Genomic DNA, 72,089 nt, shown 5'->3' with positions numbered 1-72,089 from the left:
CCACACCCACACGCCTCCCTAGGGTTTCCACCGGCGGGCGGCCTCCGCGCACCTCGACCGGCGGTTGGCCTCCGCGCACCTCCACTGGCGGCCAACGGCGACTTGGTATGGTAGTGGTGGTGCTGTGGTGTTGTGCTGCTGGTTCTGATCGGCGGCGTGCCGTTGCTATACGTGCGCCTGTGTGGTGCCGTACTGCTTTGTTCTGGTGTTGTCAACTGTGGCCTGGTTCCTGGGCTCCCTGCTGCGCGGTGTACCTCTGCTTCTCGGGTTGGTGCAATCTACATGCTGCCCATTGCCCCTCTCTGTTTTCAGTTCAGATATTTACATTTGTGCAATCTGCTAGTACTGTGTTACTTGGGTGCGATTGCAATTGCGTGGGTGGATTAAATTGCTCGATGATACAATGCGGTGTAGTGAGACAACGTGATAGTGAAGGGTAGTGTTGATTATTTTCAGCATTGTCTTATTACCTGCCTAGTATTTTTATCTCTACTGTTGAACTGATTACTTGCTGATCAGTTAGTTAAACCTGTGAGCATATAACCTGTGTTACTTTTAATATTTGTGTACTGTTCTAAAACTTTAGTAACCTAGTACTCGATTATATTGCTGTCTTTCTAGGCATTTAATCTTTGATCTAAAAACCCTATAATTTGCTAAGGAGGACTGTCATGTTCGTCTAGGATCTGAGATCACCAACAAGCATTGGAAGGCTGCCTCATGTAGCAACCCACTGATTTGAGAGCAAATATAAATAAACAAATATGTTGGTTATCCAATAATATATGGAAATTGGGAGGAAACTTGGTACTTCTACTCGTGAACTTGAGCTGGCACCTGTGTTTCTCTATCAGTGGTCGTGAAGCTTTACTGGCACCTGTTTTTAGCTGTGCACTTCCTGACTTTATTGGACAAGATTAACTGGACTAGGTTTACTTATTGATTATTCCCACTAAATGTTTTATTGGTTATATACTACTAGTGTGTAGTGGCTGCTGCTGCTGCTGCTACTACTACTACTACCACTACTCCTACTCCTCCTCCTCCTACTCCTCTTACTACTCCTACTACTCCTCCTCTTACTACTCCTACTACTCCTCTTACTACTCCTACTACTCCTCTTACTAATTGCTACTCCTAAGTGGTTGCTGCTCTTACTCTACTACTACCACTCTACTGCTACACTTACTCTACTCTACTACTTTCTACTTACTACTACTACTTGCTACTCCTAAGTGGCTGCTGCTCTTACTCTACTACTACCACTCCTTCTCTGTTTTTTTGCTTATATACTGCTGGTGTGTAGTGGCTGTTGCTACTACTACTACTACTCCTCCTCCTACCACTACTCCTACTAGTACTCCTCCTGCTCCTACTACTACTCCTCTATTTTTTTGCTTATATACTACTGGTGTGTAGTGGCTGCTGCTACTACTACTACTACTACTCCTCCTCCTACCACTACTCCTACTACTCCTCCTCCTACTCCTCCTCTTACTACTCCTACTACTCCTCCTCTTACTACTCCTATTACTCCTCCTCCCTGTACTTGCTACTCCTACTGCTGCTCTTCTTTTGGTGATGCTCCTACTACTACTCCTAAGTGGCTGCTGCTCTTACTCTACTACTACCACTCTACTGCTACACTTACTCTACTCAACTACTTTCTACTTACTACTACTACTTGCTACTCCTAAGTGGTTGTTGCTCTTACTCTACTACTACCACTCCTTCTTTGTTTTTTGCTTATATACTGCTGGTGTGTAGTGGCTATTGCTAATACTACTACTTAACTACTACTACTACTACTACTACTACTACTACTACTACTACTACTACTACTACTACTACTACTACTACTACTACTACTACTACTACTACTACTACTACCACTACTCCTACTAGTACTCCTCCTGCTCCTACTACTACCCCTTCTCTGTTTTTTGCTTATATACTGCTGGTGTGTAGTGGCTGCTGCTGCTGCTACTACTACTACTCCTACCAGTACTCCTACTCCTCCTCCTCCTACTCCTCCTCTTACTACTCCTACTACTACTCCTCTTACTACTCCTATTACTCCTCCCTATACTTGGTACTCCTACTGCTGCTCTTCTTTCAGTGATACTCCTACTACTACTCCTAAGTGGCTGCTGCTCTTACTCTACTACTACCACTCTACTCTACTACTTTCTACTTACTACTACTACTTGCTACTCCTAAGTGGCTGCTGCTCTTACTCTACTACTACCACTCCTTCTCTGTTTTTTGCTTATATACTGCTGGTGTGTAGTGGCTGTTGCTACTACTTAACTACTACTACTACTACTACTACTACTCCTACCACTACTCCTACTAGTACTCCTCCTGCTCCTACCACTACTCTATTTTTTTTTTGCTTATATACTGCTGGTGTGTAGTGGCTGCTGCTGCTGCTGCTACTACTACTACTACTACTACTACTACTACTACTACTACTACTACCACTACTCCTCCTCCTCCTACTCCTCTTACTACTCCTACTACTCCTCTTACTACTCCTATTACTCCTCCTCCCTATACTTGCTACTCCTACTGCTGCTCTTCTTTCAGTGATGCTCCTACTACTACTCCTAAGTGGCTGCTGCTCTTACTCTACTACTACCACTCTACTGCTACACTTACTCTACTCTACTACTTTCTACTTACTACTACTACTACTTGCTACTCCTAAGTGGTTGCTGCTCTTACTCTACTACTACCACTCCTTCTCTGTTTTTTACTTATATACTGCTGGTGTGTAGTGGTTGTTGCTACTACTACTACTACTACTACTACTACTACTACTACTACTACTACTACTACTACTACTACTACTACTACTACTACTACTACTTAACTACTACTACTACTACTCCTACCACTACTCCTACTAGTACTCCTCCTGCTCCTACTACTACTCCTCTATTTTTTTTGCTTATATACTGCTGGTGTGTAGTGGCTGCTGCTACTACTACTACTACTACCACCACCACCACCACCACCACCACCACCACCACTACTACTACTACTACTACTACTACTACTACTACTACTACTACTACTACTACTACTACTACTACTACTACTACTACTACTACTACCACTACTCCTACTACTCCTACTACTCCTCCTCCTCCTCCTACTACTCCTACTACTCCTATTACTACTTCTATTACTCATCCTCCCTGTACTTGCTACTCCTACTGCTGCTCTTCTTTTAGTGATGCTCCTACTACTACTCCTAAGTAGCTGTTGCTCTTACTCTACTACTACCACTCCTCTATATTTTTTGCTTATATATTGCTGGTGTGTAGTGGCTGTTGCTACTACTACTACTACTACTACTACTACTACTACTACTACTACTACTACTACTACTACTACTACTACTACTCCTACCACTACTCCTACTAGTACTCCTCCTGCTCCTACTACTACTCCTTCTCTGTTTTTTGCTTATATACTGCTGGTGTGTAGTTGTTGTTGCTGCTGCTGCTACTACTACTACTACTCCTACAACTCCTCCTACTACTCCTCCTCTTACTACTCCTCCTCCTCCTCCTCTTACTACTCCTATTACTCCTCCTCCATGTACTTGCTACTCCTACTGATGCTCTTCTTTCAGTGATGCTCCTACTACTACTCCTAAGTGGCTGCTGCTCTTACTCTACTACTACCACTCTACTGCTACACTTACTCTACTCAACTACTTTCTACTTACTACTCCTAAGTGGCTACTTCTAGCTACTAACTGTTGGCTGCTGTTGCTTTTTTTTTGCCAAATCTCCTAGGACTCGCCCAGGACTTGTTGTCCTATCTTTTGCCATCAGCTGCTGCACTATGTTTGCTAAGCAGCTGTTGGTTTTTTGCCAAATCTCCCCTCACCTCTCCTCTCCTTTGTTTTGCCGATGATGAAATTGTCCAAGTCCATACATTATATGGAATATGAGCTAATGATCAAGAACTTGTGAGGAACTTGGCATCATTAGCAGCCGCCCCTACATTACCTTCTCCTCTCTTCCCTGTTATGATGCCTTGATGCTCCAAGTTCAAGATCAGATGATGATTGACATGTTTCTGAGGCCTCTACCACTGCTACTACTCTTTTTTTGATATATTGTTGTTTTATAGGACTACTTTGGTTTATAGCCCTTTTTGATTTCTTATACCTTCTCGCGTACCTAAAGCACACTTTCTTGCATCTATTAGAACAAAGCGCGAAATAATGTCGCAGACACCAGATAGTGCAGCCCGATGCCCTGAGCATGATGAGCACCCAACCAATGAGGAGCAAGCACTAGAGGACCAGCTAACTCAGGAGCAGTTCGATAATGAGTTAGAAAAGGATCTAGAAGTGATGCTTACTCAGGAGCAGTGTGACAAGGAGGAAGGGGGAGCAGAAGGAAGAGCAGGAGAAGCTGCTGAAGGCAAAGAAGAAGAGGATGATGATGATGATGACTCAGAAGAGGGATATGAAAGTCTTGAGGATCCTTTCCCACGTGAAGCTAGAAGGAGGCCAACAGAGGAATATTTGGACAAGGATTTTGACCCGAACGTGGAGGTAGGGAAAAAGCCTTAGCTTATAAATTTTGCTAAAGCTTTGGCTATGTTACCTCTGCTAACACTTTGACCTGTCATATATATAGGTCCCTCCTGAAACTTGAAAAAGATGACATCGATGTCCGTGACATCTCGCTGGACAAGACAGAGTAGAGGAAAGGAGAGCAGAGGCAACAGCCACAGAGACGAATCACGATGCCTCTGCTCCACAACCTCAAGACACAACCGCAACTACCAAGCCTAAGAAGAAATGAGGGGATAGAAAAGGAAATCTATATCCAAATAAGGCATGCTATGTGATAACGGAGGTCGGGCCAGCAGGGGAGATCCTTGAGCCGAAGGAATTAAAAGGACAATTCCGTAATGCGATCGGGGCCCTAGTAAGAGATAAATTGAACCCAGCTATCCCTAACTGGAAAGAGGTACTAGAGAACACAAAGAATGCACTATAGGATAGGCAGCTAAAGCTCAATTTTAGATTTCCAGAGGGTAAGCATGAATTGGTAAAAAATGCTATTAGGATGATGGGAGAGTCATTCCGACGTTGGAGGTCGGAGCTCAACACAAAGTATATCCAAAAGGGGTTAACTCCCTTCAACGAGTTCGGCAAAATAACTCCTAGTCAATGGGAGGAGCTCGTGGCTCAGAAGACTTTACCTGAGGCATTGGAGCTCAGTGCTTGTAACACCGAGCTAGAGAAGAGGAACAAACACCACCATCATCTAGGCCTTGGTGGCTACTATGCCAAGGAAGAACAATTTAGGAAGATGGACGAAGAGGCCGTAGCTGCTGGGAATATCGATGTGACGAATTTGAAGGTACGCTCAAGGAACTAGATATATGCAAGGAGTATAGAATCATTCGGTAGTAATCTTAAGTTTGATAAGCCGGAGACCCAAAAGGTGGTATCAAGGATACTAAAATATACCGAAGACAAGGAGAAGGGCTCATTCAATCCTTTCAGAGAGAGGGACGAGCTTAGCCTTGGCTTGGGAAACAAGGAGCACATAGGCCGCACCAGAGGGCTAGGGAAAAGGACGACCTAGAAGTAAGGATTCAAAGAGGATAGGCACATGTACAAGAAACATGGCCGAGACCGGGAGACTAGTATTGAGCTCCAAGTAAAGGCTCTAGTTGCGAAGGCGCTGGAGGAGCAAGGACTGTCTATGGAGCCACGGATATTAGTGACGCCGCTAAGAGAACTAGCATTAGTTGGCAGCCCTTCAAAAGTTCCTAGCAGCCAAGGTTCCACTATAGCCACAACCCCAGTCGATCGCATACAGAAACCAACTAGTTGCACCTTGGTGTTTCTCAGCGGCCGGCAGAACACTGTGATGGAGGTGGCAACGGGTGTGGCACATCCTCGCGGTGGCTTACACCACAATAATAAGATACCGCCGGACTACACTAGGGTCGAGGTGCATACAGTGAAGCCTGAGTTCATGCAGTGGAGGATAGACTACGCAACTCCCGAGGGGCTGGTGTTACTCGGAGACGTTATGGGGCAGTTCATCCTCTAGCACAAATGGGACATTATATTGACTGCTTCTTCGCTGCCTCCCCCCTCCCAAATTTGAAGCGAGTTGTTGAGATCGGGGAGATATTTTCACCATCTCATGACCCCCACATTCCTAAGATGCCACATTCTTCCCCGCCTCCTAGCGAGCATGTGCCTGATGAGATGCCACAACCTTCTCCAGCTCATACCGAGCAAGTGCATGATGAGATGCCACAGTCTTCTCAACAAGCACAACCGATACATGAACAATGAGTGCCTCCTGAAGAAGGTGATGCATAAGAAGATGAGGACGTGCCTGAATGGGAACTCTGAAAGAAGATTCCAATCAACATAAGGCCAGTTTATGTTTTGATCAAAGACGTCTCGTCGGTGTCCAAGTGGTATTCCCATGACCAGTTCAAGCCTAAGAACCAAGTTAAAAAAGTCCCATCATGGGGTTCTGAGGAGGTCGTCACTAGCAAACTCCACCAAATTGCAAAGCAGTATCCAAATGTTGATGCCATCGAATGGTCAAAGGATTGCCCAAAAACATATGAAAGAGGCAAGCCCTTCCTATCAAACCGGGACATCCGGCGCCTACCACTTGGAATGAGATGGTTCCATGATTGGTACTTGTGTGTTCTCCCAACAAGCATAGATATCATACAAGCATGCTTCCCCATCGGCACATTTGGAAGCCCAGCCGGGAAAATTGTCTTTGACTTCAATGACATGCACACATGCTTTCACCTGGGAGAAATGGAGATGAATCTAATTTGCACGTGGTGCCTATAAGTCCTTGTCCTCCTGATATGATATGAATGTAATCTTTGAATTTTGTTGTAACTAACCCACACCGTGATTTGTAGAATGCAAGTGCACATTGTCAAACAAATGCCAAGTGTGAAAGCCGAATATGTAGACCCTCAAGCTATAGCCCAAACAAATTTTAACTACCCTAAATGGTGGACACTGGATGCCAAAGAGCTAGCTGCTGCAAAGACTCTTCGGGAGAAAGAGCGCATTCATATGGCAAAACTAAGGGGAGAGTCCCTTAAGGTTGCGGCATATATTGCCATGGCTTTCAAAAATCTCCAACAACACTCTACTATATGGCTACCATACAACTTTGAGTAAGTTCAACTCTATACTTAAAGCTTTGTTCGATATATTTTATTCGATGCAAAAGAGCTTATCTAGTTCTATGATTAAATCCATGCAGCAACCACTAGATTTGTATAGCCGTCGATGTCGGGAGGAGCATGGCATGGGTCTTTGATTCATTAGATAGGGACACGGTGACATACAAAGACTTCATATCGATTCTCAAGACGTATACATATCGACAATCCTCATTAGCTTATATGTTTGTATACATACTTGTAACGTTCACTTTTGGATACTAACAGGTTGTATTTGCTAAAATAATTCGAATAGGGTATTTAGGTTCTATGTCACTAATCATCATGGAAGGCATGATCCAGTAAGGAAGGAAAAGTTGGCTATAAAAACACTATGTGTGGTAAGTGTAACTTACTTCTTCAGTACTCCGTTACATGGCTGTCAAAAGCATTACTTAACATTTTCATATGCAAAACACACAGTGCCCCAAGCAGAGGCCTGGGAGTGTACATTGTGGATACTATATATGTTCTATGATGAGTAACACCGGTGCCTACAGGAGACACCCCTTAAGGGTAAGTTTGAACCTTTTCACCCGTAGTATAAAAACTTCGTACATGGTATCAAATACTAAACCGAAACTTGTTCTCTTGTAGTGGAGAGAAGAGAAAGAAATGAAAAGAGACCCATACAAGGATGACCAACTCTTAGAGCTCGTCGACGACCTTTGCAACTTCATATTGGACCAGATTATACACGTCAGAGGCACCTACCATGACCGAGAGTCTGAGTTAGGTACAAATCCTCAGTACCAACACCTTCGTGAGACTAAAAGGCTAGCTCCAGGACGTTGATAAGAATGTGTATGGAATTTGTATATTTAATGATGGGTTGTATATATTCTTATGAATTGGACTTGTAATTATAGTTTATAGAATACTCTTGTGCTTGTAGTCACGGTCGCGGGGCATTCGGCAACGCGAACGCAGTTCAGAACGTTGGTCGCGGGGCGTTCGGCAACGCGAACGTGGTTCAGAACGTTGGTCACAGGGCGTTCGGCAACGCGAATGCGGTTCGCAACGTTGGTCGCGGGACGTTCGGCAATGCGATTTTGAATTGTAAATTTGATTTTTTTGGCGGGAAAACGTACTGTAGGGGCGGTTCTAGATTGAACTGCCCCTACAAATACTTGTTTATAGGGGCGGCTGGTAATACGAGCCGCCCCTACAAATTGATTTGTAGGGGCAGCCTGGGAACTGCCCCTACAAATGCATGATTTGTAGAGACGGTTTGGTAGGGGTGGCTGGCCAAACCGCCCCTACAAATGGTTATGAGCCACCCCTAAAAATCGATTATGTAGTAGTGCACCGCCCCGCGTCGTGCTACCGCATGATCAAACCCTAACCGAACTGGCCGACCACTGCCAGTTGTATGAGACACTGTTCATGCGTGCCATCGAGCGCCGAGACACAGCGGAGGCGTAGATGCGGAAGCAAGCGGCGTCCTACTCTTGGACCCTCACATGCGGTTTCCTCGCCGTGGGGCACCAGCCCCCGCCGTGGCTCCTCCCGCACCCCACGCCGTTCGCCGCCCTCTTTCGTCGGGGCGCGGTGGAGGAGCAGATGCAGCTGCAAGCGGAGGCCTACTCCCAGTCCATAGCATGCGGCCTCATTGACGCTGGCCACCTGACTCCGCCATGGCTCCTCCGCATAGCGCTGCTGGACGAGGGACCTCCGAGCGTTTGTTGCCGGCGCACGCGCGGATGCGGAAGCAGGTGGTGTCCTACTCACCCTCCATAGCCTGTGCCATCCTCACCGCCGGCCATCGCCCCCCCCCGCCGTTGCTCCTCCAGTCCCCTGCAGATGTGGCCACCCGAGGTAGCTACCTCAACTTCCCCCCTTCGTTGCGTTCTGGTGTAGTTGCTGGGGTTCTACGCTTTGATTCCGTTACTGAAGAATTTGTTTTCGTTAGATTTAGGTTAGTCAGGTCAGATATTTGATGATCGTGCCCCATGACTTGGTAGTAGTAGATATTGAAACAGACGATAGTGTTTTGAGGTGTCAAGCTAACGGTTTATCTTTCTATTTGGTGGAGATTGTGTAAGAGAGCATTCGAATCGTGGGTTATGAAATGACAATGCACTATCAGAATTTTCTCTATGCTTTTCATTTGGAGATGCTGAGTTTTGAATTTCTATTTAGGCTGTGATTTAGAGATGATGTATTTAGTGGCCACTGAGATTTCCATTTTGTTGTTCTTTTAAATCTTTTCGCTATAGTCTTGCCTGTTTTCGTGTGCTGAAAAAACATAATGTGCTGTGATTTTGTTTTTATAGTTTGGACTAGAATACTTTGTCATTACTCTTCCCATTTATGTGAATGTGAACTTGTCCATTGATGGCTCCTGTCTTCCTGAGAACACAAGGATGTCAACTTTGGATATTCTTTTGCAGGAAATACTGTAAGGAAGGCATCAGTTTATCTCGCTGACCCCCAAAGTGCAGATCATGTGCTACATGAATTGTCTGAAATCAACCATCAGGTCAAACAAAACACTCTTGAAGCACCAAGGTTTCAAACCTTTGAAGCATCAAATTCTATAGCCAGCCCACCGCTTGAAAATGTTTATCGCACTCAACTAAATCTAATTTCTGGAAGGGCTTGATTGTGTATCCTGTCCACTTCCCAAAAATGGTGCAATTGATATTGTTGATAATTGTCGACAAAAGATGCTCGGTAGTCCACCGAGGGATTTCCCATGATGGTAGATTTGTCGTAGAGGTGAGCGAGATCAGGAGCGAGATGGTAATACAAGCACCAGGACACAAGATTTAGACACGTTCGGCTGTCAATATTACATAATACCTACATCCTATGTTTTGATGTATTGCATTGAGATGTATGGATCGTTGTGTAGATGTATGTATCCTGTCCGCCAGGAGATCCCTGCCTCTCCTTATATACTCTGGAGGGGCAGGGTTACAAGGAAAGTAGCCTATTTGGTACTATACAATATCTTGCGGTGCACGTCGAGCAGCGTCGTGCATGCCTTGATCTTGTGGGTTGGGCCACCTCTGATGGTGCGGCCCATGTCTTGTCTTGTGGATACCGGGGGCCATACCCCCACAGCTAGTCCCCGAGCCTAACGGTAAGTGACGTAGTCACGTGGTGCCAGGGTTAGAAAGTAGAAGACCAGCCGAGCAGGCAGCCAATCCCTAGGCATAGCCACAAGATGAGAAAAGGCACATTCATCGCAAGGTGAAGTGTGTCCACTTAGTCCCCGAGCCTGCTGGAAGATGAAGAATGAATCTTGTAGCAGGGTCAAAGGAAAAGAAGTCTAAAAGCTTACCGACATCGTCTGACATGCGCGTATCAAGACCCCAGACGTGCTGCCCAAGATCAGCACCCTGATCCGAGCAGCATGGAGCAGCTTGATAGCACACCGACGAGATGTAGCAAGATCCGAGCAGCAAGGGAGTCCCCGGCGTCTTTAGCGATGACCGAGGAGTGAGAAGTCCCTGGCGTCGCTGAGAACCGAGGAGCGAGAAGTCCCTGACGTCACCGGCGATGACCGAGCATCGAGGAGTTCCCGGCGTAGGCAGCGATGTCCGAGCACCAAGGAGTCCCCGGCGAAGCTGGTGATGTTCGAGCGCTGAGGAGCGAGGAGTCCCCGATGTCGCTGGCGATGACCGAGCACCGAGGAGCGAGGAGTCCCTAGCGTCGCTGGCGATGACCGAGCACTGAGGAGCGAGGAGTCCCTGGCGTTGCTGGCGATGACCGAACACCGAGGAGCGAGGAGTCCTTGGTGTCGCTGGCGATGACCGAGCATCGAGGAGCAAGGAGTCCCCGGCGTCGCTGGCGATGACTGAGCACCGAGGAGCGAGGAATCCCCAGCGTCGCCGGCGATGACCGAGCACCGAGGAGTCCCCGACGTAGGCGGCGATGTCTGAGCACCGAGGAGTCCCCGGCGAAGTTGGTGATGTCCGAGCGCTGAGGAGCGAGGAGTCCCTGGCGCGCTGGCGATGACCGAGCACCGAGGAGAGAGGTGTCCCCGCCGTAGCTGGCGATGACCGAGCACCGAGGAGCGAGGAGTCCCCGGCATCGCTAGCGATGACCGAGCACCGAGGAGAGAGGAGTCCCCACCATAGCTGGCGATGACCGAGCACCGAGGAGCGAGGAGTCCCCGGCGTCGCTGGCGATGACTGAGCACCGAGGAGCGAGGAGTCCCCGGCGTTGCTGGCGATGCCCGAGCACCGAGGATCAAGGAGTCCCCAGCGTCACTGGCGATGACCGAGCATCGAGGAGCGATGAGTCCCCGGCGTCGCTGGCGATGACCGAGCACCGAGGAGCGAGGAGTCCCCGGCGTCGCTGGCGATGACCGAGCACCAAGGAGCGAGGAGTCCACGGCGTCGCTGACGATGACCAAGCATCAGAGAGCGAGGAGTCCCTGGCGTCGCTGGCGATGACCGAGCACCGAGGAGCGAGGAGTCCCCGGTGTCGCTGGTGATGTCCGAGCACTAAGGAGCGAGGAGTCTCCGACGTCGCTGGCGATATCCGAGCACCAAGGAGCATGGAGTCCCCGGCGTTGCTGGTGATGTTCGAGCACCGAGGAGCAAGGAGTCCTCAGCGTCGACGGCGATGACCAAGCACCGAGGAGAGAGGAGTCCCCGTCGTAGCTGGCGATGACCGAACACCGAGGAGCAAGGAGTCCCCGGTGTTGCTGGCGATGACCGAGCACCGAGGAGCGAGGAGTCCCCGGCGTCGCTGGCGATGCCTGAGCACCGAGGAGCGAGGAGTCCCCAACGTCGTTGGCGATGACCGAGCACCGAGGAGCGATGAGTCCCCGGCGTCGCTGGCGATGATCGAGCACCGAGGAGCGAGGAGTCCCCGGCATCGCTAGCGATGACCGAGCACCAAGGAGCGAGGAGTCCCCGGCATCGCTGGCGATGACCGAGCATCAGAGAGCGAGGAGTCTCCGGCGTCGCTGGCAATGACCGAGCATCGTGGAGCGAGGAGTCCCCGGCGTCGCTGGCGATGTTCGAGCACTGAGGAGCAAGGAGTCTTCGGCGTCACTAGCGATATCCGAGCACCGAGGAGCGTGGAGTCCCTAGCGTTGCTGGTGATGTTCGAGCATCGAGGAGCGAGGAGTCCCCGGCGTCGCCGGCGATGACCAAGCACCAAGGAGTGAGGAGTCCCCAGCGTCGCCGGCGATGACCGAGCACCGAGGAGTCCCTGGCGTAGGCGGCGATGTCCGAGCACCGAGGAGTTCTCGGCGAAGTTGGCGATGTCCGAGCATCGAGGAGTCCTCGACGTCGCTAGCGATGACCGAGCATCGAGGAGCGAGGAGTCCTCAGCATCGCTGGCGATGACCGAGCACCGAGGAGCGAGGAGTCCCCGGCGTCGCCGGCGATGACCGAGCACCAAGGAGTCCCCGGCGTAGGCGGTGACGTCCGAGCACCGAGGAGTCCCCGGCGAAGCTGGTGATGTCCGAGCGCTGAGGAACGAGGAGTCCCCGGCGCACTGGCGATGACCGAGCACCGAGGAGAGAGGAGTCCCCACCGTAGCTGGCGATGACCAAGCACCGAGGAGCGAGGAGTCCCCGGCATCATTGGCGATGACCGAGCACCGAGGAGCGAGGAGTCCCCAGCGTCGCTGGCGATGCCCGAGCACCGAGGAGCGAGGAGTCCCCAGCGTCGCTAGCGATGTCCGAGCACCGAGGAGTTCCCAGCAAAGCTGGCAATGTCCGAGCATCAAGGAGTCCTCGGCGTAGGCGGCGAGGCCTGAGCACCGACATAGCCGACGATGCCCATGTGGTGAAGTGTGCCCACTTAGTCCTCGAGCACAAAGTATCCATGCGCCGAGGAGTAACCGGCGTAGCTGGCGATGAAGCATGAGCGACGAATAGTCTGGTCAACTGGTCGGCGGTGAAGTGAGCATTGAGTAGAAGCGACCAGTGAACAGTTCGATCAACTGGTCAGCGATGGAGTCCATGAACCAAGCGGTCCGACCAGTTGATCGGTGGAGAAGTATGAGCACCAGGTGGTCCGATCACCTGGACGATGATCCTGCAATACAAACATGTAGAACGGGTAGTACATGATGTAAAAATAAATGAACTCTGGAGAAAAATCAGCAATGGTGATGAAACGGCATATGCAGTTCGGCGATCAGTTGGCGTGAAGATATATTTATATTTAATATAAACCGCCCGAACAGTTAGTGTGTAGCTGAGTCTCTAGCCCTAGCTAGCCCGTTAACCATAACACGGAGCGCAGAGCTCGTGCACGTGTAGGAGGAACAGGCGTGACCAAGGAGCCACTGCCGACCACCCATAATGTAGAGCGCGGAGCCCGTGTAGGGAGGAGCCAGAGACAGGGCTATCTCTAGAGGCGTCCGAGCATCAACATGACTGTTCGAGGGTTCGAAAAATCGTTTGAAGAGCAAATATGGAGAAAACAGCCCGGAGAAACATTATGGCGATATACGGAGATTAGAGAATATTTAGAAAAATATTAAAGCATGACTTAGCTTTGGACGGAGTGTCTGGTCGGTGGCGTATGGCGTTATCTGGTCGACGATGCGGGCAGCTCGCTTAGCGGCTCGCTTGACTGCTCGGATGGCTCGCTTGGCGGCTCGATGCAGTCGGACGGCTTGTTGCATGGCGGTGTATATCAGATCCGAATCGTAGTTGGTAGGAGCAGCTCTGTGCATGTATATGCACGTACATGAGAACATGCAAATCCTTGTTTGCATGGCTGATGCATATTGCCTTCTTTGGTGATTGCTTGGAGCCTCTTGCGTGTATGCAGAAACTTCATCATCAAGGCCTTTTCCGATCCATAGCCTAGCCCCTTCCTTAGCCGCACGCTATGGCGATGTGAGGACCCAGGATTGAGTCTGATCTTGCATACTAGTCAGAGCTGGGCTCTCTGCCTAGTCATGGTGCTTGCCGATGACGTTGTCGATGATTTGACCGAGTGCTTCATGAACAGGACGAGGCGATCGCACCGGGCCTTGGCGCTCTGCGTACCGAAGCACGCGAGAAGCTGAATCATCACAGACGATGACGATGAGGAAATTCCCATACAGAATCGAAGGTCGATCCCCGAGAACTTAATGTTGATCTTGAGGTACGCCATCTGGCTCACCAGAGGATTAGGTGCACACCCCTACCTGGCGCGCCAACTGTCGATAGAATATTGTCGGCAGTCCACCGAGGGGTATCCCGCTATGGTAGATTTGTCGGTGGGGGTGTGCATAATCAGGAACCGGATGGTGACACAAGGCGTAGAGACAGCGATTTAGACAGGTTTGGGCCGTCTGATCGACGTAATACCCTACGTCCTATGTCTTTGGTGTATTGCATTGAGATGTATGTATCGTTGTGTAGATGTATGTATCCTGTCCGCCAGGGGACCCCTGCCTCTCCTTATATACTCTGGAGGGGCAGGGTTACAAGGAAAGTAGCCTATTTGGTACTATACAATATCTTGTGGTGCACACCGAGCAGCGCCATGCACGCCTTGATCTTGTAGGCTAGGCCACCTCTGATGGTGTGGCCCATGTCTTGTCTTGTGGATACCGAGAGCCATACCCCCACAATAATGTTCCTATTGAAGCATCTCAGGGCTGGCCTCAAATTGATGTTCCTGAAGAGACTTATTCTATGCCCATTGTACTGCTTGATAAGGAAGGAGGATACAGTTCTGAAACCACTTCTCTTGAAGGGCCTTTTTGTTTGGTCAGTCCAAAGATGGAAAATGATCTTTTGCACACAATCAAAAAGAGTGGAAAATCAAGAAAAAGATGCAGTCTTTTGGATAGATGTGACAATGAAAGCTCCAAAACTCTTGAACAGCAAAGCTCAGGATGTCATGTACTGTCTGCTCCAATCAATGAATCTGCTCTGCAGCTTTATCACCTTGCTGATACTACTGAGGCGCATGATGTCTTTGTCTGGAATAGATATAGCTGCAAAGCCAGAAGCTCTGAGTGCTACTTCATCTAAGAGGGCAAGTGTATCGCACACTTTAGAAAGGAATAGTATAATGTTATCAGGCAAAAATGCAGATCATGTGCAACATGAATTGTCTGAAATCAACCATCATGTCAAACAAAACACTCTTGAAAGACCAAGGTTTCAAACCTTTGAAGCATCAAATTCTATGGCCAGGCCACCGCTCGAAAATGGTTCATTGCACTCAACTAAATCTAATTTTCTAGAAGGGCTTGACTGTGTATCCTGTCCAGTTCCCGAAAATGGTGCAATTGATATTGTTGATAATATTTCTGCTAAAGTATCTCAGGCTGGCCTCCAACTGTTGTCCCTGAAGAAACTTATTCTATCCCCATTGTACTGCTTGATAAGGAAGTGGGACACAGTTCTGAAACCACCTCTCATGAAAGGCATTTTTGTTTGGTGAGTCCAAAGATTGAAAAGGATCTCTTGCACACAATCGAACAGACTAGAAAATTAAGAAAAAGAAGCAGTCTTTTAGATAGATGTGACAATGGAAGCTCCAGAACTATTGTACAACAAAGCTCAGGATGTCATGTGCTGTCTGCTCCAATCAATGAATCTGCTCTGTAGCTTTCTCACCTGGCTGATACTACTGAGGTGCATGATGTCTGTGTCTAGAATAACATAGATATAGCTGCAAGGCTAGAAGCTCTGAGTGCTGCTTCATCTAAGAGGGCAAGAGTATCACACATTTTAGAAAGGAATAGTGTAATGTCATCGGACAAAAGTGTGCCAATGCTAGAATGCCAGAGCTTCAGCATCCCTGTTCCATCTGACAGCTCGACCATTACTGAGAGGGCACTTCAGGGATCCTGTGAGTCTAAAAAGCTTGTTAACTTTTGTTCTAGCCTTTTTGTAAAGTATAAGATAAAACCTCTAGACAGTATGTATCAGTCACTACCATCTAGGTTCGAGAATCTCATGAATCGATCCCTTTCCTATTCCGTAGACACTTTTTTTGCGTATCATTGTATTAATAGAAGAAAAAGAGAGTCATATATAGACCCGAACCCCACACACCCACCCACCACTACATAGACACTGGATCACCGGTTAAGAAAGACAAAAGGATGACCCTACAATAGTCCATTAGACTGATCCTCCAACAGATAGCAGGGAAATTCCCTTGGCTTCTGCTAGGCTCCACTAATGAGCCTCTTCCCTAGCCAGAGCCAGAGCCAAGTTAACATTTGGGGTTGCCCCATTAAAAACACAATCATTTCTATGCCGCCAGATGCTCTAGGCTCCCAAAATGACTAGGGAATTCAGACCCAACCTATACTCTCCACTAGCAGCACTATCAACTTTTCTCCACCAATTATCAAAGGATTGGTCAGAAGGTTGAGGAGCAAGTGCTGCAAAACCAAAGTGCGACAGGAGAGAGAACCAAAAGTCTCTTGAGAATACATAGCCCACAAGAAGATGTTGAATGTCCTCCTCCTCTTGATCACATAGAAGGCACTGATCTGGATGAGGGAGCCCCCTCTTTGCCAATCTGTCCACTGTCCAACATCTATTATGAGCGTCAAGCCACATGAAAAATTTGCATTGGGGGGGGGGGATTTCCAGATTCTCTCATAAGGTTCAAAGAAGATTGCACCCTAAAAAAGTGTATCATAGCACTCTTTGCTGTATATTTTCCTAAAGTAGATAGCCTCCAGATGTGCGTATCAGGAATTTCCTCATTTAGCTCCACACCATTCAGGATATCCCAAAGGTCAAGATACTGAATCAAGGGAGTTGAACCGATCTCACCCTGTATGTCCTCTATCCATTTTTCCCCAGTTAGTGCTTCCAACACAGTACGTCTACTAGATCCTCTTTTAGGAACCATGCATATACCAGAGGTGCGATGTCCTGGATTCTTTTGCCATCTAACCATTTGTCCTCCCAAAAGAGTGTATTTCATCCATTTCCAACTTCAGTTATTACAGCCACAGAGATGAGGCCAGCTACTTCTCTACTGACTTGGATAGGTAGATTTGCCCATGGTTTATTGGGCTCACTCCGCTTGAGCCAGGTCCATTGTGTTTTTAAGGCGATACTCAAAGCATTTAGATCAGTAATCCCAAGACCACCTAATTCTCGGGACCGGCACACTTTAGGCCAGGCAATGAGACAGTGACCACCCTTTGCCTCTTTTTGGCCTCTCCACAGCTGTTGCCATGGCCACATAAATCAGGATTCCTGTGAGAACATACTGCACTTGAATAACTCTACTAGCTCGGGTCATCAAATCAGCCTTCCAGCCAGGAAATTGATCTGAAATTCTGTCAATGATGGGTTGTACCTTCTCCTTAGTCAGCTTCTTGATGGTCAGGGGCAGACCCAAATATTTACAAGGGAAATCTAGCATCTCATAGGGCAACAGATTCTGAATGAGGGCTAGATTTTCCTCAGCACAATGGATTGGTAGCACATTACTTTTTTGAACAATTGTCCTAAGGCCAGATGCTTCACCAAATAAATCTAGTAGCTGTAAAGACAAATTGATATCTGCTGCATTTGGCTAAAGGAAAATGGCTACATCGTCAGCATATAAGGAGATTCTGTGCTGGATAGGCCTACTGGTTAAAGGCTGTAGCAGCCCAACTTAAGAAGCCCTTGTGAACATCTGATTTAACACATCCATAACAAGAATAAAGAGCATAGGAGATAGCGGATCTCCCTGTCTCAGTCCCCTTATGTACAAAATACCTTCTCTTGGGATGCCATTCAAGAGAACTTGGGTGGACGAAGATGATAAGAGGCCACAAAACATGTCACACCAGCGAGAACCAAAACCCAATTTTCTAAGCACCTCCAAAAGGAAGGCCCAAGACACTAAGTCAAAAGCTTTGGTAATGTCAAGCTTCAGGAGAATTCTAGGCTGCTTTTGAGAGTGTAGGAATTTAACTGTCTGCTGGACCATCATGAAATTATCTTGAATGAACCTTTTTTTGATGAAAGCACTTTGATTGGAGGACACCATCTCATCCAGCCGACCTGCAAGCCTATTAGCCAGGATTTTGGTCACAAGTTTGGCGAAGCTGTGAACCAAGCTAATTGGCCTATAATCCTTGACTTGAATAGCATGAGTCTTTTTTGGAATCAGAGTAATGTATGCAGAATTCAGTTTCTAGAGGTTTCTAAAATTTCTAGTCCAAAGAAAATGAACTGATGCCATCACATCATTCTTGATAACTGTCTAGCAACTTTTATAAAATATGCCAGTGAACTCATCTGGTCCAGGAGCCTTATCTAGTGCCATCTCCTTTATGGTGTTCCACACTTCTTCTAAAATAGGCAAATCCAAAGCTTCAAGATCAAAGCCGGGGCTGCCAAGGGTGTCTAGATTGATAGTTCTCCCTCTAGCGCACTCAGTCCCGATGAGACTGTCATAAAAATCTAGAGCAGCGGCTGCCTTATCCACATGCATTGTGATAACCTGATCTCCAACATGCAATTTGGGGATGAAATTCTTCTTTTTTCTATATCTTGCATGTTGATGAAAAAGCCTTGTGTTGGCATCCCCATCCTTTAGCCAATTTATCCTGGACCTGAGTCTTGATATTATTCTCAGCAGGGAAGATAGCGCCAGTGAATGCTTCTTGAGATTATTACATAGCCATAATTCATTAGGTTGAAGAGGCCTGCTTTCTTGAGCAATATCAACTTGGTGGACGATTTCTTTTGCCAGAAGCAATTGGGACTTGAAGTGACCAAATTTCTTCTGACTCCAGCTCTGTAACCCTCTAGCAGTTGCCTTGAGTTTCAAAGCAAGGGTATCAAGTGGACAGGTTCTAGGCTATACAGTGTCTCAAGCATCCTTCACTACTTCTAGAAAACCATCCAGAGAAGGCCAGAGAGCTTTGAAATTTTTTCTTGCAGCCAATGATATCCTACAGCCCAAGGATCAGGGGACCGTGGTCAGAGTCATTAGAAGCAGCACACTGCAAGAGACAACCTAGAAACTGATCTTCCTAATCCAGTGTATAGAACATTCTGTCCAACCAAACAAGAGTAGGGGAAGCATTAGTGAACGAGCTGGTCCATGTATATTTACGACCGTGAAGAGGAATTTCAGAGACCCCCAAATCATTTATCCATCTTTTGAACCTTCCCATCATTGCTCTATTAAGATTGGAATTGTTTTTGTCCTCCTCCTTATAAATAAGATTGAAGTCCCCGACTACCAACCATGGCCCAGAGCACTGAACTCTGACATCCCTCAGTTCTTGAAGAAATTGGATCTTGTCTTGATCTTGTTGGGGGCCATATACATAGGTCAACCACCACGCACTACCATCACACGGGCAGAATTGAACCGAGACACTATGAGCATCCACCCTGGTAGCTCCAACAGTGCCCAGTTGAATCCACCAAGCCACCAAAATTCCACCACTGGCTCCATCAAAAGGAAGGTAAATGAAATTATTATCAAATTCACTTCCTAACATGGACAGGACTAGATGCCTGGAAACCGTACTCATTTTAGTTTCTTGTAGGCAAACAACATCAATCTTAGAGGCATCCACCATGACTCTAACAGCATCCTGTCTCGCTACTGAGTTCAAACCTCATACATTCCAATTTAGGGTGTGTGCTGGATCCATAATGATACTGAAGAACAAAAGCAACCTGGAGCAATCAGACAATACACTCTACCAAGTCAGCAGCGAAAACTGCCTCAGGGAGTGCCCATCCGAAAAGAGCAGCTAGGGCCTTAGTGTGAGAAGTTGGCATAGGCTGCTTAAAGTGTTGCGCATAATCATCCAGGGCTTGCTGGCTAATGCGTTCCCTCTCTTCATCGACATTCATATCCAGTGCACGTATGACTTGTTTCTTCAGATGTGAGGGGCATACCTTCGATGTTGTCACGGGGAAGCCTGCAATCCGATGACTTCGTCGGGGCTCCTTGCTAGGTGGCTCCAGCTTCTTCTTCCGTCATTTATTGACATGAGGAATTGGCATGATACCCCCTGGAATTTTTGTCAGAGCCTTGACGAACTCTATTGCCAGACTGGGAGGCATACTCGGGGAAGGTTGGACAACAACAGTTGAATCTGCCTCCCTCTCTCTTCTACGAGGGTGGCGACACGAGTAGACCTGTAAGGTCTGCTGCAAAGCCACAGCCGCCGGTCGGGCCATAGATGAGGAGTTCAAGGGGGAAGGAGCGACAGTGGCTGGGAGTGGCAAGTTCAAGGAGGAAGTAGCAGTAGTGGTGGGGTGTGGTGATTTCGAGGAGGAGGGAGCTGCAGTGGAAGTTTGTGCCGAGCTAGCTAGCCATGGTCGTAGGGAGGAGCAATCAGAGGACGGCGACCGCTGGGAGGGAGATGAAGTCTCGGCCAGAGGCACAGAGACAACATGAGGCTCAACTAGCATATCTGGGCCAGCAGAGGTGGGGGCGTTAGACTCAACCACCACATGGGCCTTGTTCAGTCCATCTAGGGAGGAGAGGGGAGGTGGCCTAGATGCCTCCAACTAAGGTCCCTGGAGAGATCATCAGCCCAAGGCCCATCAAATTCTCCTCGTTTAGCAGGACGCATTGAAGGCCCACAGGAGAGTTCTAGAGGGATCTCAATTCATGGCCTGACATCAATCTACCCGACATCAGTATCTCTTTTGCCTTCCACCACCATATCAGCGACAACGCTCTCCTTAAACACATCTACACGCATGCAGGAGCCCTCGAGCAATAGCCCCCCGATAACGGCATCGTCCGTAGTCACGGTCTCCTTGGTTCTAGTTCGGTCTGCATTGGAACCACACGAAGCGACATCACGTCGTGAGACCTCAGCAGACATGGCCGACCGATCATCAATGTCGAGCACGGCAGTTGAGGTGGGATTGAAAGCATCTAGCCCCTAGTTGGGTTTCAGTGATTAATGACAATATGTGATTACTGTGACTAACGTGTGTTTTGCAGAGGCAATCAAGTTAGGTTACGGTAATGGAGATCGATTGGGCTATCATGATGGTTATGCCCATACGATGGAAATCGTTTCAGTTTTCAAAGGATGGACAACAAGGTTAAGGATGGACTAGTTCTAAGTGTCGATTGGAGTTAGAGTGACACTTTGAGTAGTTTAGGACTTTGTTTTTCCTTTGGCCATACTATTAAGGGGGTTACGGATGGGTAGCTTGACCTAGGTGAGTCTAGTGGGTTAGGTGTGGTGCACACTTGCTAAAACTAGCGCTAGGTAGCTCCAAAATAGCCCTTAGATCCAATGGAGCAAACTTCATTCATGTACGTTTGAAAGTTAGAAGTGAATGGGGGGTCAAATACTGACCGGACGCTGGCTCCGGTGTGACCGGACATTGGCTTAGGGTCCGGTCAGTTCATTTGACAAAGGTGTTTTTGTCTGGTGCGATCGGACGCTGAGAGGTCAAGTGACCAGACACTAAGGACCAGCGTCCGGTCGACTCCTGTAAGGTTCTAGAGAGGGAAAATTTCGACCGAACGCGTCCGGTCAGTGCTAACCGGACACTGACTAGCGTCCGGTCACACTGTAAACACTGGAGTTCGGGTGAACTGACCGGCATGTCCGGTCAACATGACCGGAGCGTTCGGTCACCCCGTAGAGGCACATAACGGTTCATTTTTCAGCCCATATTATAAATACTTCCTCCACTCATGTGTGGGGGTACTTTTGCTCATTCCAATAGCTGAGAAACACCTTTGAGAGTACCAAGAAGAGCAAGGTCCTTGTGAGGTGATTGAGATTTGAGAATCCCAAAGAGAGCCCTCATTAGTGAGATCAAGAGTAGCAAAGTGTGCATCCACCCTTCTCATTAGGCTTGTCGTGGTCAAGTGAGAGTTTGTGCTTGTTACTCTTGGTGATCGCCATCGCCTAGATGGCTTGGTGGTGATTGGAGAGCTTGGTGATCATCTAGCGGAGCTTGTGGATGACCCAACTCAAGTTGTGTGCGGTTGTGGGTGATTCACCGCGATGGAGTGTCGAAGAATCAACCCGTAGAGAGCACTTGATCCTTGCGCGGATCAAGGGGAAGCTACACCCTTGCATGGGTGCTCCAACAAGGACTAGTGGGGAGTGGCGACTCTTTGATACCTCGGCAAAACATCGCCGTGTTCCTCCTTCTCTCTTTTTACTTTGAGCATTTACTTTAAGCAATTCAATTCTTGTCATTTACATTCCTCGAATTGCCATGCTAGAGTAGGATTAGAACTTAGGGTGCTAAACTTTTATGTGTTAGATCAATAGAAACACTTTCTAGGCACAAGGGGTTAATTGGGCTAACCGTAGAGTTTAATTATTGCAAAGAAATTTAGAATTAGCCCAATTCACCCCCCTCTTGGGCATCTTGATCCTTTTAATTGGTATTAGAGCCTCATGCTCATGTATTTAGGCTTAACCACCTAGAGCAAGATGTCTTATGGGTATGGACCTCCTCCTATCTTTGAGGGAGATGATTTTCCTTGTTGGAAAATTCGCATGGAGGCGTATCTAGAAGCTCTAGATGTTGGTATTCTTAGAGCCGTCTCACAAGACTTCCCAAAACCTCGGGATGCTACTCACCTACAAGGCATTGAGGTGAATTACGGGAAGTGGAATGCAAATGCTCGAAACGCCATCTTTAGAGGCCTTTGCAAAGATGTGTTCAATCAGGTGAGGAACCACAAAGATGCCTTTACACTATGGTCGGATGTTTGTGCGCTCCATGACGGAACTAAGAGTGAGCGTGAGGAACGCTATCATCTTGTCATGAAAAAGCTCAACTCTTTTGAAATGCTTCCTAAAGAATGTGCTAATGAGATGTATTCACGTTTGAATGTTCTTGTAGTGGAAGTCAATGGGCTTGGACTCACTCAAATGCAACCATCTGATGTTGTAAGAAAGATCTTGAGTGTCCTCCTCATTGATAAATATGGGCATATTGTGACCGTGCTTCATCAAGGTGATCTTTCCACCGCTACACCAACACAAATCTTGGGAAAGATAAATGCTCATGAGATGTACATGCACATCATGCCACAAGATGGCTCATCCTCTATCAAGAAGAAAGATAAGGACTTAGCATTCAAAGCTAGCCAAGAGAAGGGTAAATCAAGACTTAAGTATGAGAGCTCAAGTGATGATGAAGTTGATGATGAAAGTCGTGCTCTCATGGTGAAAAAGACCGCCAAGATGCGAAAGAAGCTCAACAAGAGTGGCATCAAGTTTGATGGCAAGAAGAAGAAGTTCTTCACTAGCTCTAGTAGGAAGCCAATCTTCGAGATGGATTGCTTCAATTGTGGAGAACTTGGTCATCTAGCACACCAATGCGCTAAGCCCAAGAAAGACAAGTTCAAGAACAAATACAAGGGCAAGAAAGATGACTCAAGTAATGAAGAAGAAGAAGAGAAGAAGAAGAAGAAGCCATATAAGAAGAGAGATGGCAAGAAGAAGAATAAGCCATATAAGAAGAGAGATGGCAAGAAGAAGGACTTCCATAAGAAGAAGAAGAGTGGAAAGGCATACATTGTCGGTGATTGGCTCACAGACATTGATTCATCTAGTGCCTCATTCGATGATGATAGTGACAACGAGAAGGTGGCCACAATTGTTATCGACTCTTCATCATCTTCACCGCCACCACCGCCATCATCCTCTACACACCTATGCCTTATGGCCAAGGGTGACTGCAAGGTATCTAATAATGATGATAGTAGTGATGATGATAGTGATAGTGATGATGATGAATATGAATCACCTTCTTATGATGATCTTGCTAGATTGCTAAAACAATACACTAAGATCATTATAAAAACTAGAGCTAAAAATGAAAAGCTAGAAGCTAAAAATGATTCTCTTTTAGCCAAATGTGATATAGCGGAAAAGGCTAGTGTTGAGCTTAAAGAAGCAAATGATGCTATATCATCCAAACTCAAGGAGCTCAAATCTTCTAAGAAAGAGCTTAAAGAAAAACATGATAAACTTGAGAGGACACATAATGAGCTCATCACTAGCCACAACAAGCTAAGAGAAGAATATACTACTCTTAAGGTTAATCATGATAATCTTGTTATTGCTCAAGAATTCTTATCCAATGAGCCACATGATGCTACTAACGATGTTGTTAAGATTGATATAGCTACATCATGTGATGACTTGATTATTGAGAGCATTGAGCAAAGTTCTAGTAGCAAGGGCAAGCAAGTGGTTGAAGCCGATGATTATGATGAGTTTGTCAAGCTCAAGAATGACAATGAAAAGCTCAAAAAAGATCTTGAAGAACTCAAAACCACCAAGTCTATTGTGCTAGAAACTATTGTTCATGATGATGGTTTGATCCTTAAGAATGAGAAGCTCAAAGATGAGAACAAGAAGCTCAAGGAAGAGAAAAACAATGATGCTCTCAAGGAAGAAAACAAGAAGCTCAAGTTGGAGAAAGAGCATCTTAAGATTGGATTGAGGAAGTTTACTAGAGGCATCTCAAGTTGGAGAAAGAGCATCTTCAAAGTGAGCTACTAATGAACACCATCATGAAGATGGATAGAAGTGGCATTGGGTACTTGGCAAACCAAGAAAAGAAGGCTCAAGCTCAACAACAACATAAGTCCAAGCCAAAGCCAACGAGATGTTTTGAGTGTGGACAAGAAGGCCACTTTGCTTATGAGTGCCAAACTCCACCACCACAACCCTTGCCCAAGCATGCTAGACCTTTTGCCTTCAATGCTCACTACATGCTTAGAAAGGATTCTAGTGGAAAGATGAAAGTGATGTTCTTAGGACCTCCCAACAAGAATAGGCCTAAAAAAATTTAGGTTGCAAAGTCACTTGTTGAGAAGGTGAAGGGCCCTCAACAAGTTTGGGTTCCTAAAGCTTGATCTCTTGTGTGTAGGTGAACTACAAGATCGGTGGAAGTCATTGGGTTATTGATAGTGGTTACACACAACATATGACCGGTGATCCTCATATGTTCACCTCACTAGATAAAGAAGTAGATGGACAAGAAAGAATCACATTTGGAGATAACTCAAAGGGCAAGGTCAAAGGATTGAGCAAAGTGGCTATATCAAATGATCATTCCATCTCCAATGTGCTATTTGTTGCTTCATTGAGTTTTAACTTGCTATCCGTTGGATAATTATATGATCTTGGCTTCCAATGCTTGTTTACCGAGAAGGAGGTTGTTGTATCCAAGAAGGATGATGATCATGTGATATTCAAAGGATTTAGATACAACAACCTATATCTAGTGGACTTCACCTCCAAAGATGCAAACTTGAAGACATGCCTATTCACCAAAACAACACTTGGGTGGCTATGGCATAGAAGACTTGCTCATGTTGGGATGAGCTCACTCAAGAAGCTAATGAAGAATGATTTGGTGAGAGGATTGAAGGATGTAAAGTTTGAGAAGGATAAGCTTTGTAGTGCATGTTAAGCCGACAAGCAAGTTGCAAATACTCATCCAACCCAAGGCTTTCATGTCAACCACAAGAGTACAAGAACTCCTTCACATGGACTTATTTGGGCCAACAACATACAAGAGTTTGGGAGAAAATCTTTATTGTCTTGTGATTGTTGATGACTATTAAAGATATACATGAGTATTCTTCCTTCATGACAAATCCGAAGTTGCATCTTATTTTAAGAAGTTTGCCAAGAGAGCACATAATGAGTTTGAAGTGAAGCTCAAGAAGATAAGAAGTGACAATAGGAAGTAATTTGACAACACAAACATAGAAGCCTATTGTGATGAAGTTGGGATCAAGCATGAGGTCTCCGCAACATATACTCCTCAACAAAATGGTGTAGTTGAGAGGAAGAACCGGACATTGATCACTCTTGCAAGAATAATGCTTGATGAGTACAACACCCCTGAAGCTCTATGGGCGAAAGCTATCAACACCGCATGCTATGCATCAAACCACCTATTCCTTCAAAAGTTCCTTGGCAAGACACCTTATGAGTTGCTCAATGGGAAGAAGCCAGACGTCTCCTTTCTTTAGGGTGTTTGGTTGTAAATGCTACATCTACAAGAAGCAGCAACACCTAGGGAAGTTTCAAAGATGTGATACTGGTTTTCTTGTTGGTTACTCATTAAAGTCCAAAGCATATAGAGTATTTAATCATGCCATCGGCTTGGTTGAAGAAACATATGATGTGAAATTTGATGAATCTAACGGCTCCCAAGGAGCACATGAGAATCTTGATGATATAGGTGATGAACCATTGAGGGAGGCTATGAAGTACATTCCGATTGGAGACATCAAGCCTAAAGATGATGAAGATGATGTACAAGTGATTGATCCACCTTCTTCATCAAGTGTGCCACAAGATGGTGAAAAAGATGGGAGAGTAGAAAATGAAGATACTCATGTCTTCCATAATCAAATGGTGGTACAAGCACAAGATGTTGATGCTCCACAACCTCCTCCTCAAGTGGTCAATAGAAGAAATACACCTCTACTACAAGATCATCCATAAGATCTCATCATAGGGAGTCCATCAAAGGGTGTAATGACTCGCTCACAAAAACTTGCTTCATTTATTGCTCATCACTCTTTTATCTCTTGCTTTGAGCCTACTAAGGTAGAAGAAGCTCTTCAAAATCCGGATTGAATAAATGCAATGCATGAAGAGTTGAACAACTTCACCCGCAATGAAGTTTGGACTCTTAAAGAGCGGCCAAAAGGTGCAAGAGTCATTGAAACAAAGTGGGTGTTCTGAAACAAGCAAGATGATCAAGGCGTTGTTGTGAGGAACAAGGCAAGACTAGTGGCAAAGGGGTTCTCTCAAGTTGAAGGTTTGGATTTTGGAGAGACCTTTGCACCAGTTGCAAGATTAGAAGCCATCTGTATCCTCCTTGCATATGCATCACATCATGAAATGAAACTTTATCAAATGGATGTGAAAAGTGCATTTTTAAATAGCTTTATTAATGAACTAGTATATGTTGATCAACCTCCTGGGTTTGAAGACCCTAGATATCCTAATCATGTTTATAGGTTGTCCAAGGCATTATATGGGCTTAAGCAAGCCCTAAGAGCTTGGTATGAGCGCCTTCGGGACTTCCTCATTGAGAAGGGTTTCACCATTGGGAAAGTCGATACTACACTATTCACCAAGAAGCTTGATGAGCATATCTTCATTTGTCAAGTGAATGTTGATGATATCATCTTTGGATCATCAAATGAAGAATCTTGCAAAGAGTTTGGTGAATTGACGTCGAAGGAGTTCGAGATGTCAATGATTGGAGAGCTTACATTCTTCCTTGGTTTTCAAGTCAAGCAAATGAAAGAAGGGATTTTCATCTCCCAAGAGAAATATACTAATAATCTTTTCAAGAGATTCAAGATGGATGAATGTAAGCCAATCAAGACACCAATGCCAACTAATGGACATCTCGACCTAGATGAGAGAGGTAACACGGTTGATCAAACTCTCTACCGCTCTATGATTGGTAGCTTGCTATATTTAACCGCATCTAGGCCCGACATCATGTTTAGTGTGTGTATGTATGCTAGATTTCAAGCTAATCCTAAGGAAACTCATTTAATTGCCGTAAAAAGAATCCTTAGGTATCTTAAGCACACACCAAGCATTGGTCTTTGGTATCCCAAAGGAGCAATATTTTAGTTAGTTGGCTATTCCTATTTGGATTATGTCGGTTGCAAAGTTGATAGAAAAAGAACATCCGGAGGGTGCCATTTGCTTGGTAGATCTCTTGTGTCTTGGTCCTCCAAGAAGCAAAATAGTGTGGCCTTATCCACCGCTGAAGCGGAATACATTGCTACGGGTGCTTGTTGTGCACAAATACTTTACATGAAACAAACTTTGCTAGACTATGTTGTAGTTCTAGATAAAGTACCTCTTTTATGCGACAATGAAAGTACGGTAAAACTTGCAAATAATCCGGTTCAACACTCTCGCACCAAGCACATAGATATCCGCCATCACTTTCTTAGAGATCATGTTGCTAAAAATGATATTTCTTTAGAAGGTGTAAGGACCGAGGATCAATTGGCGGATATCTTCACTAAACAGCTAGATGAGGCAACATTTAGTAGATTGCGGAATGAGCTCAATGTGCTTGATTTTAGTAACTTCACTAAAAAATGAGCTTGTGTTGTCCCTTGCATTGCATTGTAATATACAACATGTTTAATGTTTTGTAATGCATATAGGGCTTATCTAACATGGTTAAGATAACCGCCGAAAAGCGTGTGAAGAAGCTTAACCTTGGATCAAACTTGACAAACAACTAGATTTACTTACAAGAATTGCATTGTATATGCATGAATGTTGTTTTGTCATTTGTCTTCAAATTGCCCTCTTATTGCCTATTTTCTTAAAAAGAATTATAGCCTAAGACAAAATATTTTTGAAAATTTTGAGGGTTTGAGAGAGGTCACTCACATCAGTCCCAATTGATGTTTATTTGGATCTTATTCAAGTTGGGACTTGATTGGGAACATATAGCATGAAGAACTTTGAAGATTTGCTAGAAAAAGAGTGACCGGATACTGCACCGGACTCTAGAGTCCAGCGTCCGGTCAGTTCACAGGAGGTGAACTCACTGCGAAGGATTGACCGGACTCTGCATGCGTCTAGTCGGTGTCCACCGGACGCGTCCGATCGCGATTCCAGGAAATTTGGACCTCTCTGGAATCGACCGAACGCTGGGTGTCAGCGTCCGATCGCTGCCACCGGAGCGTCCGGTCAATAGGATTCGTGCGGCATACGAACTCTTTTCCTCTTTCCTTATCTAACTCCCATGGGGGACCCTCAAATAATTGCGAGCCACCATGCATCCTTGACCTATTCCGCCATCATCGCCGCCTCCACAACCACACCGAGCCACCGTACCAGGTGAGCCCACGCTGCCGTGCTGTTTGCTGCACCTCCGTGCCACCACCGAGCTGCAACGCCCGCACGCCACCGTGCCGTCGTAGTCGCGCCTGTGCGCCGCTTTCGCCTGCTCCTGTGCCCGAGCGCCGCCGTTCCCGCTGCACAGCAACGCCCTGCGCCACCATGCCCTAGTGCCTTCGAGCCCTCTCAGCAGTAGCACCACTTCACCAGCGCCATGCCCTAGGGTTTGCCTCTGCTCCATGCACTTGAGCTGCATTGCTCACTGCCCACACCGCCAGCTCCATCCAGTGCCAAGTGGCGTCATTGGAACCCTAACCCTAGCCGATTTGGTGGTTCCCCATGTGTCGCTTCTCTTCTCTTCGGATCGCCGGTTCGTCAGGTAGCGAGCCCTCGGTTCCAATTTCGTACCTAATTGCTTGCTTTCTTAGGGTTTCGTATCTCTAGATGAATAATTAAAATTTTTTATATATCCTATCTATTCTATCATGCAGCGAGTTGGTTCCATTGAGGTCATATTTGCAGTTGTCAGTCAACTCGGGGCCAAGCTCGCGAGTATGTATCGAGGCCAAGCCTCGGAAGTGACAGTTGGCAGTTGTTTCTTGTCAGTGGCAGTTGTTCTCTTCAGATCCTTTAGATGGCTCGTGTGAAGAACGCCGGAGGTGGTCCAGGTGATGAGGATCCGAGGTGTCCGCCTCGCTTGCCTATAGATCCAAAAGGCAAGGTGACAAAGAAGATGGCAACAAAGAAGCACAAGTATCCAGATGCAGAGACAGCTAGAGTAGCCGTAGTTGCAGAGGCTGCAGAGTGTGCCGAGAGAGGAGGTGCTCGTAGTGGAGTCCAGATCGCAGATCAGCTTTCACTAGAAGCGAGGGCTATACTTGAGCAGGTTGAGTGCCTTCATGGTGGTTCAGCTAGGACTCTCATGATTGGAGGATGGCGTGTTGCCATTGATGAGGGTCAGCCTCAGGGGGAGTGACAACAGCAGGCACCGTCAGCAGAGCAGACTTAGGAGGGATGGCAGGCTAAGAAGATAGAGCAGGCACCTCAGCCACAACTTCGCCGCTCTGGTCATACCCGTGCTCTAGTCACGCCGAGGGCAGATACATAGCGGAGGGGTTCTCATCCACCGCCTAGGCCACAGGGTCCACCTCCAATGACACATCTAGATCTGAGGGCCGCCACAGCCAAGCAGGTGCAGCAGTTCAGGTTTGTGGAGTTTGAGCAGTGGTTCCCCCCGAGGAGGGATGACAGAGCTTCAGAGGACTTCTACACACCACTACAGGAGGATTTCTACAATGCATATCTTAACAGTGGAGCTATATTCAGACCTCAGAGGGTGTGCAACATTAAGTCTATAGTTGCAGCAGCTAGAGAGCACATTCGCCCCTACCTTGCATATCTGCCAGGGCTGACAGACTTGATTGGATGGATAAGATTATATGTTCCATCTTGGGTCTGTCAGTTCTATGCTACACTATGGATTGACCCACAACACAGATACATTCACTTTGCATTCAGAGGTAGAGATTATAGGCTAACAAGCACTAGGGTTAGGGAGATACTCAGGCTTTAGGAGTAGCCCATCAGGTTACATGATGTTTGCTATGGATAGATAGCGCCTCCCAGACGCCCTCATGGCGGTATGGTGCCTCCCACAGATTTGGTTCGCCACTACTTCAAGGAGCCTTTTGGCGAGGGGTCAAGCAGGACTCCCAGTGATCTCACTCCTACAGCTAGAGTGCTGGATGCCATTATGAGGAGGACCTTGATTCCGAGGATGGGGTATCGTGAGGGCTTGATTCGCTTACGGCTATGGCTTCTCAACTCTCTGATGCAGCAGACAGTGTTTGACATTTGGGATCTCCTTCTATTAGAGATGAAGGATACTATTGTTGAGGGGTTCAGAGGTCATCGACAGTTGCCCTATGCCCATTGGGTCACATTTCTTATTCATAGGGCAGTTACAGTGAGGCCGCCTGAGATGCTAGCAGAGTACAGTGGTGCTACTACAGAGTTCCCTATATACAACCTAACTCAGATGATCTGCCATAGTACACCACAGGCACCTAGTCAGTCATGCTGTCGTCTAGATGTACCAGAGACTGTAGCCCAGCAGGATGCTATTACCAGGGGGTATTGTAGCTACTGAGGAGGAGCAGCTTGCTCAGCAGGAGGGGATGGTCGAGAGCGACCCCAGTGACAGCTCAGACGAGGACTACTGGGACATTCCTCAAATGCCTGCACGTCGACATGATCATGAGGTCGGTAGCTCCAGTTCAGCTCCACCTGCACCGCAGACAGACCCTGCTCTCCTTGCTATACTTGAGTGGATGAGGCTGGATCAGACACGCCAGGCTCAGGAGACTGCTGCCACTTTTGCACAGTTCCAGACTCGGTAGGACGAGTTTCAGAGACAGCAGCTGGCTATTCAGCAGCAAACACAGGCTCTACAGCAGCAGCAGCAGGCCATGCATCAGTAGCAGATCCTCATGCAGCAGTAGCTACTTGGATTTATGCAGTATTTTGTGATAGCTATTGGGGCTCCACCACCACAGCCTTCGCCCCAGCTTGGTCAGACTACCACTACTTCTATGACTCCAGCGTTACAACCTAGTGGACTTTAGAGTTAAGGACAGCCACCAGCACAGTTTGCTTCACCTATAGAGCAGGTGTCCTAGTGGTTTGCTTCGCCCGTGATAGCCCCGCAGTTCACACCTCTCTAGACAGGCTTTACACTAGCTCAGACTTCTTCGCTGCTAGTGCCAGAGACTACAGTGTCCAGGAGCCTTGGTGCATCCTTTAGTGAGTTGATAGGGAAGCCTACTCCTCCATATTTACATGTCCCAGGTCCTTCTATCGTTGCACCTATTTCTGGGACTACAGAGACGCTCCCTTCATCAGTGGCATCATCAAAGCCAGCTGCTCTAGTTATACCTGCACAGTCTACAGCAGCTCCTATTGTTGATCCGACCCAGACCACTTCAGCGTTACTTCTAGCTACAGAGGGTCAGATAGCCCAGAGCTCTGGTTCAGATGATGATGGCACTCAGTTCTAGCTTGCTCCTCGCACCTCAGCGCCCGACTCATCCGCTGTAGCCCGACCGACCGACCCTTAGGTTTTGGTGTTTGATGCCAAAGGGGGAGAGGGATAGAGTATGTTAGACTTAGGGGGAGCGACATATCTAGGGGGCGCTTAGTTTATCTATTAGCTTATCTATTACATTTAGAGTTTTTATGTGTGGTACACTATTGTGCATTTGTCGTGTGTTTACCTTTATGCATTAAACTACATTTATGTGATAGTGATATCTACGTGATCGTGATATATGACATGTGTGCTCTCTACTTTAAATTATTTATATGTCATATCACATGTGCTATGCTCATTTGCTTTGCTTCCGCGTTTTACTCCGATGCAAATGAGCTTTATTACTAGTACTCATGCTTATTTCATATCTTTTGAGTACATCATGTTGGCTTGGATCATATAAGCTTGCCTAACACTTTTGTTCTTATTGCCAAAAGCTTATATGAACCAAGCATGTTAAAAACCTCATCTCTTTCACATACTCGAGGTGGTATTATCATCAATCACCAAAAAGGGGGAGATTGAAAGCATCTAGGCCCCTAGTTGGGTTTCGATGATTAATGACAATATATGATTACTGTGACTAATGTGTGTTTTGCAGAGACAATCAAGTTAGGTCACGGTAATGGAGATCGATTGGGCTATCATGATGGTCATGCCCCTACGATGGAAATCGTTTTGGTTTTCAAAGGATGGACGACAAGGTTAAGGATGGACTAGTTCTAAGTGTCGATTGGAGTTAGAGTGACACTTAGAGTAGTTTAGGACTTTGTTTTTCCTTTGGCCGTACTATTAAGGGGGTTACTGACGGGTAGCTTGACCTAGGTGAGTCTAGTGGGTTAGGTGTGGTGCACACTTGCTAAAACTAGTGCTAGGTAGCTCCAAAATAGCCCTTAGATCCAATGGAGCAAACTTCATTCACGTACGTTCGAAAGTTGGAAGTGAATGGAGAGTCAAATACTGACCGAACGCTGGCTCTGGTGTGACCGGACGCTGGCTAAGGGCCCGGTCATTTCATTTGACCAAGGTGTTTTCGTCTGGTGTGACCGGACGCTGAGAGGTCAAGTGACCGGACGCTGAGGGCCAGTGTCCGGTCAACTCCAGAAAGGTTCCAGAGAGGGAAAATCTCTACCGGACGCGTCCGGTCACACTGTAAACACTGGAGTTCGGGGTTAACTGACCGACGCGTCCGGTCAACATGACCGGAGCATCCGGTCACCCCGCAGAGGCACATAACAGTTCGTTTTTTAGCCCATGTTATAAATACTTTTCCACTCGTGTGTGGAGGTACTTTTGCTCATTCCAACAGCTGAGAAACACCTTTGAGAGTGCCAAGAAGAGCAAGGTCCTAGTGAGGTGATTGAGATTTGAGAATCCTAAAGAGAGCCCTCATTAGTGAGATCAAGAGTAGCAAAGTGTGCATCCACCCTTCTCATTAGACTTGTCGTGGTCAAGTGAGAGTTTGTGCTTGTAACTCTTGGTGATCGCCATCACCTAGATGACTTGGTGGTGATTGGAGAGCTTGGTGATCATCCGGCGGAGCTTGTGGATGACGCAACTCAAGTTGTGAGTGGTTGTGGGTGATTCACCGCGACGGAGTGTCGAAGAATCAACCCATAGAGAGCACTTGATCCTTGCGCGGATCAAGGGGGAGCTACACCCTTGCGCGGGTGCTCCAACGAGGACTAGTGGGGAGTGACGACTCTCCGATACCTCGGCAAAACATCGCCGCGTTCCTCCTTCTCTCTTTACTTTGAGCATTTACTTTGAGCAATTCAATTCTTGTCATTTACATTCCTAGAATTGCCATGCTAGAGTAGGATTGGAACTTAGGGTGCTAAACTTTTGTGTGTTAGATCAATAGAAACACTTTCTAGGCACAAGGGGTTAATTAGACTATCCGTAGAGTTTAATTATTGCAAAGAAATTTAGAATTAGCCCAATTCACCCCCCCTCTTGGGCATCTTGATCCTTTCAGGGATCCCTGACCGCCTCATGGACTCGAGAGCCCAACCTTTCGTGGACCGAGGCCCTGCCAACCTGGTTGAAGGACTTAGCTTCGCCCGGCGCCGCAGCCTGAGCCGGAGAAGACGAAGAAGAAGAATGAGTCCTACGACTTCGGTGATGATCACAATCTTCATCTTCATCTTCAGGGGGGGAGGGGGGATCATGGTATGCACCAGGCTCAACAAGGGGACAAACCGTGCCCTTGATGGGGTAGGTTAACGTCCGCACTCGGAACCACGTGCCAGAGGGGGCTCCACGATCTCCAGCGTCATCTCAGGGGGGAAGAGAGTGGGATCGGAGCACCAAGCCTTCACCATGAACACATCGCGTCGATCAGCATTGCCCAGGTGCAGTCCATTAATCCAGCAGAGCTCGTCCAAAAGAACTTCAGCGGTCGCCAAATTCCAAGCATGGGCAGGGATGCCCACGAGCTCAACTTCTACAGCCACGGGAAGGTTCGCTGCCGAGGCCTGGATAAACCTCGTTCATCGCATGACATGCAGCCGGGCAGAGGTGGTGACGATGGGGCGACCTCCATTGTAGACAATGCCAGCAAGTTCCACATTAGGCAAGATCAAGAGGAAACTGGATGGACCCCAGGGATGTAGGGTTAGTCGAGTTTCGTCGATCTCAAACCTAAGGGCGATCGTGGCAAGTATGAGCTCTAACCCGCCGTCCCCAGGACCTCCTAGCCAGGTGATGACCAGAGCGCAACGCAAGTTATGCTAGCAAATGTAGTTTGGATTTTGATGGTGCTTTTATGATGTCCAATGGTCAGACTTTTGGTTCATCAAATGTTTATAGTGTACAAGAGGATAGTGATGTTCCTTTGACCCTTTCATTTGAGAAGTATGACCTGGAAAAGCTCCCTACAACGATTGGATCTAGTTTGGATTATCTTGGCTCTATATCAGGATTTGGTTGCTCTAAAATTGATGAAGATAGCACCATTCTAGGGGGAAATGAGAACCAAGCGAAACCATCTCATTCTATTGGTAGAAATTATTCAAGGCAATGCTTCGATGGCAAAAGGCTGCTTGGGTATGCTACTAATATATATCAAAGCAAAGGAACAAGCAGCCTAGACTTGATAGCTGGGAAATCTTATATAAGGGAGCCTGATCAGAATGTGCATATCAGAGTTAATCAGGACATAAAGAACCCGAAGGAGGTTCGTGCTCTTTCGATTACAAATGCTGGAAAAATTACTTATTCGCTCCATGACAGATTAAGTAAGACAGAAACGTCATGTAGCAAAAGTGAAAGGAAAAGATGGGAAACAAATCTTAAGAAAGGTTTCAGGCCTCGGAATACAGTATCAAAACTGACATCAATTATACCACTTGCAAAACAAAATCAGCAGGCATCAAAATCATGTGGTAAGTCTAATCTGTTTACAACTATTTTTAGTTCGAAATTTAATTTAATGCAAGTGTTCTAATGTAGTCATGCATGATGCTATGATCATAATTCATATGCTTGATGCTGTACAGAATGCTTACATTCTTTTCCTGAATGGGCACATCAGACAATCCAATAAATGAAACTTTTCACTTGCAGCAAAAAGAGATGTTAGAGTGAGGGCACTTAAGGTGGCGGCAGCTGCAAAGCGTCGTGAAGACAAGAAGCAAACCGAGCGTGAAATGCACAAAGCAGCTGTGAAACTATAGCTTCAAAGATTAAAGCAAGAGAAAGAGCACAGACAAAAACAAGTGGAGCACGAGAAGAAAACAGGAGCAGACTTTATTACTACGAAGAGGCAGAGCGAAGGTGATGGAAAGAGGGAGAATGACAGAAAAAAGAAATGTGCTGAAGAGGCACCGAAACATCAAAAGCAGCTGGAGGAAATAATACATTCTACAAATACCGTGAAAGATGCCTGTCCAAAAGATACTGTTAGTAAATACTGAAACTAACATCGCTTTTCAAATTACTATATGAACTATCTTTTTAAGTCATTTTAATCATTTCAGGATGGCAAGGATCTTGTGGAGAATTTAGTTGAAAGGGTAGGAAATCAATTATTATCTGATGAAAGGATGGAATCTGTTCAGAGACTTTTAGCATCTGAAAGCAACAGTGTGAAGGCCATGTATGCAGATTGTAAATCAGCAGGTTCTGGGCTTCAGGTTCCGGAAAACTTGTCAGACAATGTGGATAAGGTATACTCTTTTAGTTGATTTATCTATATGAAATTTTAACAATCCTTAGGATCGAAGGTACCTTTTCGTTTTCTTCAAGGGCTATAAAGTCCCAGATTAATCCTGAAACAGGAAAGGAGAACTAGTGCTCTTCTCATTAATGAGGGAGTAAGAAAAGTGTTAACAGATATTTCATTATCTTTGAGAATCCTTGACTTATTTGGAGATGCTTCGGGGCTTAAGACCAATGTGCAGAAAAGCAATGTTCTGTCAATTCACTGCTCTGAAGAGAATATGAGCCTGGTACAGAACCTGCTGCCGTGTGAAGTGCTAGAGTTCCCATGCAGGTACCTTGGATTGCCTCTCTCAACAAGGAAGTTAACCAGGGGTCAATTCTAGCCCATTATTGACAGAATTGCGGATCAACTACCTGGTTGGAAAGCAGACTTGATGACTCGGGCTGGAAGGGTTGTGATGGTCCAACATGTCCTCACTGCTATGATGGTTTACTTGGCCATGGCAATGGACCTGCCCCTATTGACAAGATTAGAAGAGCCTTTATATGGCGCGGTCGTAAAGAAGCAAATGGTGGGCACTGTCTTATTGCTTGGCCTAAGGTGTGCCGTTCAAAGGAGCTTGGAGGATTGGGAATCTCTGATCTGAAAGCACTTGGAGTTGCACTGCGGGTAAGATGGCCTTGGCTTAGGAAAACTGAACCTCAAAAACCTTGGGCCAGTTTGCCTCTCTAGACTAGCAAAGAAGTTGAATGCCTCCTGATGATGGCTGTGGTCACTGAGGTGGGAGATGGGGCCAATACCTTATTCTGGAAGGATAACTGGCTGGATGGTAAAAGCATCCAGAGCCTTGCCCCCAGTTTATCTGCCTCTGTGTCAAGGAGAAGAGCAAACAGAAGATCTGTTAAAGATGCCCTGGACAATGATCTTTGGTTGGAGGATATTCAGGGAGAAATAACCATTGACGCGCTATGGGAATATCTGGAGTTGTGGGATATTATTAATGCGGTGGAACTTCAGCAAGGAATCCCTGATAAACACATCTGGAGACTATCCTCATCAGGACAGTACACAGCGCAATCGGCCTATGAGGCTCAATTTCAGGGGGCTATCCGTTTTGAACCATATGCACGTATTTGGAAAACTTGGGCACCTCCCAAATGTCAATTCTTTATGTGGCTGGTTGCCCACAATCGATGTTGGACTGCAGATAGGTTGGCTCGGAGAGGTCTCCCGCATCCTGCTAGATGCCCGCTTTGCGACCAAGAAGAAGAGAACATTCAGCACCTCCTCATTGGGTGTGTCTTCGCTAGGCAGTTCTGGTACTCCATCTTGCATTATGCAGGCCTCTCAGTCCTCGCCCCACAGCCATCTGATACAGCCCTGAATGACTGGTGGAGGAAAGTGGAGAATTGTGTGGACAGTGAGGTGCGCAAAGGACTGAACTCATTTATCATCCTGGGAGCCTGGACTATCTGGAGACACCGAAATGATTGTGTGTTCAATGGAGCTTCACCCAAGTTGGCTATAGCCCTGGTTTTGGCCAAGGAGGAGGCCCTTTTGTGGAGCTTGGCACGAGCCAAGGGTCTCCCCCCCGCCAGATATCAGAGGGGTGGGTTAGGCTTAGTTTTTGGACTCCTATAATGATCGCTAGATTCTAGAGGATGTGTGTGTGAGAGAGTCTATGTATGTTTCTTTCTTCTACTATTAATACAATGATACGCAGCTCTCCTGCGTGTTCGAGAAAAAAAAGAAAAAAAAGTGTTAACAAAATATTTTTTGGTAGGGCAAGATTGTTATGACATATAATTAACTTGGAAGCTGTGACGGACAGTGCATGCTACAATTATTACATTCTATTGTATTTTTTGCAAACTACTGGGAAGGTTCCCCTATGACAGGTTCTAGCTAGACCCGCCGGCAACCATTTTCTAATAATTTCAATTCAATTCTCTATAGTGCCTATTAGAATTATACAAAAAATACAACTGAAGTTTTAAATATAAGCATAGTTGTTACATTATCTAGTCATTCTCTTGCAAGGAGAACACATCATGACTGTACACATCAAAATATCACACACGAACAGCGCCATGAAGTTGTAGAGCGCCTCCCGGAACCGCGTCGCGAAGAACGCGGTGTTGTACGACGCGTTGAGGATAGCGTGGACGAACACGGACGGCTTCATCTCTCTGATGGCGCCGAGCACCGCGCCGATGGGGTCCGCGCTTGCCTTGCCGTCGTCAGTAGGCAGTAGCCATCGTGCCCTCGTCCGTCAGCGTCCTGAAATGGAACAGGCTGCTGACGGCGAGCACCTCGTCGGGATCGATGTCCAGGTCGCCCGCGCGGACCGCTTCCGATTTCGCCGCGATGCGGCGGAACCTGAACGGCACGCCGAGCTGGCGCGCGCAGGTGGTGAGCCGGCGCCCCGCCTCCTCGATGAGCCGCGCTGGACGGAACCCGGGCTGTGGGACGTCGATGCCGGTGAGCCGCACCTCCGGTGGCCCGCCCTCCCTGCGCGCGAGCCACCGGAGCCCATGGTCCAGACCGTAGTGCACGATGTGCAGCTTCTTCCCCCAGCGGCAGCTTTGTAGATGGACTTGTTGGAGAAGAGGATGTTCACCGGGAGTAAGCAGCACGTGGCCATGAAGAACTGCATCGCCTTGAGCTGGACACCCGATGAGGAGGAGGCACTTTTCGGCATTAACGACGACGACCGGTAGTGCAGGTTCCCCGTGCCGTTGAGCCGCACCTGCAGCCCCTCGGCGAAGCAGTGTGCCAGCCACTGCGTGGCATTCCCGCTCGGCGAAGAGTGGTGCCTAATCCGCTGCAGAAGATCGGCCGCTCTGCGGCGGTCGTTGTCGGCCACGGCGTCGGCGCAGCGGATGAGTATGGAGTGGAGGTCCACCGCCTGCTGCTGCTGATCCGGATCCTCCCTGGTGCCGGCCGGCCTCCCCGGCGGCGTCTTGGCCATGTCCATGGCAGCGCGCAGCTCCTGCATGTCGTCGGCGAGGATTGGTTCGTCGTCGCCGTTGAGCATCAGCTTGTCTAGCATCTCTCGTGCGGCGGCTTCCTCCGAGTCCTCGCCGTCAGCTGCCATTTGCTTGCTGCTCCTGCCCTCCACCTACTCGTCATCTCCATCAACGTCAAGCCTCTTCTTCCTGCCCCTGCAATCCGCCGTGTAGCCGCCGGCGCCGGGCAAGAATCTGTTGGCCTCTTCCATGCCTCTTAAGAACGCCATGCTCACCGCGTCCTTGAAGCAGCTGCTGCCCTCCGGTGGCGACAAGGTATTGGCCGGCTCCACCGCGCCCGTGGCCGCGCTATTCAAGGAGGGTAGATCCTGGGGGTCGTTGCCTTGGGCGCCGGCCTGCACGGCGGCGAGGGCGCTGGTGGAGGAGGTGTCGGAAAGGACCTGGGCGAAGAGCTGCGGGGTCTGGAGGAGCGCGGGATTGTGCTGTTGGTGTCGTCGCGTGTGCTTTTCCCAGAGGTCCTTTGCACTAACCCAAGCCTTTCCCTTTCCCTTTTGCAGGTGACTGACGATAAAAATAAAAGGCTGGCGGTTCTGTCTCTCGGCAGCATTTTGTTTTGCACAGGGACCTCCATGGCTCCATCAGCTCCCGCCCCAACCCGTGGTTCACGGTACCGTATCTATACTCTGCTGCTCATTTCACCGCTGTTACGGTACATGCATTCTGTTCTGCACAAACACTGCTGGCATGATGATACTGATATCAAGCACTACCTTGTTGGTTGGTCCATGCATGGGATTTGGATCCGGCCTGGTCAAAGATCAGTTGGACGGACGTACAGCTAGTTTAGTGGACACATTGGTACCTAGGATCCTGTTGTATCATTAGGCATTAGCACTAATTAATCGGTGGTGTTTGAAGGAAAAAATCCAGGTCCAGCGTGGACGCTGGAGGGGCATGTGGCTTCTGGATTAGAACACGTACTTGTAGGGCATCTCCCTCAGATGCCCTTGGGCCTCATCGAGGGGCTCCCCCATGTGGAATTTTTTTTTAATTTTAACACTTTTTTAAAACTAATTTGAAATCTAATATGGTCGGTTTTTTTTTAAAATAACACTTTTGGCCGTGCCTATTGCCCTGGCGCGGCCATATGCCTGTGCCGCGCCATGCATGGTGACGCGGCAGAGGGCTGACGTGGCGGCAACCGGAGTCGCTGACCGCTGACGGGGCAGGACCTGCCGCGCCACCGATCTTGGCGCGGCACTGCCGCACCCTGATCCGTGGCGCGGCAGAGCCGAATAAAACCGACCGCTGCTGCCCGCGTCCGCCAGTGGCCGAGCAGCCGCCATTGCCCGAGCAGCGCAGCAAGGCCGCCTGGCCGTCGTGTCCGCCCGTGCCAGCCTGCCGCCGAGCACGCCGGCCGCCGCGGCCGCGTCCGCCCGCGCCAGCCAGCCCGCCGCCGAGCACGGCACGGCCGCCGGCCGCCCGGTGCGGCCGGCGAGCCCCCACGCCGGCGCGCCACCCCCTCCGGCCACGCATGGTTGTAACACCCCGGTGTTACATTGTAATGTTTTGCTAAAACATCGCAGGAGCATCATGTATTTGTGCATATGTGTGTAAATTGAATATACGACATTTGAAACGTTATCCGAAACGGGAAATAAATGTTAAGTTTCATGTCGCTTTATATTGTCTAGTATTCTAAACGAATTGTTATGAAATAAAAATGATGTAGAGCGTGTATGTGAACTTTATTAAAAATTTGTAGTACGTACTCAGTAGGCGATAATGGAACAAGTAAGTCGGAATTGGAATTCGACGCGAAACCGTTCGAAGTTTAAGTCATTTCGCGTAAGTTATAAATGGGTCGACGAAGCCACTTTTGGTAATTTGTAGAAAACCCGTGCACGTCATCTGCTTCGGACAAGCCATCACTGACCATGGTCACCACTGTGCCTTGGTTGCCTGCCACCGCACGCAAGCACACTGCGCACGAGTCCTATCAGCTCTGCACTCGCGTGGGTCGACCGCGCGGACAGTCGCCTGGGCACGTCTCACTGTCTTCCGTCGTCATGTGCACGCGTACCTTGTGTTAATGATCGTGGATGTGCCAACGCCTCTGTCTCCGCTGAAGCCATGGCCAACGGTACCTCTTGCTTTCAATTCGACGTGACCGTAGAGCGTTAATGAAATTCGTCGCATCCTTGGCTCCGCGAGACAGCCAGCAGCTTGATTAACACCACCTTGCCTATTGTAGCACCTCACTGTGCTTCAATTTTGGAAGCACAGCTCCGCCTGCTCCATAAGAACGAGGTGAACTGCGCCGTCGTCCATCCACTGAACCAGAGCATACCATTTCAATCCACCGCACTGCTAGCTTCTCCTTCAGCTGTGCATCGCTCTGCCCACTCATTCGAAGCTCCACCGCCTAGTAGCATCCTCTCCGTGGCCGGCGGAACCACGTCCCGAGCAGAGCAAGCAGAGCAGCGACGGTGCGTTACTGCTGTTATTAGCTTGTTGATGTCATCTTGACGTCACCCCTACGTCACATGTGTTTTGTGGCCGCTTTCATGTAGGAAAATAAAGCCGTAATACGTTGAAATACGCCTCTGTGGGCTGCTGCCGCTTGCTGGGCCGCGCTGCTCGCGCTGGCCAACTACTGCCGCGCTGGGCCGGCCTGCCAGCCCGCTGCTGGCGCCTGTGCCGCGCGCCTGCTGGGCCTGCTCACGCTGGTGCCGCGCCCCCGCCGTGGGCCGGCCTGCCACGCGCGCTCGGCCCGCTGCCGCTGCCAGCCGCTGCCGATGCTGGCCCACTGCCGCCCGCCTGCCAGCCTGCCCGCGCGCCGCGCCACGCTCGGCCTGCCTGCCGCGCCAGCTGCCGCCTGCTGGGCCACGCGCTCGCTGCCGTGCTGGGCCGCGCCCACGCGCCGCGCGCTGCTGGGCCGCACCCGTTGCTCGGCCCGCTGCCGCGCTGGGCCTGCGCCGCATCCGCGCCCGCCTGCTGGGCTGCGTCGGACCGTGTGGGCCGCGAGTGAGGATTCGTTTTCTTATTTCCAGTGAATTTGTTACTGATTATTCAATTTAGTTTCAAGCTAAACTTCGATAATTAGTAGTAAATTGCATGGTTGTCCAAAAATAGTGAAACCAAGTTTGTTAGGTTCACAAAAATGCCATCTACCTGTTAGTACAGTTAGTTCACCATTAACTGTTAGGATGGTAGGCTCATAAGATTAAAGTAGAAAGCTTAGAGGTATATCGATCTTTAATTGCAGGAGTTGTTGTAGTAAACCGACAACAGCTTAGCTTTGGAAATCGTTACAGTAGGTTCCTTAGGTATTTATATACTTGCTGTAAAAGTGGTAACCATAGAACGAGTTGTTAGATAAAGTAGCTATTGCCTTTGCTTTATCGTATATAGCGTAAACTAGCATTAGGGGTAAGAATAGCGGTAGTTGCTATAACAATAATGATACTTCGAAATGGTTATCGGCGACAAGAGGTAGCCTAGTACCGTGGTTGATATCCATAGCTTAGTAGCTAAATCAATGTACTTTTATTTTAAGAGCTGCTGTTGTTATATTCCTAAGCATTGCATCATCATTTCATGCATGTAGATCACGAGCTGGTAGACTTCGTGCCCGTCGTTGAGCCGGAGTACGACGAGGTGATCGAGGAGTACGAGGAGGAGATCTTCGCACAGGAGGAAGCCCAGAAGCCTGTTGGTGCTGACTTTGCTGACCCGGCACCTGCCCAAGGCAAGCCCCGGTGCATAACCCCTATTTTTAAATGATCACTGAATATATTTATATGATATGCATTTACGTTACAGGCATTTTATGGAAACTACATGCATAGATATATCCACCATGAGTCCTACTAGTGCAGGTCGAGTAGCTGCTATGCTCAGGATGTCGGTAGCGTGAGTAACCTGCCGTTACTCGCAAATAGGTGATTACACTATGATATCATGATGAAATAATGGAAAGGAAAAATGGTGACCGGACAGGGATGTGGATGTTGGTACTGGTGGGTGTGAGGGGTTGTGTCCTGCGGCCAACAGGGCATAGCTCGGTTACACTTTTTCCCTGTCTGTGTCGATTAAGGACCGGTCGTTGCATATGACTCTAGGCAAGTCACAGACTATTGTCCCGAGCACATACTTGGGTATGGGCGCAGGGAAGACTTGCTGCTCTCTTGTCACGGATCCGGCTCTTTCCGGACCGACTGATGGGAAGAGGAGGTGGTGGAGGTCCTTGCGCCGCACTGAGTCCGGGATTCAGAGGCGGGGGCTTGGAGTCCAAGTTTGGACGGGGACCTGGACACCCGGGACAGGAGAGTGGTGGGTTAGTCCTGCTTGTGCCTGGGGTACAAGCGGGGCGTGTGTATTCGGGGCACCCAGCTGGGTACATTGATTCGCGAATTGCCGGGTTATCCGGTACGTCTTGTCTGCGGTTTAGCACCATAGTAAGAACTGGAAGTGAAAAAGGAGAAGGAACCATATCGATTGCTCAACCCTTGCTTGAAAGTAGAACAGGTGTTTATATAGATTGACTAGATGAAAACTTAATCCGGCTGATGATAATAATGTATCAATAAGGACTCACTATTAATATTCCTTTTTGCTAAAAGAGAACCAGCAACCATAAAGCCTAGCATATTTCTTGGAGTCGGGAAAGTATTCCCACTATCGGATAAGTCTTGCGAGTACATTGTGTACTCAGGGTTTACTTACCCCTGTTGCAGGTGACGCTTGAGGAGTGTCTTGTGTGGAGGATCCATCTGGTGGGCTCAGACGGACTCCTCGTTATCTTATCGCTAGATGTTATCTTTTAATATTCCGCTGTTTATCATTCCACACTCTGTATTTGGTATTGTAATAATGTACTTTTAAGAAACTCTAATGTATGAGATGGACTTGTGTTGTAACTCGTTTTCATTATTGGATCCTTGGGATAAATGTGGATCTTTCGGGTTCTCCCTCGGGGTGTGCCCGACGGATACCGCTCGTTGTAGTTGCTTTTGGAGTGCTTAGGGTCTGGTGGAAGACGAGCACCTCCGTAAGTATGCTATTTCGGGTGGTTCTGCCACAGTTGGTACCAGAGCCAATAATGGTCATGAGTTCCTCACTCTTTTACAAAACTAAAAGTTTGACCAACAAAAGTTTTGCGAAAAGTAGGATGCGATTAAGTTAAGTTATATAAGTATAAGCCCTAGCTATATGGTGTATCTAGGATAGCGGCACTGGTTTTATCTAATCAGTTTTCTGCAGGTACACTGACTTACGTGGCGTAAGAAATCGCTTAGTATACGGAAAGTGAGTGTGCGATGTGCCAAAAATGTTACGAATGCCGCTATATTCCGGCTTGAGTGAACGTATAGGTCGAAGCATGCATCATATAGTAGCATCTTACTTGATCTAGAAATCCCCCTGCACGTATAAGGAAAGTAGTAAATTGGTAGAACTAACTTAATGAATGCTTTAATAAATGTGCTGCCATTTCTTTAATCCCTGGATCCTGATCAGGAAGGTGTCCTAATGGTTGGTTCGTCTCTCTTACAGATGAATCTGAGGTCCGGACGTGGGAGCACTAGTTCGGGAGCGGCCAACGAGGGCCATGGTGACAGTGGTCGGGCTTTTGAGCGTGACGACGAGGGAGCTCGGGAGGTTCCACCTTTGGTTCCTCATCCTTTCCCGCCGCCGCCACCGCCTCCGCCGTTGTCCGCCGCAGAGGTCATGGTGGAGTTGTTGGCTGCTCGTCAGGAGACAGCTCGTGCCATGGAGATTATGGCACAGGCCGTCGTGGGTCTCGCCCGTGGAGGCCCCGGGGGCAACGGTGGGAATGGGGGTGGTGCTCGCCGTCCTGAGGGACAGCCCTCTTACCAGGACTTCCTCAAGACCCACCCACCCACGTTCACGCCGTCAGACGATCCTTTGGAGGCGGAGCACTGGCTTCGCACGCTGGAGCAGAAGTTTCGGCTGCTCGGAGTGGCCAACGAGCAGAAGGTGCACTTTGCGTCCCAGCAGCTTTTGGGGTCCGCAGGTGCCTGGTGGGAGACTTTCCAGGCCGCGGAGCTGCCGGATCACCCGGCAACGTGGCAGGAGTTCTCCACCGCCTTCCGCGAGTTCTTCATACCTGCTGGTGTTATCCACCAGAAGGTGACCGAGTTTATGGAGCTGCGTCAGGGGAGCAGGACGGTAATGGAGTATGTGACCCAGTTTAACCACTTGGCTCAGTATGCTGGTAGTCAGGTGGACACGGATGACAAGAAGAAGGATCGCTTCTTTCGCAGTCTCACTCCTGCTCTTCAGGAGAAACTGTACCTGGGGAACTATCAGACCTTTGGGGCTCTAATGAACGCCGCCATTGCTCTTGAGGGTTTTCAGCGGGCATCTCAGGCGGATTGGAAGCGGAGGAGGGTGGCAGCTAGATCCTCCAGCCACCCTCATACTCAGAAGGTGCAAATTGTTAGGCGGGGGCCCTATCAACCATCTGGCGGGCCTCCGTTCCAGTCACCCCAGCAGACATCACATACTTCTGCTACTCAGTACAAGGCACCTCAGTAGCAGGTGCAGCCCCAGCAGACTCAGGGACAGCAGGTCCCACCTCGTCAGGGATTCGGGAACAAGCCTGGTGCTTGTTTCAAGTGTGGCAAGGAGGGCCACTATGCCAGGGAGTGTCCTCAGCAGCAGACAGCTCAGCCGTCTCAGCCATCTGCAAATTCCAGACTGATTAAGAGGACTTTCATCAAGAGGAAGGTGCCCAGCAGATCTGGTCAGGTGCACTTCACGGATGCTCAACAGGTTGTGCAGCAGGAGACAGTCATGGCTGGTATGTTCACCATCGAATCCCATCCAGCTTTGTTGTTGTTTGATTCTGGTGCATCACATTCCTTTATGAGCATGGGGTTTGTAGAGCGGCACAACTTATCACTATTGGCTATACCGTATGCCTATAAGATCCGTACCGCGAGTTCTCAGATGTTCATCAACACCCGCACGGATACAGTAAGTTTGGTATTAGCCACCCACACTTACCATCTACAGTTCATGATAATGCCTGGGCAAGGCATTGATGTTATTCTTGGAATGAACTGGTTGCGGGCGTATGGGGTAGTATTGGATATGAAGAGAAGAAGTGTAGAGTTACGGCTTCTATCTTCTGAGGATAGGATGTCTCTCATCATACCCTCAGAACCAGTCTTACCTATTGCTGCCCATGCTGAAGCCGTTCCTGATCTTACCTCCATTCCAGTAGTATGTGAGTTCCCAGATGTTTTCCCTGAAGATCTTCCTGGATTGCCACCGAACCGTGAGGTAGAATTCTCCATTGAGCTTGAGCCTGGTACTGCTCCTATCTCCAGGCGTCCGTACCGCATGGCTCCGAGAGAACTGGCAGAAATGAAGAAACAACTGGAGGAGTTGATGGACAAGGGTTTCATCCGCCCAAGTTCTTCACCATGGGGTTGCCCTGCAATTTTCGTAAAGAAGAAGGATGGTACTCTGCGGATGTGTGTGGATTACCGCCCTCTCAATGCGGTAACAGTTAAGAACAAGTATCCCTTGCCCCGCATAGATACTTTGTTTGATCAGTTAGCTGGTGCCATGGTGTTCTCGAAGATAGATCTCCGATCGGGCTACCATCAGATCAAGATCAGGCCACAGGATATACCAAGGACAGCTTTCTCTACTAGGTATGGGTTGTATGAGTACCTAGTGATGTCTTTCGGTCTCACCAATGCCCCGGCTTTCTTCATGTACCTAATGAACTCAGTTTTCATGCCAGAGCTGGATAAGTTTGTGGTAGTTTTCATTGATGACATCTTAATCTATTCCAAGAATGAGGAAGAGCATGCCTGTCACCTCCGGATAATACTGACTCGACTCAGAGAGCACCAGCTGTATGCTAAATTCAGCAAGTGCGAGTTTTGGCTTGATCGAGTGCAGTTTTTGGGACATGTGTTGACACCTGAGGGCGTTTCTGTGGATCCCAGCAAGGTGCAAGATGTATTGGATTGGAAGTCTCCTAGGTCTGTACACCAGATCTGTCAGTTCCTTGGGCTAGCTGGATACTATCGACGTTTCATCCCTGATTTCTCCAAGATAGCCTAGCCCATGACTAAGCTGCTCCAGAAAGAAGCTAAGTTTGTTTGGAGTCCAGCTTGTGAAGAAGCTTTTCAGTCCCTGAAGACTTTTCTGACCACTGCTCCTGTATTGGCTCAACCTGATATTGAGAGGCCCTTTGATGTTTACTGTGATGCCTCGAAGACGGGTTTGGGGTGTGTGCTTATGCAAGAGGGGCGTGTGATAGCTTATGCTTCGCGCCAACTGAAGAAGCACGAGGTGAACTACCCTACCCATGATTTAGAGCTTGCTGCTGTAGTTCACTCTCTGAAGATTTGGAGTCATTATTTGTTGGGCAACAAAGTGCACATCTTCACTGACCACAAGAGCCTTAAGTATATTTTCACTCAGTCTGAGTTGAACATGAGACAAAGGAGATGGTTAGAATTGATCAAGGACTATAATTTGGAAGTCCACTACCATCCAAGAAAAGCCAATGTGGTAGCTGATGCCTTAAGTCATAAGTCGCATCAGGTTGAGGAAATACCCTTGTCACTTCACCACACAGAGGTACTAGCTCATATTGCATTGACATCAGAATTGCTGGAGCAAATTATTCGGGAGCAGAAGGAAGACCCCGAGGAGATTCCTCACATCAAGAAGTTGCTAGCTGAAGGACGAGGACCTCATTTTAGCATTGATGAGATGGGGGTCGTGAGATACAAGAATAGATTGGTGGTTCCGTCTAATGAGGAGCTGAAAAGGAAGATTCTAAAAGAAGCCCATCATTCCAAGCTATCTATCCACCCTGGTAGCAACAAGATGTACCATGATCTACGTCAACTGTACTGGTGGTCTTATATGAAGCAAGATATCACCCAATTTGTTGCAGAGTGTGACACTTGTGGTAGAATCAAGGCAGATCATATGCGTACTCCTAGATATCTGCAGCCCTTGCCCATTCCTATTTGGAAATGGGAGGATATTTCCCTGGATTTCATTGTGGGTTTACCCCGCACCTCCTCTGGCTTTGATTCTATTTGGGTCATTGTGGACCGTCTCACCAAGTCTGCCCACTTCCTTCCGGTGGACACTAGATACAATGCAAAGAAGTATGCGGAGTTATACTTTGATCGGATTGTGACCCTACATGGAGTTCCTCTCACCATCATCTCTAATAGAGGGTCAGTTTTTGTCTCTCGTTTCTGGGAGAAACTCCAGGAGTGTTTGGGTACTCGTCTTCTCAGAAGCTCGGCATACCACCCTCAGACTGATGGTCAAACTGAAAGGGTGAACCAGGTGCTCGAGGATATGCTGCGGGCTTGTACCATCTCTTTTCCTAAGAAGTGGGATCATTGTTTAAAGCTGGCAGAATTTTCTTATAATAACAGTTATCAGGAGAGTATTCGCATGGCGCCATTTGAAGCTTTATATGGACAAAAGTGTAGGATGCCACTAAACTAGGTTGAAGTAGGAGACCGTGGGTACTTCAGGCCTGATTTCATAAAGGAGGCCCGAGAGAAAGTAAATATAATTCATGAACACTTGAAGGCAGCTCAGAGTCGACAGAAGGCTTACGTAGACAAGCGAAGAAGACCTTTGGAATTTGCAGCTGGAGATTTTGTGTATCTCAAGGTATCTCCTATGAGAGGGGTACATCGGTTTGGTGTCCATGGCAAGTTAGCCCCTCGGTATGTGGGTCCATACAAGGTGTTGCAGCAGTGTGGTCCCGTTGCTTATCGTCTCCAACTCCCGGAAATTCTCTCGGCAGTTCACAATGTATTTCACGTCTCGCAACTGAAGAAATGCCTACGAGTTCCTGAAGAATCTGTGGAAATAGAAGGACTTCCGCTCCAACCTGATCTGTCTTATGTGGAGCATCCTATAAAAATCTTGGATGAGAAGGAGAGAGTGACCAGGAATAGGGTGATAAAGTTTTACAAGGTGCAATGGCAAAACCATTCAGAGGACGAAGCCACCTGGGAGCAAGAGAGCTACTTAACAAAGCATTACCCCCATCTCCTCTCTAGGTCGGATAGTTAGTGTTGCTCCAAATATGTTTCCCTGTCTCTTTCTCACACTAGGCACATAAATCTCGGGTCGAGATTTTCTTTTAGGGGGGTAGGTTTGTAACACCCCGGTGTTACATTGTAATGTTTTGCTAAAACATCGCAGGAGCATCATGTATTTGTGCATATGTGTGTAAATTGGAGTATAAATCAATATACGACATTTGAAACGTTATCCGAAACGGGAAATAAATGTTAAGTTTCATGTCGCTTTATATTGTCTAGTACTCTAAACGAATTGTTATGAAATAAAAATGATGTAGAGCGTGTATGTGAACTTTATTAAAAATTTGTAGTACGTACTCAGTAGGCGACAATGGAACAAGTAAGTCGGAATTGGAATTCGACGCGAAACCGTTCGAAGTTTAAGTCATTTCGCGTAAGTTATAAATGGGTCGACGAAGCCACTTTTGGTAATTTGTAGAAAACCCGTGCACGTCATCTGCTTCGGACAAGCCATCACTGACCATGGTCACCACTGTGCCTTGGTTGCCTGCCACCGCACGCAAGCACACTACGCACGAGTCCTATCAGCTCTGCACTCGCGTGGGTCGACCACGCGGACAGTCGCCTGGGCACGTCTCACTGTCTTCCGTCGTCATGTGCACGCGTACCTTGTGTTAATGATCGTGGATGTGCCAACGCCTCTGTCTCCGCTGAAGCCATGGCCAACGGTACCTCTTGCTTTCAATTCGACGTGACCGTAGAGCGTTAATGAAATTCGTCGCATCCTTGGCTCCACGAGACAGCCAGCAGCTTGATTGACACCACCTTGCCTATTGTAGCACCTCACTGTGCTTCAATTTTGGAAGCACAGCTCCGCCTGCTCCATAAGAACGAGGTGAACTGCACTGTCGTCCATCCACTGAACCAGAGCATACCATATCAATCCACCGCACTGCTAGCTTCTCCTTCAGCTGTGCATCGCTCTGCCCACTCATTCGAAGCTCCACCGCCCAGTAGCATCCTCTCCGTGGCCGGCGGAACCACGTCTCGAGCAGAGCAAGTAGAGCAGCGACGGTGCGTTACTGCTGTTATTAGCTTGTTGATGTCATCTTGACGTCACCCCTACGTCACATGTGTTTTGTGGCCGCTTTCATGTAGGAAAATAAAGTCGTAATACGTTGAAATACGCCTCGGTGGGCTGTTGCCGCTTGCTGGGCCGCGCTGCTCGCGCTGGCCAACTGCTGCCACGCTGGGCCGGCCTGCCAGCCCACTGCTGGCGCCTGTGCCGCACGCCTGCTGGGCCTGCTCGCGCTGGTGCCGCGCCCCCGCCGTGGGCCGGCCTGCCACGCGTGCTCGGCCCGCTGCCGCTGCCAGCCCACTGCCGCCCGCCTGCCAGCCCGCCCGCGCGCCGCGCCACGCTCGGCCTGCCTGCCACGCCAGCTGCCGCCTGCTGGGCCACGCGCTCGCTGCCGCGCTGGGCCGCGCCCACGCGCCGCGCGCTGCTGGGCCGCACCCGTTGCTCGGCCCGCTGCCGCGCTGGGCCTGCGCCGCGTCCGCGCCCGCCTGCTGGGCTGCGTCGGACCGTGTGGGCCGCGAGTGAGGATTCGTTTTCTTATTTCCAGTGAATTTGTTACTGATTATTCAATTTAGTTTCAAGCTAAACTTCGATAATTAGTAGTAAATTGCATGGTTGTCCAAAAATAGTGAAACCAAGTTTGTTAGGTTCACAAAAATGCCATCTACCTGTTAGTACAGTTAGTTCACCATTAACTGTTAGGATGGTAGGCTCATAAGATTAAAGTAGAAAGCTTAGAGGTATATCGATCTTTAATTGCAGGAGTTGTTGTAGTAAACCGACAACAGCTTAGCTTTGGAAATCGTTACAGTAGGTTCCTTAGGTATTTATATACTTGCTGTAAAAGTGGTAACCATAGAACGAGTTGTTAGATAAAGTAGCTATTGCCTTTGCTTTATCGTATATAGCGTAAACTAGCATTAGGGGTAAGAATAGCGGTAGTTGCTATAACAATAATGATACTTCGAAATGGTTATCGGCGACAAGAGGTAGCCTAGTACCGTGGTTGATATCCATAGCTTAGTAGCTAAATCAATGTACTTTTATTTTAAGAGCTGCTGTTGTTATATTCCTAAGCATTGCATCATCATTTCATGCATGTAGATCACGAGCTGGTAGACTTCGTGCCCGTCGTCGAGCCGGAGTATGATGAGGTGATCGAGGAGTATGAGGAGGAGATCTTCGCACAGGAGGAAGCCCAGGAGCCTATTGGTGCTGACTTTGCTGACCCGGCACCTGCCCAAGGCAAGCCCCGGTGCATAACCCCTATTTTTAAATGATCACTGAATATATTTATATGATATGCATTTACGTTACAGGCATTTTATGGAAACTACATGCATAGATATATCCACCATGAGTCCTACTAGTGCAGGTCGAGTAGCTGCTATGCTCAGGATGTCGGTAGCGTGAGTAACCTGCCGTTACTCGCAAATAGGTGATTACACTATGATATCATGATGAAATAATGGAAAGGAAAAATGGTGACCGGACAGGGATGTGGATGTTGGTACTGGTGGGTGTGAGGGGTTGTGTCCTGCTGCCAACAGGGCATAGCTCGGTTACACTTTTTCCCTGTCTGTGTCGATTAAGGACCGGTCGTTGCATATGACTCTAGGCAAGTCACAGACTATTGTCCTGAGCACATACTTGGGTATGGGCGCAGGGAAGACTTGCTGCTCTCTTGTCGCGGATCCGGCTCTTTCCGGACCGACTGATGGGAAGAGGAGGTGGTGGAGGTCCTTGCGCCGCACTGAGTCCGGGATTCAGAGGCGGGGGCTTGGAGTCCAAGTTTGGACGGGGACCTGGACACCCGGGACAGGAGAGTGGTGGGTTAGTGCTGCTTGTGCCTGGGGTACAAGCGGGGCATGTGTATTCGGGGCACCCAGCTGGGTACATTGATTCGCGAATCGCCGGGTTATCCGGTACGGCTTGTCTGCGGTTTAGCACCGTAGTAAGAACTGGAAGTGAAAAAGGAGAAGGAACCATATCGATTGCTCAACCCTTGCTTAAAAGTAGAACCGGTGCTTATATAGATTGACTAGATGAAAACTTAATCCGGCTGATGATAATAATGTATCAATAAGGACTCACTATTAATATTCCTTTTTGCTAAAAGAGAACCAGCAACCATAAAGCCTAGCATATTTCTTGGAGTCGGGAAAGTATTCCCACTATCGGATAAGTCTTGCGAGTACATTGTGTACTCAGGGTTTACTTACCCCTGTTGCAGGTGACGCTTGAGGAGTGTCTTGTGTGGAGGATCCATCTGGTGGGCTCAGACGGACTCCTCGTTATCTTATCGCTAGATGTTATCTTTTAATATTCCGCTGTTTATCATTCCGCACTCTGTATTTGGTATTGTAATAATGTACTTTTAAGAAACTCTAATGTATGAGATGGACTTGTGTTGTAACTCGTTTTCATTATTGGATCCTTGGGATAAATGTGGATCTTTTGGGTTCTCCCTCGGGGTGTGCCCGACGGATACCGCTCGTTGTAGTTGCTTTTGGAGTGCTTAGGGTCTGGTGGAAGACGAGCACCTCCGTAAGTATGCTATTTCAGGTGGTTCTGCCACAATGGTGGCTGCCCACCGAGGATTGCGCCCACGCCTCCCGGCCCGGTCTAGCGCGCTACAACGAGGTACTCCCCTAATAGATAGTAAAATTATTACAATATAGTTAGTATAGTTAGTAAAGTTATTTAGTTTAGTTAGTATAGGTAATATAGTAAGTTAGTATAGGTAGTTTAGTTAGTACAGTTATTGAGTCTAGTTATACATTGGATTTAGTCTAATTAGTTGTTGTAATTAGCCTTGTATAGATGTTAATATTAGATTAGTTATTATAGTTATAGTTAGAATATGTATTAATATTACTATGGACATTACGTACGACGATTTCGACGACATGATGAAGTTTCTTTTAATGCTTTTGCAGATGGATTATTGTATTAGAGTTTTGTATGGAGGAAGTGTTAGGAGAGAATATGGTATGTTTGAGGATATGGAAGAAGAATTGGAATGGTTTGATGAACCTCCTAGCTTCAACAACCTTTGTGTCCGTTTGAATGCAAAGTTTGACGGTGATTTCATACTGAATGGGGGGTTTGATACTGGAAAGACTAGGGCACACTATGTCCTCATGCCCTTGCGCGACCCTGCTCACTGGTCTCGCTACACTAGGGTTCTCCAAGGTTCCAATGTGCCCATGGCGGAGGTGGTGGTGGAGAATGGGTACAGGATGCAGGGTGTTCAGGACGGCCCGTCCATTGACGGTGTTGGAGGCAATGAGCAAGAATTGAGGGTCGAAGGGGAAGCAACTCAGGGTAACATGGATTTGGATGGTTAGTTGACGCAGGAGCAGTTTCATTCAACTGCAGTAGGTTGTATAAGCAATGACTTTGATATGAATGATTTCGAACGGGAAGAGGAGGAGCAGGAGGAGGAGGACAGGATCGGTGATGTAGTTAGCAGTGATTTAGATGATTCTGATGATGACCAAGGAGGTACAGATGCTATGCCAACACCAGCTGATGCCATGCAAGTACCGGTTCATACTATGCCATTACCAGTACCAATTGAGGTTTTGCATTGTGTCCAAGCTCAGGGTAGACTAGTCACAGATTTGGCTGCAGATGATACCCCCTATGATTCATGGGCCAGAATTAGCGAAGTGCAGCAGTATGTTCCACCACCACCTTACATAGCGACTGAGCTTGAGCAACTAAGGTCTAAAAACGTACCTTTCATGGGCGTTCTGAACTATAGGGATGTCAGCATGACGGATATGGCAGTTTGTGACACCGGTCTCTAGTTGTGTAGGAATTCATTGTATAACCATGAGAAAGAAACCCTTAGGAAGGGGATCATATTCAACACAATGTCAGAGATGAAACTCTTCCTTTAGGACTATGTTGTGTACCACCATAGGCCATACACCGTCACTCATTCGGACCAGGAGTTGAGGTACCACGTGATATGTAAGAATGGTTGTATGTGGAGGTTAAATGCACGAAAGAGACAGAGTGATGGCAAGTGGAGGATAACTAAAGTTGTCGAACCCCACTTGCCTAGACAATAGGGGGAAGGAAAATCATCAGCAGCTCACTGCACGTTACCTTGCCCATCGTATATTGAGGCTCGTTGATGATAATAACGACATCTCGGTGTCTTCTTGTCGGGGACCTAATAATGGGGTACCCTAGGAGGTGGAACCAATAATCATCGAACGTTAAAAACTTCTGGACGGACAAGGGTGCCGCTGCGTTCCTTGCCCGAATGACAGAAGTTAGGTTCCGTCTCGCCCGACGCCTTTGGGCCAGCCCCGCCTCGCCCGAGGGCTAAGGGCTAGTCTCCGCCTCACCCGACGTCTTTGGGCTAGCCTCGCCTCGCCCGAGGGCTAAGGGCTGGCCTCCGTTCCACCCAACGCCTTCGGGACAGCTCCGCCTCGCCCGAGGGCTGAAGGCTAGTCTCCGCCTCACCCGACGCCTTCAGGACAGCTCCACCTCGCCCGAGGGTTGAGGGATACACTCCGCCTCGCCCGACCCCCGAGGGGTGGGCTTGGTCACGCCCAAGGGATAAGGACTGGACTCCGCCTCGCTCGACGACCGAGGACGAACCTCGCCCCGTTTGATGTCCAAAGACTGGTTTCATCTTACCTAATAACTTCTCTCCCGTTCCCTCATGATGATGGGTACAAAGCAAGACAAGATGTTCAGGTCAACCACGGCTTCAAGGACCATACCCTGCACCCCGGTAGGAAAGGTACTGCCAAGGAATGACTGGACAGGTGCTTTAGACCCTTCCGGGCGCCGCAGAGCCCAAAAGGTATTGCAGGCCGTGCTCCTCGCCCTGTAGAGTTGTAGGCGCCGCCTTCAGCTCTGGGACACAGAACCCGACAAAGATACACGACAACCACTACACTCCAGAAAAGGATTTGTGATCTCCATGAATGACGGACATGCCGTCACCACGTTATGGACCCAAGGGAGCGGCGCCTGCTTCCTGACCCCTCGGGTCCACCAAATCAAAGGACCTTGCCCACAGCGCTACTCCGGACCTCGACTCCGCGTCCCTCCGACAGAGACTCATAGGAGCCAGAAGGCGTGCGGAGCAAGGCTGGGCGAGGTTCATAAGTCAAAACCATTGTACTACAGCCCATACACTGCGCAGGGCATTATTCTGTAAACATCCTGACATTCTATAGGGGCATCGACAGTATTGTAGGCGCTTATCATCCTTTCGCACCCATCAGAATGAGAAACCAGGCTAGGTAGACGTGAGCCACAAGACTAGGTAGAGTACGCATCCTAAGCCCTCACCCTTGTAAAGCCAGCCCCTTCATTTATAAAAGGGGATGCGCTTTCTCCAACAAAAAGAGAGACCGAACGACGCAACACACACAGACACACAGTCAAGCTGCTACCAAGCTCTTGGCCTCCTTTCGACCCTTCCATCAAAGACTTGGGACCTGTCCCTCTCTCGATCATTTGTATCCCCTACTATGAACCATTCACGGTGCTAATAACACGAGCAGCAACAAACTGGACGTAGGGATATTCAGCCTGAACCAGTATAAATCTTGTGTCCTTTAGCGCACCATCCAAGCCTAACGCGCATTACTATAAATTTACTTGCCGGTGCTTGTACGAAACACCGACAGTTGGCGCGCCAGGTAGGGGCCTTGCGCGTTCCAAATCAGGCCTCGAATGACCACCCATGCAATCAGCTAGGCCCCGGGCGCACATGTGTGTTTCGATGACCTAGATTTCATCATCACACTAGGAGGAGAAATGGCGCGGACCCACACGGCCGCACAGTCTCTCCCTTCCATCAACCTCAGCCGTCTGAGGCTTGAGGGCCCGTGGGGCGACTCCCTTGGACCCCAGTTATCCAGGGAGCCCCCGCGCAGCATCACCCTGTTTCCAGAAGGCCCCGTACGAAGCGCCCCGACAGCGTTTCCATTCGGTCTCCGCAACGCCGCGGCGACCGCCGGCCACCTTCTGGCACTACGCATGGTTCAGCCGCCTACGGACAGCGAGTTCATAGGGGTAATCGAACATGATCCGGAGACACTCTATGGGCTCCTCATAGAGGAACTAGAGTCGTCCTCCAGCTCTGACTCTAGTAGGGGGAGCCATCACCCTTCCCGGGAGTGCTACATGGTGCGAACCCCCGAGGGGCACGTCGAGGACATCTCTGGGGAAGAGGCTACCCCAACAAACAACCATGACGGCGGATCCAAGGGGGAGGCAACACCCCCATCTCATTTGGGGATGGAGCAGCTGAGAGCCCGCAAGTTGGAGATCGATGAGGCTGGACAAGGGCTCATCTAGGAGTACGCAGACATCAATCGTGAGATTGAACGCCGCGAAGGCGGTGGGTGCGCACGCACCACGGCCCGCACCATACACTAGAGGATCCTCATTGATTACGGGGGCCTTCCTCACTTCGCTCGAGCAAGCCAAAACATCACCGCAGCGACGGCCTTGCTGCATGGCCTTTCGGAGGCCGCGACGTCCGAGGATCGCCGCGCCCGTCGAGAAATTCGCACGTTGCTCGAGCGTGCGGCGGCGCAGCAGGCGGAAAGCTCGTTGTCTCGACGACGCGAACCTGACACCAGCCAGTGCACGCCCTCAGTGCATCCCACCAAGGACACGTCCATTCACCAGACACTGCTAGGCGGCAAACAGCCCTCCACCGTCCCGGTGCATCAGCGCCTTGGCCATGACCGCGACGTACGCAGCACCATCGACGCTCGCAAACGCGCCCACGGTGACGATGGAGAGGCAGCACACCACGGCTACCATCCTCGACGTGGCGGACGCTACGACAGCAACGAGGACTGAAGCCCAAGCCCTAGCCTGCCAGGCCCTCAGGCCTTCGACCGACACATCCTCAACGTTGCATTCCCGCTAAGGTATCGACCGCCTACCAACATCCCTAAATATTCTAGGGAAACAAACCCCAGGCTCTGGCTCAAAGACTATCAGCTTGCATGTCAGGCCAGTGGTGCGAGTGATGACAATTTCATTATTCGCAATCTCCCACTATTCTTGGCCGATTCGGCACGAGCATGGTTGGAGCACCTACCGTCCAACGCCATTCAGAGTTGGGTGGATCTGATAGAGATCTTCATGGGAAACTTCTAGGGCACATACAAACGCACTAGAAACCCATGGGACCTCAAGAACTGCCGCTAGAAGGCCGATGAAACCCTCCACGGGTACATCTGGCGCTTCTCTCGATAGTGCAACGAGCTCCCTAACGTCGCCGACGCCGACGTGATAGGAGCCTTCCTATCTGGGACAACCTGCGAGTCTCTGGTACACAAGCTGGGGCATAGGGGCCCGCGGACCACCAAGGAGCTCCTGGACATCGCCACCAGTCACGCCTTAGGAGAGGAGGCGGTCGGAGCCATCTTTGACCGTTCCGATGGCAAGGTGAGGCGGGACGAGGATGCCGGCGAGGGCGTTTCCAACTGTCCCGCCAAAAGAAAGAATAAGAAGCAACGGTGTGACAACTCGCTCATGGCCGCAACCGATCACAAGGGTGGCCGGAAGCCCGCGGAGGGCGTTCTGAACCACTTTGAGAAAATGCTCGAAGGGCCATGCCCAAACCATGCCTTCCCGGCCAAGCATCTATACAAGGATTGTGGCCTCATGCGCAAATACTTGTCCGGGGGCCTCAATAAAGAGGAGCAGGGGAAGGAACCTACCCCCACTACAGACGACGTAGAGGAGAAGGACGACGCCTTCCCAACGCCGACCGGTGCGCTCATGATCTTCGGAGGATCAGTGGCCTATGACTCCAAGCGCCGTTAGAAGGTCGCGTGCCGCGAGGTCTATATAGCCGGACCGGCCACGCCTGCTTTCCTCTGGTGGTCGGAATCCACCATAACCTTCGACCGGACCGACCATCCAGATGCCGTCCCACACCCGGGAAGGTACCCGCTTGTTGTTGATCCGATCGCCGGCCCAAAGTGGCTCACGAAAGTACTGATGGACGGAGGCAGCGGCCTCAACATCATGTACGCCAAGACGCTCGACGAGATGGGCGTCGACCGAACCAACCTCCGCCCTGTCTGAGCACCTTTCCATGGCGTCGTGCCTGGTAGGCAGGCCATGCCACTAGGGCAGATCGATCTGCCCATCACTTTCGGGGATCGATCCAATTACCGGACTGAGACCCTCACCTTCGACGTAGTGGGGTTCCTGGGAACTTTCCACGCCATCCTGGGACGATCATGCTATGCGAAGTTCATGGCTGTCCCCAACTATACGTACCTCAAGCTGAAGATGACGGGCCCTTGCGGGGTCATCACCATCGGCACCTCCTTCCATCGCGCTTACGAGTGCGAAGTCGAATGCTGCGGCCATGCCACAGCAGTCGTCGCCTCTGAAGAGCTTGCCACCCTCAGGGAGGAGGTTGCCAAAAAATGCCCGACATCGAGAAAACAACCGGGTCATTCAAACCGGCAGAGGGCACCAAGGAGGTCCTCATGGACCCCAGCAGCTCCGAGGCTAAGAGGGTACGCGTCGGTACTACGCTCTCCTCCGAATAGGAAAGCACGCTCGTCGACTTCCTCCACGATAACAAAGACATCTTTGCATGGAAACCCTCGGATATGCCAGGCATCTCGAGGGAAGTCACCAAGTATACCTTAAAAATCCACCCAGACTCCAAGCCGGTGAAGCAATGCCTACGCCGCTTCGACGAGGAAAAGTGCAGGGCCATCGGCGAAGAGATAGCAAAACTGTTGGCTGCTGGGTTCATCAAAGAAGTATACCACCCAGAGTGACTAGCAAATCCCATTCTTGTATGAAAGAAAAGCGGGAAATGGAGGATGTGTGTCGACTACACGGACCTCAATAAGGCGTGCCCGAAGGACCCGTTTCCTCTGCCACGCATTGACCAAATAGTTGATTCCACCTCAGGGTGCAAAACCCTCTGCTTCCTTGACGCATACTCCAGCTACCACTAGATTGCAATGAAAGAGTCCGACCAGCTCGCGACGTCTTTTAACACCCCCTTCGGATCGTTCTGCTACGTTTCAATGCTGTTCGGACTGAAGAACGCTGGGGCAACTTACCAGCGCTGCATGCTCAACTACTTCGGCGACCTCATTGGGTGGACCATTGAGGCCTACATTGATGACATCGTAGTCAAATCCAAGCGAGCTGACCACCTTGTCGCCGACCTTGAACAAACCTTTGTGAAACTTCGGGCTAACGGCATCAAACTCAATCCCGAAAAATGTGTTTTTGGGGTCCCGAGGGGCATGCTGCTCGGCTTCATTGTCTTCGAGCATGGCATCGAAGCCAACCCAGAGAAGATATCAGCCATCACAAAGATGGGCCTGATCCAAAACATAAAGGGGGTTCAGCGGATCACAGGGTGCCTTGCCGCCCTCAGCCGATTCATTTTGCGCCTCGGTGAATGAGGACTCCCCCTTTATCGACTCCTGAAGAAATCTGACCGTTTTGAGTGGACAGTCGAGGCTCAGGAGGCGCTTGACATGGTTAAGCAATTTCTAACTAAACCTCCGGTCCTAGTTCCTCCATGCAACGGAGAATCCCTCCTACTGTATATATCGGCCACCACGCAAGTGGTCAGCTCTACCTTAGTGGTAGAGCGAGAGGAGGAGGGGTACGCCTTCAAAGTACAGCGCCCTATGTATTTTATCAGTGAGGTGCTATCCGACTCCAAAACCCGTTACTCCCAAATCCAGAAACTCCTCTACACCGTCCTCATCACCAAGAGAAAGCTACGCCACTACTTCGAGTCACACCCTATGACAGTCGTGACGTCTTTCCCCCTTGGCGAGGTCATCCATAGCCAGGATGCTATAGGAAGAACCACAAAGTGGGTGCTTGAGCTAATGGATCAAGGCATTACTTATGCCCCCCGAACAGCGATCAAATCTCAGGTGCTGGCTGACTTCATCGCGGAGTGGACCGAGGTCCAGATGCCACCAGCAGTCGTCGATCAAGAGTACTGGACGATGTACTTCGATGGATCACTGATGAAGAAAGGCGCCGGCGTGGGACTAGTCTTTGTATCTCCCCTCGGGGTCCGCATGAGGTACATGTTTCGGCTCCATTTTCCCTCATCAAACAATATCGCAGAATACGAAGCACTCATCAACGGCCTACGAATCACCATCGAGCTGGGCATCCGATGTCTCGACGTCAGAGGCGACTCCTAGCTAGTCGTCAACCAGGTCATGGAGGAGTCAAGCTACCATGACGCCAAGATGGAGGCATACTGTCAAGAAGTCTGACGGCTAGAGGATAGATTCGACGGCCTCAAACTCAATCACATCCCAAGGTGCCTCAATGAAGCAGCCGACACGCTCGCAAAAGCAGCATCCAGTCGAGAGCCAGTCCCAGCAGGCGTCTTTGCCAGTGATCAACACAAACCCTCGGTACGCTACGCGGGGTCGGAACAAGCCAACGATGGCCCGTCTAGTCCGACCCTAGGGGCCGATCCACCAACTGCTCCACCTGACCCCGAGGTTATGGAGCATGAAGAGGACCTAGCAGTGGAGTCTAACTCTCCTGACGACTGGAGAACGCTTTACCTCGACTACCTCCTCCGTGACATACTACTAGCGGACAAGACGGAAGCCCGACGGCTCGCACGTCACGCCAAGTCCTTCGTTCTTGTAGGGGGGCGAACTCTACAAACGGAGTCACATCAGGATCCTACAGCTCTGTATCCCTGGCGAACAGGGAAAACTCCAGCTAGGCGATATCCACGGTGGGGCTTGCGGTCATCATGCCGCAGCAAGGACCTTGGTTGGGAATGCTTTCCGACAAGGCTTCTACTGGCCCACCGCAATAGCCGTGCTGAGCAAATTGTGCGCACCTGCGAAGGATGTCAGTACTATGCTCGGCAGACTCACCTCCCGGCCCAAGCGCTCCAGATGATCCCCATCACGTGGCCCTTCGCGGTCTGGGGGCTCGACCTGGTTGGGCCACTCAAAAAGGCGCCCGAGGGCTTCACCCACCTACTTGTCACCATAGACAAGTTTACGAAATGGATTGAAGCTCGACCGATCTCCACGATCAAATCTGAGCAAGTTGTGCTATTCTTCCTTGATATCATCCATCGCTTTGGAGTACCAAACTCCATCATCACAGACAACGGCACACAGTTCACCGACAGGAAATTCATTTGATTCTGCGATGAACAACACATCCGGATCGATTGGGCAGCCATCGCACACCCCCGGACGAACGGGCAGGTCGAGCGCGCAAACGGCATGCTCCTTCAAGGCCTTAAGCCCAGAATTTTCAACCGGTTGAACAAGTTCGATGCGCGCTGGCTCGCTGAGCTTCCGGCCGTGCTCTGGAGCCTAAGGACAACTCCTAGCCGGGCCACTGGCTACACACCCTTCTTCATGGTCTATGGTTCTGAGGCTGTTCTCCCAACGGACGTCGACTATGGAGCACCAAGAATTAGAGCATACGATGAACAGGGGGCCGAGGCATCTCACCAAGATGCCATGGACCAGCTAGATGAAGCCCGCGACATCGCCCTCCTTCGTTTGGCTAAGTACCAGCAGGCGTTGCAATGGTACCACAGCCGATGGGTGCGGGGTCGACCCTTCAACGTCGTGGACCTCATCCTCCGCCTTGTACAGAGCAACAAGGACCGCCACAAACTCTCCCCACCCTGGGAAGGGCCCTACGTCATCGCAGAAGTACTTCGCCTGGGCGCCTACAAATTGAAAACCATCAACGGCGAGGTCTTCACCAACGCCTGGAACATTGAGCAGCTACGTCGTTTCTACCCTTAAATAAATGCATACTCTTCCTTATCAGTTTTTGTCATTACAAAACCTCGATCCTTAGTGACTTCCGACCCCTACAAATTGCGAGGGGTCAGACCTCACTCGGGGGCTGACATGAGTGATACAAGTAGTACGCTTGCAAAAACTTCCTATGTTATATTTGCAAACATTCTCTAAGTTTTCCGATTCTTCTCGTAAAAAAGTCCTAAGGACTAAGATTTTGGGAACAAATTCTGAGTACAACTAGTAGGACTGCGGGAGACCCACGCCCCAGCGGCTGTGACCTCTTTGCTCACCAGCGCGATCAGAATTATTTCACCCGCACTCCTAGTTTCTTATGACTTGAACCATGGGAAGGGTCGGAGGGCACAAAAACCTTTTTTACAGAAAGAGGAAGCTGAAAGGCCGTTTGCCGTAACAAAAGATGAAAATTTATTCATTTTCGCACAAATTCGCCACCTACAAAGTGATTTCATTACAAAAAGGACTAATATACTTGTAAATTCAGATGACTGTTTACTCGAGGGCTCCCCCACAAATTTATTCAATTACAGTCTCTGCCTAGCTTTACTACAAGTACTGCTGTGGTCGCCGCGCCACGCTCTCCATCGGCAACGCTCGGGGCATGTGCACAGGCCAGTTAGTCTACTGCGGCCACTGCGCCACGCTCTCCATTGGCGACGTCCTGCCGCTCCGTGGGGTCCTCGAAAGCACCGCTGCCTGCAATGTCGAGCTCCACGCCGGCAACTGCAGCGCCTCCGCCGGGGCGACCAGGGACTATGCCATCGTCGTCAGCCGTAACCCTGACAACGGCGTCAGGGCAAGAAACGTCTCCCGCCAAAGGAGGGACACAACGAACGATGGCAAAGTCGATGACGTACGGCGCCCTCTGGCGCTCCTTCTCCTTCGGCAGTAGCGACTCCTCAGTAAGGGCGGCTCGCACCAACTCATCTACGTTAGATGACCTCTAGCCCAACATCACACTCTGGATTCACGAGCAGATCAGTGAGTTTCTCTCTCTCTCTGGCATTACCCTTCCTCACTCAGGAACCGCCGCAACGCACGGACACATTCGGCGGAAAGGAAGAAGGAGAAGAGGTAGCGGCTCAAAGGCAGAATAAGAGGAGAGATGAGAACTCCCCTCCCCCTCCCTATTTAAAGAGGAGGCGCAGCAGCTAAGGAAAGGCGAAAGGTTGGGACGAAAAACTCTCTCCCTTCCCCTGCTTAAATGCGAAATCAATGCTGATAGACACCTGAGGGGACGCGCCAGAACTGACGGGACGCACCCCAGTCGACGAGGCGCCCCCTGGTCAAACGGGATACTGCCTGGGTATGGCCCACCACTGACCCGCTCTGGACGCGGCAATTAAGGCGCCCACATGGGCAGACGACCCTTTGCCTCCCCATGCAGGACCATGGAACGATCCGATGATAGGACCTCTATGAAGGGGAGCCCAACGGATCTCCTAGGTCAACCGTGCAGCCTAGGAGAGACGACGAACGAATGTCCAAAGAAAGATAAGCATCTCTGCCTTCTTACTTTACGCGTTAAAATTCATTACCGAGCTTCCGACCCCGTCAAACAGCAGGGACACGAACATCACTCAGGGGCTGCCGAGGATGTCTACCAGTCTAGACATCCTCCTCACCCGACCCCTCCGTACGCTTGAAACCAGGGGCGCGGAATACGGGCATAGAACTTTGAGTAAAACTGGACGAACTAGCAGACCCTATGCCTCGATAGCTATGGTGTTTCTGTTCACCAGAATAATCATACTCAACGCCCCCCGCGTCTCCAGCTTTAACATCTGCCTTCTCAAGAAGGGTTCGGAGGGGTCCACCTATAGAATCTCCCCCAAAGGAGAAGCTGTCAGGTCGCCCAAGTCAATCGAACGTCTCGGATCGCCACCGAGATACAAAAAACAAAGAACAGCGATTCTTATGCAGGTTACTCCAACCTCGTTGCAAACATCAGGGCCCGAACCCCGCACGAACACATCTGGTAGGAGCTGGTAGGAGCTTTCCATCACTCATGCCACCAAGGTAACGTTACCGACCCCGCCTTCATTCCGATTAAATTATACTGTTACATATGCAAAACGTTGCATCCCAACGCTTCATGTCGCGTCACGAAACGGCCGTCGCCTCATTCGATACAGGTGACAGCAGGCCGAGGTTCGAAGGCCGGCCCGCGAAGGGCTCGAGGCCGCCTCGTGCCAAACAAGAGCCAGGGAGAAATAACTGAGACGAGCCCCAGTAGCCTTGCCCGACCCCGCTCAAAAACGGATAGGGACGTCTCAACCTTTTCTCGTTCGATTCTAACCCCGAGCCAAACCCACAGAATCTCCATCGAGGAGAGGCCATCGGGCCGCCTGAGCCTATCGAACGTTTCGGGCATCCACCGGGAGGCGGGTTAAGAAGTTGTGGAGTGCCACCAGAGGGCTCTGTCGACCCCATCAGCAAATGATGGACTCGGATTCCACACGAACGTACCCATTAGCGAGCTCATTGAGCGCGATACTCAAGTCGTCGAGGCAAGTGTCGTTTACTCAGCCCCTTCGATTGTGAAAATTGAGGATGGGGTAACACGCAAATTACGGTCGACCCCTATTAGACCCTGACAAGGCCCGGGGGCTCGAGCCGCTCAATACAGGGACACAGGTTCGAAGGCCCTACCTTGCCGAGCCCATAGAGTCCCCATTTGGGGAATTCTGTTGGAAGACAGGGCGGGAATATTGCAATGCCATCCAAGGACTTCGCCGACCCTGTCACAAAAACCACGGAATGGGATTCTATCTGAACGTTCTAGTCTCCAGTAACACCCGACCCCAGCAAATGCAGGGGGTCGGACCTTACTCGGGGGCTAGTTAAGGTACGGCTACCTCCCTTTCTTTTTTTGAAACAATCTCCTCACATCAAGACCAGCGGCAAGATTCGGGGGAACAGATTGGTAACATCGCAAAAAATCAAACAAAACAAAATTACGAAGCAAAATCATGAAACTATGTCCAGACTCGAAAATACCGACACTTGTTCACATATTACATATAAGTTGTGCTCAAAATTATTCGACTAACTACTCCCGCGAAGGGAGAACCATTTCTTTCAGATTATCCGCCAGGTTTTTTGCAAGGGGAGCCACCATCTTCTCAATTGCCTCCAGCTCATCATCCTCATAGGTAGTCGGGAAACCTTCGCTCATCACCTTCAGGTTGATCTCCTTCTCGTAATGAGCACGGGCGACGGTGAAGGCCTGGGTGATCCCGGCGTGAAAAGCACTCTCCTCAAGCTGGCCCACCCGAGCCATGATACTAGCGGCACGGGTCGCAAGCGAGCTAGTCCACTCCTCTTGTGCCACCTGCAGGTTGTCATAGACCGCTAGAACGGCAAGGGACAGGCGATCATATTCATCACCTTCAGCTTGAAGAAGCTGCCGCGCCTCGGCAAGATCGGTGCGCAAACCGGCAGAAACTTCCTCGGCATCCAACCGTCGGGTCACCTCGACTCCAAGATCCGCCTGGCGTGCCTTGGCCTCCCGACGCGCTTCGTCGCGCTCTTGGGTCATCCACTCGATCACAGCGGCATCCTGGTTCGCCTTCTCCTGCAACGTCGCGGACCTCTCCTCAGCCTTCAGCTTGAGGTCCCGCTCTGTCTGTAGCTCCGCCAGGAGCTCGCTGGCTTTCTCACTAGCTGCGGCATTCTTCTGCAGCAGCTCATCTCGCTCCTTTCTGTAACACCCTAAAATTAACTACTTTCTAAAAAGAGTAAAATAATTTTTGTTAATTGTTTTGTGCTCATAAAAACATAGGTAAAAGAAAACTTTCTTTAAATTAAATCCAACATAAGGGTAGCAACATGTTTGTGCATACATGCAGTTGCATTGTTACTTTGTGATGAGTGGTTTGGATGCCGTTGCATTGATACTTTTGTGATGAGTGGTTTGGAAAATAAATTCAAATCTCAATCTTTAAAATATTGCTTTCAAGTAGAGATTTAAAAAGAATTTGAAAACTTGCAAAAACAAAAGTTAGATAAGATGTCTTGTTTTCAAAATCCAACGGCTTGGAAAAGGTTTTAAGACGTGTTAGAACGATGTCTCTCTTTCCGGGAATCTTTTCGACCTTTTTCGAGATTAAATTCCTATTTCTTGGAGCCTTGTCTTTTTCCTCGATCAATCTAAAAGTCTTTTCGGGAGCTAAAACTACTTTGCTTGTGTTCCTTATCTTTCCATCTATCCCTAGGAATTTTTATAGAATTTTTCGGAGCTCAGAGATATTTTTCGGAGCCTAAATAGTAATTCCTGATTTTCTATAATTATTTTAATTTCGAAAATCAATAATTACTAAAATATCTCGACTTTCCAAAATCGACAAACCCTGCGTGTGTGTGTGTATATATATATATATATATATATATATATATATATATATATATATATATATATATATATATATATATATGCCGGCGTAGCCCTCGACGCGAGGATTCCAGAAGTATAGCCCGTTTTTCGAGCCGCCACTCGTAGCCCCGCAGATCGGACGCCGAAGTTTGGCACAGCTAGGTTTCCGGCGAACTCTTCGGCGAGCTTTTCCGGCCAAACCGTCGCGTTCCGGCGTCAACCACCACCACCACACGGTAGATCTCGACGTCCTCTACAATGTCTTACCATCCTTTTCGCGAATCCATCACCGTTTGACTATTTCCCCTTTGTTTTCCTTTTTCCGGTCGATTTTCCGGCGAGCTCGTCCATGGCCGGCCCTCTTCTTCGAGTTCCCCGGCCATCCCGCGCCTGCAGCCGGCCCCGTGCGCCGCCACCCTACAGGGCCCCACCCCGCACCCTGGCTCTGCGCGCCGCCGCCGGATCGTGCCCCGGCCCCTAGCTCCTCCGGACGCGTGCTCCCGTGTGCAGGAAGCAGTGGCTGACAGCCACCGGCCGAGTGGACCCTGCCCTGCCCCATGTCTCCCTGGGCCACCGCGCGGCCGCGTACCACCGCTGGCCAGCCAGGCCGGCCGTCCCCGAGCTCTCCATGCGAGCAGCAGCTTCCAAGGCCACGTACGTATACAGGAAGAATGGCCACGTACGTAAACAGACAGGAAGAAGATAACCAAGGTAGAAGATGAGTTATTTACGTGTTTGCCACCGGTCGTTAAATAATCGTAGTTTATTTATTTTAACTCTATTTCAGTTCATTCTAGTTGCGTTAGATTCGTGTCGTCGAGATCTACGCAGTAGAGTTATTAGTTTATATGTCACATGTTTATGAATTTATTTTATTAAAATATTAATTGTGTATATAATTAATTAATCGCTGATTAATTAAAGTCGATTTAGTTTTAAATTTCGATTCGATTGCGCGAGTTTCATCGCAATGGGTGATACGTGTTCATGACGATGTGTTCTATGTTACCTTATTATGCTTTTATAATTAAATATTAAAATGATTAAGTATGCGTGCAAACCGTTTTATAATTAAGTAATATATGTTTCATATCTCGGCAATTCGTGTATAATATTAATATGATTAATTGTTGATATTAATATTCTTTTCAATTATAAGTTTGGTTAGTTTAAACCCGTTGTATATATGATAAACTTGTATAGATGCTCTCACATGCATTTTACTGTTGCAGGTTTAAGTTTAACTTGCTTAATCTATCTAGCAACATTTATAAATAAAACATGATTACTCTAACTCAGTTTCTAAATTAAAATATAATTTGACTAATGCTACGTGTTAGCAGTGACGTTGAACATATCTCATATCTCAAAAATTTATAAGTTAAATGTTAATTTGTTTAATGGTTATGCAACTGGGTTTAAAATTAAAAGCAACTTAGGTGAATACATCAGTCATTCATAAATCACTATCATTATGATTAATATCGACATTAATACATTTTTAATTTATAGCATGCTTAGTTCAACTTCAACACATGATGCTTTCGTATGGCTTTTGTTAACTCAACTTTTCAAATTGAATACGTTCTGAGTAACCTGAGTGGGTACTACTCACGTAGTTTTTCCTAGTTAACATGAATCAAGCTCGTAAATGTTTCTTTTGTAATATATATAAAACTGTTCGGTAGTTGTTTCTTTTTAACGATAGTTTCGTTATCGGCGTGTTCTACACAGTGGCGTTAGTAGTTCTCATGTTACTCAAATGTGTTTTAGCAGTTAAAAAGTTAATTGTATTAATACTATCACTTGCATCGTTTTTGGGATATAAAGTCAATATAGGTTTTATACTACGCTCTTTCTTAAGCAATGAATCAAGTTGATTAATGAGAATATTTACATGTGTTTCTACAATTAAAATAAGTTAAATGGATAGGTTTTATTTTCCGTTGCTTCGTTAGTTGCTTTTTCGTTGAATCGCGTATAGCGTGTCTTTTCCGTTTGTGTGTTCGTAGCGATACACCGTTTTGCTTATTTTATTGGTTGGTGTATTGTTCTCATATATTCTTGTTTGTATGCCATGTATGGATGTTTGTGTGGTGATATATGGTTCAGTCAATCGGTGAGGTTTACGTGGTGATTAAGAAGCTATTCTCTGAAGACTAGAAGCTAAGAATTGGAAGCAGAAGATTGAAAGTTGAATACTAAAGGCTTTTGAGCGTATTGCTTTGGGGGAAAAGCAAGTTAAGGCAAGTATAGCATGGGACCATCCTTGTTACCTATTCACATTTAATCACTAAATTCATATTGCATGTGTCTCCCTTGTTACCATTAAGGATATGCTAGATATTTGATATCTTGCACCTTGAAACCTTTGGGATATTGTATTGGGTAGTTTTTGCTAGTGCTTAATCAAAACCATGATCTTGTAACTTGACTAATGATATATGCAATAAACATTAAAATATGACTTTTTAGCAACATGGAAACAGGGGGCTGGAGTATTTAGCTACTTTTCTAAATGCTTCAGATTCCTCTCCCTAAGGACTTATCTGTAAACGATCATCCGGGACTTACAGTACAGCTGTGAGGGCTATATGGCTCTGGCTTTAGCTCAGTATGAGGGTCTTTTCTAGCTTGTTAGTGGTTACCTTTAAGGCGCAGGGTATGTTTCCTTTGCTGCTGGGAAGTGTGTACTGTGCTGCGATGCCCACGCGTGCCACTCCTAGAGAGGGGCCACATACGCCTAGCGGCCCTAACTTGTTAGACGAAATCCTTTGAAAGGCTTCATAGTGAACCCTGCCGATCTTCCTTGGTAGTGGGTCAAGGGGCTGATCACCCTGGGCGAAAGGGTAAATCACAACTCACAGTGAACGTGTACAACCTCTGCAGAGTGTAAAACTGTTATAACAGCCGTGCTCACGGACACGAGCGGCCTTGGACCCTTATGGAATAGAGATGATCACTAATGGATAGTGGTTCTAATGATCAATTGTTTATGCTATACATTATCATGTTTACCTGATCATGTGTTTATGGGAATGATAAATTCTTTGCCACTCAATTGCTTAAAAAGATGATCTATTAAAGTTAATCACAGTAAACCAGTGTCAGCCTTTTGAGCCTCATGAACCCCATGATATAATTGTTAAGTACGACATGTACTTACGCTTGCTTTATTTTTCTATACTTTGGATAAAAATCCTGGATGGGTACCAGATTGCTGGTTTGGAGGAGTTAGGCTTGTGGTCAACCAGTCAGTCATCCCTGTGGATTCGGAGTCTTCGCCAGAAGATCGGAGTCAACTTTCCGCTGTCTTTACTCTGAGGTTATTTTCTTTTTACTAATACGTTATATAATAAGTATTGTCTCTTGATATTACCCTGATTTATGGCTATATGTGAGATTTGACTTCCTGGGCTCACATATAGTGTGTATCTGGTTTTGTCTTTAAAACCAGGTGCTACACTTTCGGAGCCTGGTGATCTCCTCCTCATCTAGCTTTGTCCTCGCCGACAAGTCCTCAAACATCCCGTGGGCATCCTCCGCGTCCTGACGTGCCTAGACCTCCCGCTACTGGGCGGCAGCAAGCTGCGCACCCACATCTCCTCGCAGCCGGGCCTCCTCGGCAAGGCGATCCCATTCCACCTTCTGTTCGTGGAGGAACTGGGATTTGCTCCGACTGCGAGCAACAATGACCTAAAAAGAAGACTGGTGTCAAAAATACGAAAACACAAAAATACTTGGAGAAGGAGGAAAACGAGGAAGAACGAGCAGATACCTGGCTAGTAGGAACGACAATTTCATGCAGGGCCCCTCTGACCTGGTTCAGGGCATTCATCATAGTCGAAAGCCTGAAGTCGAGACTCTCTCGCTCCATGCTCTTGGCATGGTCGTCGAGCGTGAAGAGAGCCGACGTTGGGTCCTGAGCGGCCATCCACTGAAGCGGTGGCTCGCCCCGCGCGGGGGAGCGGCTGCCTCCCGACATAGGGGCCAGAGGCGACTCCCTCTTGGTCCTCCGCACCACCGCCACAACGCCTGAGGGCCCTCCGACCGGATCCTCCTCCATCTGGGCCGCTTCGAGCGCCACGGGCGGATCCACCTGGGCCCCCAGTGGCGCGGACTGCACTATGCCCTCGAGCGCCACCGTGGCTGCGCCCGGCTGATCCTAGCTTGGCGCGGTCACGGCCACCTCCACCGGCGATATGCGACCCTCAGCCGGCTGTACCACGCCCGCCATGGAGGATGCCACCTGCTCGGCAACCACCGAGGGCGTGGGCGCCACCACAAGGGCCATCGGATCGACCAACACGGCCCCAACATTGGCACCACTCCTGCCCGAAACAGGGGTGACGCCAGGCAGCGCCATCCGTCCTGACTAAATGGCGAGGCTCTCCTTGGGCGCCAGCCCCAGGGAGTGGCCCATCCACAAGAACCTACACAAAGGTAAAAGCCATTAGGTCAAAATAGAAAGGGAAAAGGATGAAAATAAGGGAATCAGCGACTTACGCTGATGCCTTCAGCCGGTGGAAGCGTTTTGAGGACGGATCCCTAGATCCCTGCCCCGACTTGTCTGGGTGGGACCATTTCGAGCCTGCCCCCCGCTCTGAGGCAGAGGGGCTCATCTCCACCGTCTCATGGGGTGTGGCACCAGAGCCACTCCCCTCGACCGTCTCATGGGGCCCGGCACCAGAGCCGCTCCCCTCCATTGTCTCATGGGCCATGGCACCAGAGCCACTCCTCTCCACCATCACCTCGGGGTCGGCAACGGTAGACCCGCCTTCCCCCGTCCACCGATCCTCGGCCGGCACGCCGTGCGAAGCGGTGGACTCTCCGGCTTCCACCGACCTCACCGACTCACTCCCTCCACGTGGAACGGGAAGGATCCCTGCACGGACGGGGGGGCACTTGTCAGCGTGCCCTCATCCTCCACGATGCCCCAATCCATGTCGATGGCTACCTCGTCGTCATCGTCATCATCGTCGTCATCATCATCACTACTCACGTCCTCTCCCCGATCCCATGCTTCCTGCTTCAGTCGTCTCTCCTCCTTCATCTGCTCCCTTGCCTTCTTGTCCCGCTCGGCCATGAGGCGATTCGCCATCGCTAGGGCCTTGTTCCTTGGCAGTGGAACTGGACTGTCTTTAAAGGCTAGCCCCCCGGCTGGTCCCAACGTCGCAAAAGCGAGTATCAAAAATATGGAGATTCAGGAAAAAGAAAGAGCGCGGGAGAAGAAGGCTTACGAATTCGAAGAACCTAGGTTCTGGCCGCATTGGGGGATGTCCGGGCACCGGATACACAATGTCGAGGACGCTGCCTGCGGAATCCTTCGTCGGCTCCGTCACCTCCTTAATGCGCTGCGCCACTTCCGAGAAAGGGAGCGCCTCATCAACAAGCACCGTCCCCTCAAACGACATCCCGGGCATCATCCGATGCAGGGGAAGCGTGTGCACCATCAGCAGCGCCACCCTCCTCGCATGATAGGCGCCGATAATCCCCGCCCCCT

General features: G+C 48.8%; 1 protein-coding gene and 1 pseudogene across 1 annotated transcript; one reads left to right on the top strand and one right to left on the bottom strand.

The window, feature by feature from the left end:
- The first annotated feature begins 15,029 nt into the window (after positions 1–15,029).
- On the top strand, positions 15,030–37,483 carry LOC136500258 (uncharacterized; annotated as a pseudogene).
- Positions 37,484–38,512: 1,029 nt separating this feature from the next.
- On the bottom strand, positions 38,513–39,369 carry LOC136500257 (scarecrow-like protein 9). The gene is made up of 2 exons (XM_066495616.1): positions 38,964–39,369; positions 38,513–38,868 (listed from the first exon to the last, which is right to left on the bottom strand). The coding sequence occupies exons 1-2, from the start codon at positions 39,367–39,369 to the stop codon at positions 38,513–38,515; spliced, it is 762 nt and encodes a 253-aa protein (XP_066351713.1).
- Between the last annotated feature and the right edge of the window lie 32,720 nt (positions 39,370–72,089).

The sequence above is a fragment of the Miscanthus floridulus genome, chromosome 13, assembly GCF_019320115.1.
Source record: "Miscanthus floridulus cultivar M001 chromosome 13, ASM1932011v1, whole genome shotgun sequence".
NCBI lineage: Eukaryota > Viridiplantae > Streptophyta > Magnoliopsida > Poales > Poaceae > Miscanthus > Miscanthus floridulus.
The sequence above is the reverse complement of the archived record's forward strand: the minus strand, read 5'-3'. Positions and strand labels throughout refer to the sequence as shown.

Bases quoted from the DNA above. Each gene is read 5' to 3' on its own strand.
- LOC136500257 (XM_066495616.1), bottom strand. From the start codon at position 39,369: ATGGCAGCTGACGGCGAGGACTCGGAGGAAGCCGCCGCACGAGAGATG. The intron at 38,869-38,963 runs GTGCCTCCTCCT...TTCTCCAACAAG, and splicing joins GTCGTCGTTAATGCCGAAAA to TCCATCTACAAAGCTGCCGC.